The sequence below is a fragment of the Lygodium microphyllum genome, chromosome 6 (genome assembly GCF_053477565.2).
Source record: "Lygodium microphyllum isolate KBCC chromosome 6, Lygodium_microphyllum_v1.1.10, whole genome shotgun sequence".
NCBI classification, from domain to species: Eukaryota; Viridiplantae; Streptophyta; class Polypodiopsida; order Schizaeales; family Lygodiaceae; genus Lygodium; species Lygodium microphyllum.
The window spans coordinates 165,467,037-165,539,125 of NC_141140.1; the positions used below are offsets into that span (position 1 = coordinate 165,467,037).

The 72,089-nt window shown below is 39.3% G+C and overlaps 2 pseudogenes; one reads left to right on the forward strand and one right to left on the reverse strand.

Annotated features, from left to right (window-relative positions):
• The first annotated feature begins 18,845 nt into the window (after positions 1 to 18,845).
• On the forward strand, positions 18,846 to 21,549 carry LOC148035373 (pyrophosphate-energized vacuolar membrane proton pump 1-like; annotated as a pseudogene).
• Positions 21,550 to 38,120: 16,571 nt separating this feature from the next.
• On the reverse strand, positions 38,121 to 39,369 carry LOC148035374 (gibberellin receptor GID1C pseudogene; annotated as a pseudogene).
• Positions 39,370 to 72,089: the final 32,720 nt, after the last annotated feature.

Genomic DNA, 72,089 nt, shown 5'->3' on the forward strand with positions numbered 1-72,089 from the left:
CATCACCCCTAGCATCCCCACTAGCACAGATGTGTCAAATTTTGTGGCGTGGATGCAGTATTTTATCAACAAAGAAATGGGCCAGGGGCAAAGCATGGAGACAACAGCCATATGACAGAAAATGCCAGCCACGGATGCAGAGTCCAGGCAAGAGCCCAAAAAGTAAAAAGTCGAAGCCTCCATCTCGCCTATTCACGCAACGATGATGCCACCAGCTAATTATGAGGAATACGTCACCGAGCTACTCTCCCAGTTGGAGAGAGTGAAGGAGGAACGCAAAACAGCCATGGCTGAGTTGGCAGCCAAGAAGGAAACCATGGCTACCTTCCAGTTGGACAAGACAAGAATGGTAGCCTTGCAGTAGCACAAAATTAAGGAGCTGAAACAGGAACTGAAGGCTAGGGATGAGAGGGAGGAACATTGGAGGCAGCTACTCGAAAATGAGACGCAAGAGTTAGTAAACATGCAAAGAGGGCACAAGCTCCTAATAGTGCAGTACTAGGAGCTTGCTGCTAAAGCTGCTAAGGTGGATGCACTCAAGGTGGAGCTGAGTGCTAGGGACGAAGAAAGGCAACGAGGCATGGAGGAGCAGGAGGAGGAGCTCAAGCGCCTAACAAATCAGCTGACCTCTGAATGACAAGAACAAGAGAGGCTAGTCAGGGAACTAGAGGATTATGGACAGAAAATCATAATGCTGACCTTAAGACAAGGGGAGGGCCTAGAAGTGATGAACAAAAGGGCACAGGAGTGGGCGGTACACAACGAGAGGAGGGTGAAGACACTGGCGCACTGCCTTGCTTTAACAGAAAAAGAGAAAATCATAGTGGAGAGCAAGGCGGAGGCAACCCAAGTGGCCTTCAGCGCCGCTCAACAGAAGACCTTCCTCGATACCATCTTGGACACCACCCACACAGTACAAGGAGAGTCGCTGGAAGCAGTGCAGAGGAAGCTCGGCATGACAAGAAGAGCCCTACACGCTAGACTACAGATGCCACCACTACCGGCGGAGGTTAGGCTGGGTCTTGAGGAACAGCGGAAATACCTGACGAGAGGCAGCCTAACCCCCTAGGAAATAGATGCCCTTGGGTTCGAGGAAGAAGCAGTACACGCAGAATGGCAGGGGAAAGAAGCAGAGCTGGAAATCGATGTGAATCGCTTTAAGGAAGATGTGGTCCCACAACCCCCCTCGCCACAAGCCCAAGACCCGCCACAAGCAGATCCAGCTGCTGCAGAAAGAAAAGCCATCTCTAAAGAAAGGCGAAAAAAGCTGGTGGAGGAGGCCAGACAGAAGCTGAGAGTCAAACCAGCCGTACTACTGTCCATGCCTCTCCCTGCGTGCCTAGATGATCTCTCAGCGGGATTCCACGCAGAATTGGTGGTGTGGGAGGTGCATAAACTAGGAAAGGAGCCATTCTCCTTCAGTTTCCTCCTACCCAACAATCTGCAGAAGGTCCTACCTCTCAAAGTGATGGACAAGGTGATCACAGTCGGTGGCCGGCTGGGGAAAATATGGCTGGAAGAGCGGGAAAAGACCCCAACCTCTTGGGGCACCGAAGTGGCCGACTATTGGCAAGATAAAATTTTTAAAATCCCCCACACTGTACAAAACTATAGGGACCAACCCGTGTGGAGAAGACGAGTATGCGACATAAGCATGCTTGCCTGGATGGCTTTTTGTAATACCCTGCCGTTTGAGCGGAACGACCCCACTTATATGGCGTACCCTCGAAGGGTAGGCGTAGATTTTGATGCCACCCTCCACGGGAAATATGACTTTCCCGTCATTTATAACTCCACTGTAGCATCCTTTGACAAGGCCCTTCTTTTTACCGCAGAAATCCTAGACAAGTCTATGATGCGCTTCCTTGCGGACTTTTCCTCATGTCCTGACCCCACTTTTATAACCACCTGTAACTATCTTAGGCTACTTAGGCTACTTAGGCTACTTCTTAAGTGGGACTCGACTACACAAGAGCATGGCCTGCCTCCCCTATTCTTCGACCCTAATGCTATAGATAATTGTGCCATGGCTCGTCTCATGATGAGGGCTACTCTCCTTCCCTCTTTTTGCCTAGCCCTCCTAGAGGACATGAACGACAGCTAGTTCACTAGATGCAACCACCCCTTTCTCTCCACTACCTCCCTACATGTCCGCATGAATTTAAAGAATTACATGTAGAGTCGCCAATTTTTGAGCAAGTCTCTCCGCCCACCTTCTCCTCCTCATTCCGACTAAGATACTTGGGCCTATGTCTCATCTCCAAAAAAAAAAAAAAACTGCACCTAGGGATCTCCCTAGCCCCCTCCTCCACTTCACGCTTCGGGCTCATCAAGGACAGGACTTCCCGACCTGTCACCCTAAGAGTGCACTGCACCTTCAATGAAGCATGAACTGGGTCCTCAAGTGTGGGACATTACCAAGGGCTTGCCCAAGGTTAGACCCATCTCCCAGTTCCACTGCCACAACCACCACACATTACACGGCAAGTAGGCACGCCCTTAGGGAGTGCACAACTTTTCTTGCAGGCTATGTTCGAATCTCAAGAGATGACTACCTGCGGAAGACAATTACCACGGCACCATTTAATGACCCACATGTGCCGGCATCCAGCCATCCGCCTGCTACTGATGGCCACCATGATCGAACCAGGTCAAGGTAGAACTGCCATTGGCATAGATCTTGGAACTCCATCATCCAACTATCCAGGCCCAACGCTTCAAAGCTCCACGGATTGCCCATCGATTCCACAAGCCTGAAGACCTTCAACTCAAAACTTAAGACCTTCAACTCAACGACAAGGATCTTCAATAGAAACCACAGTTTTTCAAGGGAAAGCAACGTTCAAGGGGTTTTCTCCAGAATAAATCCCTCCAATACCATCATCCTAAGGGATTGCTTATTGCTTCAAGCTTTTCTAATGCTTAAAGACAAGCGACTACGTAACCAATGCCACAACCGTGTGACAGAGGCCGAGTGTCTTCATGGAGCCTAAAGCACGCCGGTCCCTCTCCGGGTCATCACCCCTAACTACCCACCTACCTGTTCCATCTAACAGCCAACCTGACTTGCCACCATGTCCCACCGCAGTGCCATGGGACTGGCACTTAGCTAGGAGGGGGTAATGTTATCGTGCTTCTGTAGCACAAAGGAGTGGAAAATGGAAAAAATGAAAATAGTAAATAAGGCACAGGATAAAAGCAGAAGAAGGCGCCTTGACCGGCAACCAATCCCTGAAAAATTCAATTGTTCAGACATGACTCTCAGAAAGCTTCGGTGTCAGGCCAAGGCAATGAAAGAGAAAAAAGGCGCACCACTAAAATGCGAAAGCGCCCCCGAATCTGTGTAAAAGAGCGGCAGGCTCACTCTTGTGCAAAGTGTATGCATTAGTTGGCAATAGGATAAATTAGAATGGTGGGAAATGGGAGAAAGGGCCCAGGCCACGGCCGGCCATGTAAAAGAGAAAAAAGGGGATGATCGCCCAAAAAGGATTTAGGGCTTTGTATATAAAGTTGAAAAGTAAATGGAAAGCTCATTCTTTGGTGTGTGGCAAAAGGAGTCTTCTTCTTCCTCTCTTCTTCTCTCCTTCTTGCTTGTGTGTGCTCTTGAGAGAGGGAGTGTGAGAGTGTGAGGGAGTGAGTATGTGCGAGAGTGAGGGATCAAGAGGGTGAAGCTCTTCACCATCTCCTCTCCTCTTCTTCTCTTCTCTCCCCTTCTCTTCTCTTGCGCGCGCGGCTATGGAGGATGGAGCTTGGAGATGGAGAAGGCTTGAGGATGCTTGAGCTAGCATCTAGGATCGTGGAGCTACCAGAGTGCAAGAGAGAGGAGGGTACTCGATCAAGCATCAAGGTAAGCTCACTACACTCGTAGGATGGACGGCGCGTCGGCTAGGTGAGAGATAGCCATTAGAGATCGCTTGAAACGCTTGAAAGAATAAGCGGTCCGAGGGTCTTGGCGGTTGAACGAAAGCTCCCACACTCTGTCTCATTACCTCTCCAAGGATTTGTTCACAGCTTCTTGTATGGTCTGAAAGGTATTACCATTGATTGGAGTACCTATCTCCTAGCAAAGATGGATCAACATTTCATTAAAGCTAGTAGAGGAAATGTGACTAATGTCAAATTTGGATCGTACATTTATGTATCCTTGATGCATGCTGCCCCGGGCAATGGAAGTACCTTTAGCTCTAGTTCATCTTCTAGAGGTTCCTCGTCCTCCTCATGAAGATGATGATGTAATCATTGATGATGATGATTCTTCCTCACCTCTAATCATTCAGAGAAAGTGCTTGAAACGAGCTATTGCATTAGTGGTAGTTCCTACTCCTTCAATTCCAGTTACAATTCCTGCTCAATCTTGCAGCACACTACATGCCTTTCTTCAAATGTCAAACCTTTTTAGAGCCCATAGGAATGGTATGTTGGACATTTCTATTCCTTCTATGCAAGGCCATGTAATAGGAGATGCCATTATTTTTTGGTGCAAGTATATTCAGAGCTCAATTAAACTTTCAGTTACTACCTCTATCCAATAGTTTTCTTCTTCGTTTTATGAAGAAGTTTTATATGGTGTGTCTCTTGTCTCCCCATTGTATCTCTACATATCTTCTCTCTCTACATCTCAACATTACTTTGATTAATGATATACATTATATGGAAAGTAAGAGATGGTGATCAACTTATATGATAAGAAGGTATTGCTCATCAAAAACCTCTATTTGGTTGGAAAAATTAGTCTCTTAAAGCCGCAGATAGGCTTAGTTTCATTAAATTCTTCAGCTAATGAAGGCTAGAAGATCATTGGTTAATGATGATAGACAATCTCAAACCTTTTGCTTCATGCTAGATAGAGAAGACGGCGAATTGGTAGTAGTCTCAAAATGTAACAATGATGCAATCAAATCCACACAAACCCATTAGAGTCTTGTTGCATTATTTTGTAAGTACAAATTTGATACTAATTCAAATTGTGTGAATCCCATATCTTCCCACACTTGCAAAAGTTGATTATTAGTATAGAACATATAAGCCAATTCTTGTATCTCTATGTAGATTTATCTTTTTCGCTATTATTGTTATCCACATCTATTTCTAGGCCATAAATATTATATCTCTATGACTTGAGACATCATTAGCTATTATAGTCTTGTTTTAACTAATGTCATTATTATACAAGGATGTGATTCTTATGTATCTATTAAAGTGGTTTGTTTGAGTGAAATAAAATCTATCTAAAATTCCTAAAAATATGAATATTTAAAACCACTCACAAATGGAAGAAAATTAATATTTAATTATTTCTTTGAAAATTTTCCATGTGCCAATGTGGTTTGATAGTGAATCTTTAAATGCATAGTAGATAATCAAGCATATTAATTAGAGAAAACAATAGTGCTCATTTGACCAATGTTTTCTTTTCAATAAGCAAGACCTTTTGACAACTAGATCTATGTTACCACCCTTCTTAGACCAAGGCATCATAAAAGACACTGTCATTTTCTAAAGCCTCATTAAACTCTCCAATGGGAAGCTTAGAATCCCACGTTTGTATGAGATGTTTACAACATGCTAGGAAGCAAGAATACAACTTTGGAAAGGAAGTACACCACTCCTAACTTATCATCTTAATTTTGATGCTTTTATTTCTCAATGAAAATAATCACATTCAATATGAAATAACAACATTAGTTGTAATCACCTTGACTTAACATGTTATAAAAGGATAAGAAATAACTTGCAATCCACATGTAGATGAACCACCTAGACATTTGATAGCATCATCTAGCATAATGTGTATGCATATTACAGATGAATGTAATGCACAAATACTTATTCTTTATTTTGTATTTGGACCTATTATACATTATTATGGTAAAGTAATTTTATTGCATCAAATTATTCTAATTGAGTTCAATATCCTATGTTAGAAAAAATTTATTTGGTGGCGTATTTTTCATGTGAAGCTTTCAAAGTCCTCACATTAACAAGTGACTTTCTTCTGAGACACACACACATACATTAGGGGAGAGAGAGAGAGATTTTGATCAAGATTAAATTAATAAAATAGATAAAATAAGATCTTGTATTGTTGTGTGGACTTTTGTTCCTAAACTTTTGAATAAGGATTCTCCTTTTCTAGGATTGAGAACATGGAGGTATTAATTATATTAAATGTTCCTAAAGTAATAAGAACAAAAGCTATTAGAGAAATGCCACCTCCATAGTTGCTCCCAAACCTAGGTATGCAAATACTTGCATCAAGGAAATGGTAGAGTCTACTATAAGCATCCTTTTCAAAAATTTGATACAAGAGTTGTGGTATAACAAGCAAGGTCTACAATCATGAAACTTGTGTGAGACACATGCTAGGAAGAAACTAGTAACCACATGTAAGAGTTTGGAAACACTTTATAATAAAGAGTCAAATATTTTATGTACGCTATGAAATGAGAATAAGATGCATGTTTATTTACCTGATAAGTCGATGGAAGCCAATGTGTAATTTTGAGTGCAGCAAAAAGGCTATCAAGAAACCATTCACTATGAATTGAGATCACAACATCATCAATGACGATTGTTCCCTCCAATGTGAATGGATTATAGAGCCCTTTGGCCATAGTAGAATGAATATTTACAAACTATAGATTTATTATTCAAACAAGAAATTATAATTTTTTAGCAAGCATGAAAATTGATGCCTTCTATAATAGCATCATTTTCTAATATTTGAAAACTTACCTGTAATTGAGTAGGAAACCATTTGGTTGATATTTTCATCCCAAGCCAACATTTTATCACCAAGGACAATGTCTTTTGCATATTTGTAATAAAAGAGATGGTCATTTCCTACTAAGAGAAGAGGTTGTTAAATGAATTGGTTCTAGAATGTATGGGTATAAAGATATGAGGCGGTCAAATTTTTGAAGGAAAATTAACCATATTAATCAATTATCATAATGAATTAAAACAAAGTGCAAAGGAGTGAGATCAATCTCCTTTATTTGTGTGCCAAAAGAACCATGATTTTGAGAGAGCTCGAGTTGCAAAAATATTGATGATGCATTTTCATCAGCATGCCCAAATCCATATATATCATTGAACTCTAGCTTTTGTAGATTGGTATTCCAAACTGCAACCTTTTATGAAAATAGAAGGTAAAAGAGAATAAGTTGTGCATGATGAAGTAGTAAAATGGGAGTAGCTAGATAATATTTTAAAAAATGAAAAACATAAATTAATTGTTAGGATAGTGCAACCATTTCAAGTGTAAATAGAAAAATGTTCTAAAAACTTTTCTCCAATGTCAATATCACATATCTTTTTGCCATGTCTAACCTCTATCATGACCATGGAGGTTCCTACACCATAAACCCATTCAATTAATTATGGATGCTCGTAGCTCTTATTTTGTTTTCATTGGCTACAACATTACTATATGTTTCTTAAATCTCGAAATGAGGTGCATCAAATTCAGAAATAGATAACGTCAAGTCATAAAGATGCGTGCACGAGACTAAGCAAAGGATCATGGATGAATGATGCCACCTTTAACACGGGTTCCAATTGCATCAGAGGCACATCTTGCTGCCACACTTGCAAGAGTGGTAAGTCCCACCACAGCTACTATACAAAAAGGCCCAAGTATTGGATCGTCTACAAGACATGTCAATAGTGCACCAGCTACTCCAAATATGCCACCACGAGCAGCACTTGGAGTTGATTGGGAGCTCTAGTTAGATATGTGATTTATGGTAACTTTGGAGTATATAACACCTCAAAGACAAGTAAATGAGCATTAGATCACAAACATGTCGAGTTGTGCACAATCAACATACCTGAGAAAGGAATATTAGTCATAAAAATGATAAAAATGCGAGAACCATACATACATATATGTGTTTAGGTTTGACGTACATATATGTGTGAGAAACTAATATTAGTGATAAGATGATAACAATGCGATACCCATATATACATATATGTGTGTAGGTTTGACATGCACATACATGAGTGCATGAAGAAAGGCTATGAAATGATGATCCATTAATGTCTATACTATGTGGAAGGACCAATGCTTTGATAATTTTAACCAACCATGAAAGAGAATGGTCTCTTTCTTAAATATTAGTGAATAATAGACCGTAGGTACAGGAAGATAACCTTCGCCAACACAAATGGGTGAGACGCCCATGAGACGTCGTCCATTATTTGAAGAGGCAAGAGTGAGAGGCTCATATTCAACAGTAAAGTTAGAAACATCAACTTCGATGGTGGTTGATGTGGTGGAAGAGGATGCAACCATCATTGATGGATCAGTTGTGAGGGTACTTGTTGAGGTCCCTTCTTTATACAAGGAATTGACATAATCTCCTGTATTATAAAGACCGCACCCCACAGTCCAAGCATTGTCGTCACATATGATCTAAGAGCCCAATACATAGAAAAAATAACTATGTCAGCATAGCTACACAACATAAGCATACAATAGTACATACTCAAAACAAGCAGCCAACTACAACATTGGTGACTCCTGTATCATCGATGAAGACAATCTCTACACTAGTAGGGGAGTTTGATGATGCATCGCAGCCCCCAGTGGCTTGGATCTAATACACATACATGGTACTGAAGTGAGTATGAAAGGAACCGAAGCAATACAAATAGTAAATTGAGAGTGAATCACACGCACAATCCACATACCTGCAAGTTCCACAAGGGACTTTTAATCAATCCCTATATAGGAAATCTTGTGAAATGTAGGAAATGTTGCAATATTTCCTATGTGTGTATGCATGTATTCCCTATGTACAACTAGGAAATCACATTTCCCACATCTAATAGTAGGGAATTAAAGGTCAATATAGACTATTTCCTACATTCTTTTAAAATTCCCTATGTAAGAGTACACATGAATGTTATTCCCTACTTCTCCTTGTAGGGAATCATAGGTCACTATGAAGATTTCCTATGTTATCTCTAAATTCCCTATATAACAGAATTTTTAAAGAGTGCCATTTTCTAATTGTAATAGTAGGAAACTATAAGTACATAGAGAATTTCCTACCTTCTCTCAAAAATCTCTATATGGGAGATTATAAGAAATTCAAGCTTTGCTCGAGCTCGTAAACACAAATCAAAATTAATGAAATCAGAAGTAGCCATATGAAGGTGATCCTAGATTTTCTAACCCCCCTAAACACATATGAACATGTTGCATATACACGTGCCTACATTTACATGTGCACACATACACACAGAAACACAAGTGTACATGCTTACATGTGCACATGATAGACACACACACATGCAAGCCTCTTTAGTTTTAGTCACAAGGCCATATCTAAATATAGTCATGGGCTTATTTATCCCTCGAGTAAGTTACTCTTGAATATATGTGTGCATCACATGGGTTCAAAATAAGGTATTTTTAAAATAACATTTTTATACATTTTTTATATATAGAAGGCTATAATATAAAGGGGTTATTTACAAATTGAATAGAAAAGGGTTATGTTTTGTTCAAGAAAAAATCATAGATTAGGATATTTATAAATAGGCCATGAATGCATGTGATGTAGAGGATATACATAGAGTAACTTCCTCGAGGTTTATCCTAGCACTAAATGTTTGAAATGACCACCATGTTGTAGAAAAATGAGGCCTCAAACCAAGTAGTTACATACCTATTTTGTGCAACATTACTCTCTTTTCTCTAACTTTTTTCGGTGATATAACCATTCAATGCCTATGTTTTGATATTTCATGTAGACATAGAATATTGTATTATGGCATACATGGCAATGTTTGGATTAAAAACCTAATAGATCTTCATGCATGCCTTAAATAAAATTTTCTACAAATCATGGTTACAAGAACAATAGTAAAATACTCATCCTTGCAAGCTTGGACATGTCAATGTAAACATAATCTTGGTCTAGCACTATGACCCTTGGATGAGAAACCATCAAGATTTTGAATGGTTATAGTGTTTGGACTAATGACCTAGATGGTTTAAATGGTCCAATTTTTTTGAGATATCCTATTACTCTTGTTAGAAAAGAATGTTGATATTTGTATAACTTCTTTAAATGAGAAAGATGGTGCTTGCCTTTGACTGCCATAGTGAAAACAAGTGTCCAATGAGCCATAATCTTCCTTTAGTAGTTCTTCAAATAGCAAGACACATATGTTGTATACTCTAGATTACTCAAAAACCATGGGATCTCCTAGTAACGCCCCTTATGGACTAACTTTTAGAGGTCCTTAGAAAGGAGGAGTTACACTGTATGACTATTGCAACCATAAAAAGGAAAAATACAAAATACAAAGCAACATAGTTCAACAATCCATTGTGATGGCTTGGTTTGTAGTCATTGTGATAGAGCAATTCTCTAAATGAATGTAAGGATGGCACTATAAGCTTGGATTATCAACAATTTGTAATCAATCATTCATATTGCATCAAAGAATTGTAAGGCACAACATGAGAGCAATTTTGAAAAACCAATAAAAATGCATTTGTATATTTGTGACAAAAGTGCATCATATAGTTTCCCTTCATTAGAGTCTTGGATATATGTATACCACTTTATAATTGAAGATGATACCAAAGGAAAACCCATGTCTATGTGTCATTCATTAGATGCCTCCCAAACCTAAAAAACTATTGAAAACTCTTGGAAAAATAGCACTTTCTATTCGATTGCCAATGTGGCATCACTTGGGTGCTTTTATTACCCTCCCCCTCTCCCTACTAGTTTGGTACCCCCCCCACAACCACACACACACACACACACACACACTCTCTCTCTCTCTCTCTCTCTCTCTCTCTCTCTCTCTCTCTGTGTGATGCCCTCAAGGGTCTTCAGGTGATGTTCCCCAAAGCCATATGGAAACAGATTACAAAAAAATCTTGTGAACCCATCACTTTGAGAAAAAGTTGTTGGCTTAACCATTCTAGAGCATGAATCCAAATGGCAAACACTTTTGGCTTCATTTGTATGCTTACTAGAAGATCCTAAGCTTTTTTAGGTAGCTAGAGTATATAACATACTATCCTTGCATTTTAAGAACTTGTACAATAAAATTAGAGCTCATTGGAAGCTTATGATCATTAGGGTAGTCAAAGGCGAGCAACATCATCCTTAATTAAAGAGTATATTTTCTTCTACTAAGATCAATAGGATGCCCCAAAAATTTCAACCATTTGAATAAGCAATTAAAACACTACAACAATTGATGGTTTCTCATCCAAAGCATATAAGGTGTAGAACCAAGACTATGTTTATATTGGCATGTTCAAGTTTGCAATTAGGAGTAGATTCTCACCATAGATCTTTAGCCTTGTTGTAACCCACATTATAAAAGCTTGCCTTAATTACTACAACCATATCAGCCATTGCTTTAAAAACACCCATCCATTACGTAGATACAATGTGAAAATGGACACACTAATTCAAACAAGAAATCTTCATAAGTTGGGAACAAGGATTCAACCATTGTATCTAGAAGACATTCCCAATATGTTCTACTCAGGGATAGTAAGTGCTATAGAGCCACACAACAATTGGGAGGAATCGATCCTTTGACCAGTTGAAACACATACACCCACCTTAGCCAACTAAGCTAGGGCTCCTTGATATGGGTTCACAAGTTACCTTTGGCTCTTTATGTCCTTAACCTAGTACATCCAAGTGACATTGTAGCACTATTCCAAGTCCATTCATACCTTGGTTGGTTTGTTAGGAGTTGAAACATGCTTCAACTTAGAATTATCACTATCATTATGAAAGGTACAATTTTAATTAAATTGATGAGAATACGTCAAAGAGAGAAACACACGCGAACAAAAACACTGAGAACAGAGAAGCAATAATAGTTTTTATTTTGGTTATGTTGCATCAGCTCCTAATGGAAATGGAGCGTTGGAAACTAGTGGTGATGATTGAAGGCAGATTCTAGGCTCTCATCATATGCTGTCGTCCCCCATCCTCTCCTGCAAGGACAAGAGCCCCTGCATCCAGATCTGCACAGTCCTCCAGAAGAGCTGCCACAACCTCCTCTGCTGCTCCTTTGCGCGCCACTACTACTGCTGCAATTTTTTGGTGCTCCTTCGCGCACCACTACTAACGCCCTAAACAGTAGGCATGTGGGTGTCAGTATAGCAGGTCTGCCTATATATATTTACATACACATATGTATGTATGTAGAGAGAGAGAGAGAGAGAGAGAGAGAGAGAGAGAGAGAGAGAGAGAGAGAGAGAGAGAGAGAGAGAGAGAGAGAGAGAGAGAGAGAGAGAGAGAGAGAGAGAGTGTGTGTGTGTGTGTGTGCGTGTGTGTGTGTGTGTCTAAAAATCTCGTAAGTTTGAATAATCTATACTATGGATATTGACACTAATAACTAATATTGCATTTGCTCTCTAGATTAATAAGAAAGACAGATGATGTTACACTTTAGGATTTTTCACGCTGTGTTTGCGTAGGGGCATCACAACATAAGAGAGAAAAGAAAGAAAAGGATGGAGAGAACAACAAAAGAAAAAAGGAAGAGAAGTTGTAGCATAGCAACTTTGCTTCCCTTACAATGTCCTTCATGGCAATGTCATGCAATAGTGGAAGCTATCGCAAAGTGGCCTAGCATTCCTTTCGTGCAAAGAATGCAAGGAATGCTATTAAGTCAATTAATCATTAAAGAAAAGTTGATCCATTGGGGAATCTTCTAAATAGTTTCCATAGCTCCTCAAGCAAGGTGTAAGAAGAAGAAAGGTTCAGTATCTATTCTTTTAGGCAAACATTGATTTGATTACACTTGCATTCTCTATAAATCTAGTGGGTGTTATATGTGTATCATTGTATTTGGTTACATGGCATGTTTCTATCATTCTCTTTGGTTACATAGTGCATTTCTATCATTGTCTTTTCTTACATAATGCATTTTGAGTTTTTCATTTTCATGAAAGCCGATGCCCCTCTTGGAGTTCAATTACTGATATGGTCCTACCTAGCAAATTGCTAGAGATATCAACCTAACATACACCTATCAAATTGCTAGATGTCTCAACCTAACATGCCTTTTGAGATAGTACAATAGGTAATTTCCTTGTTGGATGAATCAACACCACCATGAATTACAATGGAAAAGACCCATCTAAAAGAGAAAAAGACATTCAATGTAAATGTCATCATAAAATGTTGAGAATACATTTGTTATAATACACACACAGTTAGACACAAGGCAAGCAATAGGATCTATGGCTATGGTTTACCAAGATGCTCACATGTAGATGCAAAGCAAAAATTTTGAATGTCAACATGCACACATTCGATTCTCAAGAGCAAGAACACAATACATGGTACAATTGAAATGGTGCATACGTCATAAGTGTAGTGTAATGTATGTTGATATTGGGAGCAAGCTCAAAGGTTCCATCATCATTGAAATTGGCATATTGGTTGATCCTTGTCACAAGTCCACAAGTCCAATAAATAGGGCGTCTAATAAGGTAATGCAGAGTGAGTGAGTGGCACATTGATCAACCAATATTGCGGCTGGCCGATGGCTGGTGCAAGAAACCGCCATCTAATGCCTCCAACAATGACGTCGAGAAATCTGTGCACGTAGGAGAAGGCAAAACTCTTAGCAGTCGATCTCTATAACACCAAGAGACTCAACAGAAGAACATTGAATCATCATATAGCGCCAAGATCAGTCAAAGAAGAAGACAAAGAAGAAATCGTTGCCCCGAGCTCGGATATGCTATATTCCGTGCAGACACCATCTGTGAAAGCACGAGTATAAGTAGGAGGCTCGGGATTCAGGGCTCCTTGGAGGGATTTCAGGGCTGATCAGGCGGTTGCATGCCATGCTATCTTCATGGACGGCCACAGGTCCCTGTTCATGTACGAAGCCCTAATGGCCTGCAACGCACAGAACCAGACCCTCACCTGCAGACCTGGGAACAAACCCCTAGCCTGCTTACCGGGACGAAGGCCAAACGGCCAACGCACAGGAAGCAGCCTAGCTAGTTTCCACACACATTGTGCAGGATGAATCTCAGGAGAGTCAGAACAATAGCATGCTCCTGTTCAATGTCCCTGGAAGCACAGACTTTCCCTCTCATCCCCATCGAATAGAGCCCCCTGTTCAAAGTCATGTAACTCCACCTAATTTGGAGCCCCCTCAGAGCCATCATCAGCATCAGTATGCTAAGATATTGGATACATGATCTGGTCAATTGGGTCCGTGGCTCCCAGCCGAGCTCTTGGCACTTTGGCCTCCAGCTCTAGTCGAATGAGCCCCATATATCCACCACAGGACCTAGATCCAACAGGTTCTAATTTGTGTATTGATCAGAATACTACGAATTGGAATCAGATTCTGGATGACTTTGAGGATGATCAGTGCCAAATGCACATTGACCACATGAACATCGCAAGTCACGATGATGCTGCAGTACCGTCGTCGTCGATGTCTATTAATTATCAGTCGTGGGATCACATTTTGGACGACTTCGAGGAGTACGAGCAACAACAGCAGCTATTGCTGCGCATGACTTATGAACATGATCAGGTGTTCGTGCAAAATACCTTGCAAACAAGCAAATATAATATTGATCTGAAATTTATACACGGCATGACTCTGCCATTAATGGATAATGCACAGATGAATGCAAGTACCGATGTTCCTCAAGGGTACTAGGGCCAGATTCTGGACAAATTCGACAAATATGAGCAGCACAGCAAGTGCTGGACGCACAAACCAAGAACGGTATATGTACTAAGCATTCGTCGGTGAGTAGAGTCGATCCACTACTAGTTGATGATTATCTGCAATATAATATGGTTATGAATGTAGGTGGTACCTGCATGAGTACCCATTGTCCCTCTCAGTTTGCAGAAATTGGTAGCAAAAATATATTCCCCTGGTGCCATGCAGAGCAACAAGAACCACTGTTTGAATTAATAGCAGAAAAATCCACTGGCACCACAGACACAGGTGATCAACATGATGACAGTATGTCTGTAGTGCAGACATTGAAAACCGATAAGGATGATCAGTTCCAACTGATGCAAGACTGCATGCATACATGCCACGGTATTGATGAAGCAAGCATACTGTCCTCGACGTCGGTTCCGCAGTCCTGGGATCAATTTCTTGATGACTTTGAGGAGTATGATCGGCAGCAGCAGCTACGTAACATGAATCATGATCAGGTGAGCGTGCTGCAGATAGCCCCCTTGCTCATTTGATAGCCAGTGTGGTGGAAACTCCACATGCCTGCCTGACTCTACAACTGGCCTCACCAAGGTCTGTTTGTGCAACAAGGGCTACCTCTGGGAATCGAGCACAGGCATATGCCTTGAAGGTACTATGCTTGTTTGTTGTTTTGGTAACTTTTTACTATTTACCTTCATGTTAATTGTGTCACCAATAACCAAATAGGTATTTGCATTTCCAAAACCTCATGGAGGTAAAATTATTGCTGCTGGAGAGGTATATATCATCTTCAAAATGACTGCGATTTCAATCGTCCACCAACAGTTAGTTGAAAAGTTATGTAGAGAGCCATAGGGCTGGAGGTTTCTTGGCACTAAGCTGGGTGGTTTTTTGTTGTTTTAGTCTGGGCATCAGCCAGCTACTGTTATTTGGGATGTGACAAATGGGTCTTGCCTAGCTGAGCTGAAATTGCACAAATATGGAGTTCCTATTATGACAAATGGGTCTTGCCTAGTTGAGCTGAAATTGCTACTGTTATCAAGAATGGCAGTGTCTTGTTCCTTGGAATCATAATGCCAAATGTGGTGGAAGCTTCTCAACTTGCTAACTTACCTATATCCATCATAGTGGCTCTGTTTACAGTTGTCAGTTTTTTTTAGCAAGGCCCTTGATTCTGAAAATCATTTGGCCCATGCTACTTGCCATGTGAGCTATGTTTGCATGCTTGGAAAAGGTCTAGAGTTGTAGCTAGCAATCAGAATATTGGTAGCTACTTGTGGAGAGAGCTTGTTATAACACTCATGATTTTTTAGAGCTGCTTAGAACAAGCGACTGTGGGCTGCAGGAATAGAGAGATCATGAAGAATTTGGTCACTTCAGGTGATAATCATGGCGAATTCGGTCAAGATATCCTGAACAACAACAACCTCCTCGAGATCAAGGCCAACATGGCTACAAAGGATTCTGATCCATCTGATAAGTCCGGCCATATCATGAATCAAGCTGATATTGCAGGGTCAGGTGGTATGATTAACATGTCCTTAAATTGACCATGGACATCCATGCTACTTAGCGGATCAAGCCCATGCAACACTGGTCAAGCATGTGCTGCAGCTCAACAACATGGGTGGATCAAGAGGCATGATTGGTGATGATGATCTACAGAATTTGCAGGATAACTTCAATTGGGTATCTTCTGCTGCTAGACATCTTCAAGTTGATAACTCAGCAAAAGTGATGGATTTGGAGTCAGTAAACAGCAGCCTGAATGCAGGTTTGGTTGGAGCCGCTGGTTCTGAAGGCCTCTGGAGCCAACCTATCTTCTCAACCATGCATCATGAATAACCCTGCATCATTGTCCTACCATCATCAACATCAACATCACAATGTGAGATCAGCTACAGCTGGACTAGCTGCTACAACAACTTGTTGTGATTTGAAGGTACATCTATATTACATCATCATCTTGCATTTTCTTGCAAGCACAATATTACAAGAGCTGACATTGGTGGTTGTCATGTCTATTTTAAGTATGATCAACCCTGTAGTCAAACAAGAATATCAAGATGTGTAAGTACCATTAAACTGGCCTCCAGTGCTTGATCAACATCAAATCAAGATGCATAATCCTCTGAATCCATTGATGAATATTAGTGCTCCTAGTGATCACAGACTGGCCTGTCAAAACCAGATCAATTCAAACTAGAGCTCTATGCAAGATGTGACAAATAGTTTATCTGTTAATTATTTACATCAGGGAGCTTTGCCAGCTACATCAATAGTAGGGCAACACATGCAGAATCCAAGTATCATGAATAACCCTGCATCATTGTCCTACCATCATCAGCATCAACATCACAATGTGAGATCAGCTGGAGCTGGACTCGTTGCTGCAGCAGCTAGTAGTTGTGATCTGAAGGTAAATCTATATTACATCATCATCTCTTAAAAGGGACAACACTAGCCGAGAGTACATTGGTGGTCAGGTTTTCTCACTCTCAATGTTCAAAATGTGTGCTAATATTTCAAGGACTAGCAACATCAAGCACCATGGCATGGATTTCATTAGAGGCTACATGTTTGTTGGCTTTGTTGGCTAGGCTTTTCTATGATTTTGTAGTATTAGGTGGTGTTGGGTACATGTTTGCTAGGCTTTTCTGTGATTTTGTAGTATTAGGTGGTGTTAAGGTGTAACCAACTAAAAGCTTTGTATTTATGAGTGTATAAACAATGAATTTGGTTTCTTTATAATGCTATCAGTATACTAACTCCAAAATTTGCAGCCATCATGTGAAGGATTGCAAGCTGCAACTTTACATGGTGCTAATTTTAACTATTCAAACAGGTTATCACTGAGGGAGCAACAACATATCATTTGAAATTATTGATCCCTACATTGCCTAGGTATGAATTTTCACCAACAGAAATCTTAATTTTGATGCACAATCACTATCAAAAATGTTTCTAGGACAGCAATTAAGAACATAGTGCATGCCTTTCTCCTTTGAAGCACCCCCTATCATAGGTACTATCAAAAAGCATGTGGATAGACATGTTTGGGAGTACATTGATCAGTGCAAACATCACTAGCAGCAATGGATAAGATAAGGACTACAAGCTCACGGTGACATGTGGAAGAAGTAGGAGATGTATTTAGTAGACTTCATGCTAAATTCCATGATGCACAGAATCTGTAGAAGTAAAGTAAAAAATGATCCCTTTTGTATCGACTTCTTGGAGCTTAATGAATTAATAAGAATCATTGGGCATATTGGATTTGAAGGAGTGGATTCTTGACTTCTCTTGAGACCATCTATGGATTAGTACTTTAGTTCACCTTGGATATTCAATAGCTAGGACCAATCTAACTTCTTGTGAAATATGGCTTGCTTGTAGGACAGTTTTCATCAACATCATCATTTCTAATAAGAGTATCAATGTTTAGCTAGTATTTGAGCAAATCAAGGCTTATTTCTTGTGAATCTTTGTCTAATCTTTTAGATGAATCCTATGCCCACTTGAAACCTCACTATTGAGAGGCTTGTTCTATCTAGCAACTTTTGCCTATGGAGTAAGAGTGGTCATGGTAGGAGCTCTTCTAGACACGGGCAATGCCAACAATGTGCTTGGAGGAGGTGAAGCACATCAAACCCTGGACTGCCACCACAAGGTATGTATTCTTATAAAGGAAATCCATAGAAGGTACATCTATTGCTACTTTGGTGCTCTTACATTAGCTGCACCTCTTGCTACTTTGGTTGTAGCAAGCCCAATAAAAGGTTAGATTGGTTGAAGTTTGAGCTTGATGGATCTGTATGTTTCATCCGCCTATCTAAAAAACTTGCTAAAACATTGAAAATGAAGAATGTAAGGTGAGGGTTTTGATATCCTATTTGCATGTAGTGGTAAGCTAAATCAATTTGACTTGGTATGATACTTCAATCTATTGGATTCCTATCTTGTGGGCAAACTCAACGCCAGCATATGTGTTTGGTAAATCTTATTGTTTGAGAGTCTAGCAAGCTTTGCATTCGACGATCACCCTTCTTCTTATGTACAGAGCTAAGAAAAGGCCTCTGTCCTCTTTCGCATGTGATAGCCAGCTCTACAGGGCCTTTCCTTCGTGAGTGGAGATGGCGGCTTCCACAGGATGGAGCAAACTGGAGGACCTCGTGGAGAATCTTAGCTCGCTTGACACGACTGCCAGACTCAAGACTCTTCGGGATGTCAAGAACCAGATTATTGGCAACAAGACCAAGAAACTTTCGTACATCAAGCTAGGGGATGTACCTCGAGTGGTGGAGATACTGGCCAGCGACACAAAGACACCATTGTTGGTACAGTCTCCTACTGCTATTGGGAGTTTTTGCATGTGGAATTGAAGCTGGTGTAAAGGCTGTTCTGGATAGCGGTGTTCTTAACCAGGTCAAGTCCTGTCTATGAATAGGCTCTTTTTCCAACATTCATCAGGTCAGGATACTTCTTCTATTGGCTTCAATGAATCTGGTGAGGAAACCAGGTCAAATCCTATCGGAGGTGATGGTCCCTTTCAGCAACAACTTGCAAGTAGATTTGTGGAAGTTGATACTCTGTCACACAGGGACAACTTCAATGGTACTGATTTGTGTGGTGAAGGGGGTTGTGACATGATCCTAGAGACTTCGTGAGTAGGAGGCCCAACGTCAAGATTTGTGGAAGTTGATACTCTATCACACAGGGACAACTTCGATGGTACTGATTTGTGTGGTGAAGGGGGTTGAGGCCCAATGTCAAGATGTTACTTATTTGCTGATATTGCAAATTTTCTTGCTCAACGTTGGGTTGATGCCATCTCATCTTCTGATTCAGTAGTGGTGGAGGTATATTTGGGTGAAAGTGAACATCTCCCAAGATTGTCTGCAAGATCTGGGAATGCTAGTCTAGAGAATCTGCAACAGGGCTGATTACATCTGGTTTTGTCATGGTAGATGACAACCTGGGTGAAAGTGAACATCTCCCAAGATTGTCTGCAAGATCTGGGAATGCTAGTCCAGAGAATCTGCAAGCAGGGCTGATTACATCTAGGTTTGTCATCTTTCACCGAACATCTCCCAAGATTGTCTGCAAGATCTGGGAATGCTAGTCCAAAGAATCTGCATCAGGGCTGATTACATCTAGGTTTGTCATGGTAGACGACAATTTGCAGATGTGGGAATGCTAGTCCAGAGAATCTACAGCAGGGCTGATTACATCTGGGTTTGTCATGGTAAACGACAACCTGGGTGAAAGTGAACATCTCCCAAGATTGTCTGCAAGATCTAGGAATGCTAGTCCAGAGAATCTGCAGCAAGGCTGTTTACATCTAGGTTTGTCATGGTAGATGACAACCTTCGCATGAGAATGTTGAGGTTTTAAATTTCATGTTGAACATGGTTCCAGAAAGCTGATATTGCCATGCTTCATGATGATCATCCTTGTTCATTATTATGATCGTCCTCGTTCGTTATTCCATTGATGAGCGTCTATATTCCAGCTGATGATACATTGTTTCGGTTATATTCTTTCCAGCTGATGAGGGTCTATATTCTCGTGCGAAGGTTCAGTACTAAGCCCCAGCCTTGCAAATACAATCCAAAGCAGGAATGTGCCCTAGCTCTCTTTACAGCAATTTTCACTACAGTTGCATTTATATTGGGAGATTTGACGTCCATAATGTCAGGATTTTTGGGCATGATGATCGCAACATATGCGAATGCTCGCACAACTTTGGAAGCCAGAAAAGGGATAGGCAAAGTATTCAAAATCGCCTTCCAATCAAGTTCGGTGATGGATTTCTTACTTGCTGCTAATGGCCTCATAGTTTTATACATCACTATAAAACTGTTCTAGCTTTATTGCAAGGATGATTGGGAGGGCCTTTTTGAGGCCATCACTGGCTATGGGCTTGGATGCTCATTCGTGGCTCTATTTCAAAGGGTTGGAGGTGGAATCTATACCAAAACTATGGATGTTGGAGCAGATCTTGTTGGAAAAGTAGAAAGGAATATCCTAGAGGACGATCCGCGAAATCCAGCGATCATTGCTGACAATGTGGGTGATAATGTGGGAGATATTGTTGGAATGGGTTCAGATTTGTTTGGCTCCTTTGTTGAAGCTTCTTGCGTAGCTCTTGTTGTGGCTTCCATGTCATCATTTGGCACAAATCATGACTTCACTGCTATGTGCTTCCCTCTACTCATTAGCTCTATGGGCATTGTGGCATGCCTCATCACAACCTTGTTCGCAACTGATGTGTTCGAGATCTCAAATCTAAGGGATATTGAATCTACACTGAAGAGACAGTTGCTGATATCCACCATCTTAATGACATTCGGTGCAGCTTTTGTTTGTTTGTTGGCACTACCATCCACGTTTTACATATATGATCCTAACGGTGGTGCAAAGATGGTTCAAAACTGGAAACTATTTTTTTGCATTAGAGTAGGGCTTTGGGTAGGGTTGGTAATTGGCTATGTTACAGAGTATTTCACCAGTAATACATACAGACCAGTCCAGGATGTTGCTGATTCTTGAAGGACAGAAGCTGCTACTACCAATGTCATATTTGGTTTGGCACTTGGCTACAAGTCTGTAATTGTTCCAATATTTGCTATTGTTGTTGCCATCTATGTTAGCCATACCCTAGCAGCCATGTACGGGATCACAGTTGCAGCTCTTGGAATTCTTTGTACCATTGCCACCTATCTAGCCATAGATGCATATGGTCCCATAAGTGATAATGCTGGTATCGCAACTGGTCTCTGGATGACCATGATACTTCTTACACATCTCTCCACAAGAAGCGCAGCCGCAGTATAGACTATGAGGCCGCGAAGGCTTTCAAGATGGACAGATTCCTCAACCATAGGACTTCTTCAAAGTCCAGCTTGCGGCATTAACAGCCCCCAGTTGACAGCACTTTGGGGGAGCGCTTTCTCAGATTAGAAGAGATGAAATTCCAGATGCAGAGAGTCTGAGCGATTTCGTGATGATCTGGAGGCCAGGCGTACAAAGATGTTCCTAGAGTCCCAGAAGCAGATTGCTGAGATGTTTGCTTGGGCTCTGAGCAGTAGTAAGAAAACTGATGAGCTCTTGCTGATGATTGTCAGTATTTTGTTCATCATTTGATTATTCTAAATGTTTCTTTCTTCCAGCTGATTTTTGGCTCTTCATGCTACGTTTCATATCATTTCATCTATATTATAGCTAATGCATTGAAATTATTCCACGCTTTGTTTATAAGAAATGTTTCGAGCTGATGGGATGATATTTCATTTCATTCTTATTCCAGCTCTTGATTTGTTTCAGCTGATGTTTCATTATTATTCCAGCTGTTGAGTTGTTCTAGTTGATGTTTCATTGTTTCCAATTGTTGTTTGTCTATTTTCAGTTGATTCGTCTGTTCAAGCTTATGTTTATTCTACTTGATGTTTTATCTATTCTAGCTAAGGAGCTGATGTTGCAGCTAATGTGTGCTCACTTGATGCACTTCTGGGATTCCACTTCCGGTGTCTCGTGTCTCTCTTCTCTTCTCTCTTCCTCCATTCCTCGTCTCCCTCGCACGCTGTTCAACAGGAAGTCTGTAAGATGCTTCAAACCAGAAGGAGAAGTTGGTGAGCCCATAAAAGTATGAACAATGAATTCCTTGTTTTCACCTGCTCAATTTACTATCAGATGGTGTAAAGAACAGGGCAAAAAAGGTATGCGTGTTTTGATGTTTTGATGTTTTACAAATGTGTGTTTTGATGTTTTACAAATGTCTCTTACGTTTCTAAACTTTGGTTTATTATGTGTACATAAAGGTAACAAAATCACAAATGATGGCACAAGGGATAATGGAACAATGAAAGCTAAGCAGGTCATTGGCCCTAATGTCTCTTCAAATCACGATACAGGTATATGTCTTTATTTCTACTAAACTTTGAAAATTAAAATTTGTACATATTTTACATCTTGCTTTATTAGGTGATTCATTTTGAGATTAACTAGCTTTAATTAATCTCTTTGTCTAATTTAAAATGTTCATAGTTATTTATATTTTTAAACTTTGAGTAATTGTGTATATATATATAAATATAGATTAAAGAACAACAAAAGGTGGGAAAAGAGGTAATGTAAGGAAGGGAGATCAGGAGGTTACTTGCAATAATGTTTCTTCAAGTCAAGATGTAAGTACCAACTTTAAGGATCAAAAACTTGTTCAAATTTGGTGACCCAAATTGATACAAAATATCTAATTACTTTCTTTTGTGTTATTGAAATTTTTCATAATCTTGTATTATCGTGAACTTTGGTTAGCTCTATGTATATATAGGTAAACAAGTTACTAAAGATGACATGAGACAATGCAAGAAAGGAAGACATTGAGATTGCTTGCCTTAACACTTCTTCAAGCCAAGAATCAAGTATTACCAGCTTTCTTATGTTGATAATGAGTCATTTTTTGAAATGGTTATACTAACTAATGATATTTGATCACTTATCAATACGAGTGATACGCATACCATCATATGATGATATCTATCGGCTATCCATGTTGAAATTTAGAGAAGAGGGTAGACAAACATTTATTACTTTGCAACATATTGGAGATTTAAGGGATAAAACAATCAAGACACACATGTTGCTTAACTAGTTTTTAGTTCTATGCTCCTTTAAAATTATTTTCATTTTTCTTTTGGTTGCTAGAAGTAGATGTTGATGTTTTAATTTGTTTAATCTATTTTGATCATTAGATGTATGTTATTGATCCTTACTTAGAAATGATGACATTCTCTATATAATTTTCTAGTTAAAAATTTATTGTGCAATTTCTTGTTTGATTTTAGCATGTCTAAGAGGAAGGGCAAAGTAGATAAAGTGATAAGGAAAAAAGAGAATTTCCACGGCATTCCTATTTGAAAGTACATATAAGTAGGGAATGTAAAAAATAGGAAAAATGAGAGATTTCCTAGTGAGAGTACCTAGAGAATCACCTCTAGAAAAATTTTCCTATATATGAAATATTTATTATATAGGAATTATTCCCTACATAGAAAATTTTGTATTTTCCTATGTAGGAAAAATTTCCTACGTAGGAAAGGTCTTATGTGATTCCCTACTCGTTCTCACTAGGAAATGTCCCATTTTCCCTAGTTTTTACTTTCCGCACTTATATGTATTTTCAACTAGGGAATTCCATGGGGAATTCTATTTTTTTCCTATATGGGGATCGATTGAAAGTTCCTTGTGAATTCCAATCACGGGTCACACCGTAAGTAGTGACAGTAGCCGGGATGGTGAGATATCTAGCCTCGACCATCTGAGAAGTTGACTCTAGCGCATCTGCCGGGACAGCACCCCGGAATAGGCCGGGCGTGCCTTGACCCAACAGGGCCGACGCCAAGAGCGATATCCATGACGAGTTCTCTGGATAGCCACCGTCAGGAGGCGTGTACACGGATAGCTGCAATGTGGCCTCTGCTCCCTCCATAATGTTGCCGTAAGTAATGACGACGGACATGAATGCTATTAGGATCAGACAGAGGGGGCGCTGCAGGCGCATCAACGTGGCCACCACCGATGATACTGACTGGTAATTGTAATGATGTGAAGCTTGTTTCTTCATAGATTTCCTACGCGGGCCCGTGCAGACCATGATCAGGGACCAAGATTACCGCTTTGTGCACCGGCCGATGTTTCTGCAACCCAGCCAGGAGGGGTATATCACACACGTACAAGGTGGCTTAGTTCTATGTGTGCGTGTATATCGATTATTAGAGCAAAGGCGGGCTCGCTCGATCGTGCAATACTGTGGCTGAGCGGGGCGCAGCTTATGTATGCGTACGTTGCCACTCTCAAACACTTACAACATGCCAGGTTCAATGCTTGGCCGATGATGCTGGGCATTCGGCTGCCGCCATCGTCGCCGATTGAGAGTTTTACAACCAGACAGCTGACGCGGTGTTATGGGTTTGAAACGGGTTAGACTCGCTCTTAACAATCCAAGGGAAAATATGCTAGCAAGAGTGTGGAAGAGGGAGCTTTTTATCGTTTCCTACATGGAAGATTTCAACATTTCCCACATGTTCATGTCGTGTCCCCCACATGTAATTAGGGGATTGCATTCCCCATTTGCAATAATGGGGACTCGTAATGAGAATGTACCAACATTTCTTATCCATCTATACCTACAACTAGGGAATGGCATTGTGCATCTATAATTCTAGGGAATTTTTCAATATCTCCTACATGTCTATATATGTGCTCTTGCATAAGACTAGGGAATTACATTTCACATTTGCCAATGTAGGGAATCGCGGATATAGAGAATTACCTAAATACTCCAAAAACTCTCTAGATGAGATTAAGGGAATTCAAGCTTATGGTCTATATCTTGTACATTCAACCTATATCTATTGGAATTTGCAGTGGACTATATAAAATTAACCTGCATTGTGTAAGAGGTGCACATGCACATGCACACCCCACACACATACCCTCTACTTCCATTTGAATGCTATTTGATTAATAGGATAAGGTTTTCTTGTGGTTCCATGTGGCGTGGCGGCTCCCTGTCGGCGGCTTCCCAGCGGCCAGCGGCTCCCCACACAGCGTCCTCTCCTTCCACAGCGACCTCCCTCCACACGGCGTCCTTCTCTCCCCTTCACACGACCCGTTCCCTCCTTCTCACAGCCTGGCGACCTCCCCCTCCTTCATGGCAGCCTGGCGACCTCCTCCACCTCCTCTCACCCTCCTGCTCATCCAGCACCCTCCTCTCCACGGCGCGTCCTCTCCTTCCACAGCCGGCCTTCACACGATCTTCTGCCTCCATGTCCTTCTCTCCTTTCCCCCCTCCCCAAGAGGGGGTTCTTATAGTCCAAGGGGGGAGAGGGAACCTCCCCACGTGGTCAGTTGCATGGCTCTCTCCCTCTCACCTCCCTCATGCTAGCCCATCCCTTTCCCCCCAGCCACACATCGGCTGGGGAAAATAATAAAAAAATTTGCTCTAATTCCACCTTTATCCCCTTATCCTCCTCCCAAGAGGGAGTTTCCCCGTGGCTATGCCGGTTTGAATCCCTGACCTTATTTTCCTAAGGTGGAGTGTCTCCATTTCCCGCGTATGGCTATAGATTAGCTACTGGCACTAGTGATAATCTTTGCACGAGATTTACACGACATGCGGGAAGTCAATATTTACGGCACGCAGTGTGCGGAAATATTACATTCTCTCCCCCTTAGAAGAATCGAGATGTCCTCATCTCGAGATAAACTGGGGATATTGAAGATTGAGAGAGCTTTCATCCATCCAGGTAGCATCCTCCTTAGGATAATCTTTCCACTGGACGAGGCATTCTTTTAAGGTTCCAGATCTTAACTGTCTCTTTCTGATATCTAAAATCCTGTCCGGCCTTAGTTCAAGGATTCCTTGACTAGGCATTGCAATATGTTGGTCATCAAGTACATGATTAGGGTTAGGTACATACTTCATTCTTCAATAGACTGTTATGGAATACATTATGAACCTTTAGGTTTTCAGGGAATTGCAGTCTATAAACATTAGGTCTTAAGCACTTGAGGATCTTGTATCGTCCACAATACCTTGGACTTAGCTTCCTGCAATCTCCTAAGGATAGAGAACTCTTCTTTGGGCATACATGAATGAAGACCATGTCTCCTTCCTCAATATTCTATCTTGACACTTCAAATCCGTGTATGCCTTCTGTCTATCCTTCGCAGCTTTGATGTCCCGAGAAAGTGAAATCATAAGCTTCGCACAATATCTTCTATTTAAATAGCTGGCTTGCTCGTATACATACTCTCATCCTATAGTAGACAAGTCCATTATTGACAGAGAATTCACGATACTTAGCCTCTAGCTTTTGTTCCTGGTCCTTGATAGAGACTTCCCTTAGCATCCTTTGATAGGCTAGATCATGGCATCCTTCCTCTCTAGCTAGCTCAAGTATTAGGTCGTTTGGCATGGACACCTTTGTAGCTAGAGATCTAGCTATTGATAGATTTTGCAAGATTAATGAATTAAGGAATGCCTTGCGATTGAATGCATCAACAACTACATTCTTCTTCCCTGGTCGATACTTGATTTCAAAATCATATTCCTCCAATACTTCAATCCATCGACGTTGCCTCATGTTGAGCTCGTTCTGGGTAAAAATCCATTTGAGACTCTTATGATCTGTTACTAGAGTAAACTTGTTACCCAACAGGTAGTGTCTCCAAAGCTTTAGAGCATGGATGACAGCTAATAACTCCAGATCATGAGTGGCATAGTTCTTTTCGTGACTCTTCAATTTCCTTGAAGAATATGCTACTGGATGACCTTCCTGCATAAGAACACACCCCAAAGCAAGAATGTTGGCATCAGTTACTACCTCGAACTCCTTATTGAGATCCGGAAGTTTCAGAATAGGTGCTGATACCAAACATTGCTTCAATTGGTCGAAGCTATTTTGTTCGGGAGTAGACCATGTAATTGAAGTCTGCTTCTTTAATAAGTCGGTAAGAGGTGCTGCAATCAAAGCATAGTTTTTTGATAAAGATCCTATACCATCCTGTCAAGCCAAGAAAACTACGTATCTCTTTAACGGATACTGGTATTGGCCATTCAAGCACATCTCTGACTTTGGCTGGATCTACTGATATTCCTTTTGATGATACTATGAATCCCAGATATTCAATCTGACGTTTGAAGAATGCACACTTCTTCATTTTTGCATACAACTTATGAGACCTCATTGTCTCCAACACAATCCGTAGTTGAGGTTCATGATCTTCTTCCTGTTTAGAATAGACTAAAATGTCATCGAAGAAGACAAGCACGAAGTCATCAAGATATGGTCTAAAAAAATATCATGCATTAATCTATTGAAGGTGGCAGGTACATTTGTAAGCCCGAATGACATAACCAAGAATTCAAAGTGCCCATATCTTGTATTGAAGGCCGTTTTTGGAATATCCTTGATCCTGATTTGATAGTAGCCTGACCTGAAATCAATTTTTGGAAAAGATCTTTGCACCTTGAAGGCGGTCAAGAAGCTCATCTATTCTAGGAATAGGGTACTTGTTCTTGATTGTTGATTGATTCAACCCACGGTAATCAATACATAGTCGAAGTGTCCCATCTTTCTTTTTCTGGAATAGGACTGGAGCTCCCCATGGTGAATTGCTAGGTCGAATGTAGCCTTGGTTTAATAGTTGCTTGAGTTTTTCCTTCAACTCAATAGCTTCCGATATAGACATTCTATAGGGTCTCTTCGCAATTGGCGCAACTCCTATTACTAGCTTGATCTCATGATCTACTTCTCTTTAAAGTGGGCGTTTTTGTTAACTCTTCAGAAACTACGTCCATGTATTCCTTCAGTCAAGTGACCAATTCACTTTACTTCTTTATCAATATTCATAGTCAAGACAATCGGGAAAAAGTTTTATTCCATTCATATCAGCATAGCCCTTTCGGGGCACAATTATTTCTTGGGCCGATGGAACAAGTTAATACATTAATTCGAGGAGAATAAGATGTTGTTGCATTCAGCTACAGGAACTGAGTAGTAGTACGGATTGGGGTCATTGATTTTCAGGAATCGATAGTTCATTGGAAGGTTAGGGTATCTCTTCCTTCGATATCCATTCTTCTCACGACGCCCCAAAACCTTGATTCGGTTGGCAGGGATTCTTTGAATCACTTCCCCGTACACATACTTATTCTGGTTAACCCTTCGACTTTCAACCTGTAGGGTCGCGTTTGCATGAGCCTCAATAAAGACGAACAGCTTTACGATCTTCAAATCCTCCATCCACTTGATTCTCTTCAAGTTAATTTGAAGGTACGCAGGTTGATAGGCGGTTATGTAATAGATCCCTGTAACACCCATCCATCTCCATTCCACGTACACAGGTGATGGATTGTAAATGCGGTCTAAGATGTTCATCATCTCAACCCTTTGTCGATAATTTGTGGAATGCATCGCGGCCATAAACATGACTCGGAACACTAAGAACCTGTTCCATGCTTCATAATTCTGCAAGACAGTATTCAAAGTAAGGAAATGTTTGGGACACAACATTTGCTTTACTTCTTCTTATTAAAATTTCCTAAAAACAAATCCTTTGTTGGTTCGCTCTGATACCAACTGTAACGTGTCCACTAGAACCCTCTAGTCTAGGACACGTCTTAACAGTCCATCGGAAAGGTTATCTAGAAAACTCCACTCGGCACTCCCATGGAATGTTACGGGTTTTGCAATCTAGGTCTTCCCAAGTCTGCCACGTAGCGGAAGTATCCTGGCCGTTCCCACTTAGGATCGACCTGAATTTGGGTTTCCCTGTTTGGTCATTAGCTAGCAACAACTAGCGTCAGTCCCGAGCGAACTACTTTACGCAGAAACGCCAGGTCCGAAGCGGATTCACGCTGCACTTGGTTCAAGGAGAATGGGAAACGAGAGGGATGCAAGGCTCGACCTCTCTGCCATAAGGCATAGTCCCATTCCGTTCCCCTAAAACAACGTAAATCGGGTAGGATGTAAGTCTAGGTCATCATCCTCGTTATTCGCTTTGATGCTGAAGATTAACCTGCTGCTCGTCGAAGACTTTGAGAAAAGTTCCCGGCTAACCGGGACCACCCATCCGTAGGATGGACCCATGGTCCATCCTCCGCACTTTCCTCGGTTTGTTTTAGTTATGTAATTACCTACCACATTAGTTTGACATATAACAAACAACTTCCTTGATTAACCCTGTTAAGCACTGGTTCCTTCACGTAATCTTATCACAGGACATAAAGAAAACAATGCCAAACAACTTCTTTGTTATCATTTTATCCTTTTATCTTTGAAATACAAGGAGTTCCCGCCTGTAGGCGTATTCATAATCCACCCGAAGGCTATCCAGTAATCCACCAGGGATCACTAACCCAAGTTTCCGCCCGTAGACTAGTATGCGGGCCTCGAGATCCAATCCCGAGTCACGTTAGTCTCTTGTGCAGGGCCCGAAAGACGAGGGATTTACAGCCAGAGCCCCCCCTGGCACCCAAGCGTCCTCCTGCTCCAAGCAGAACTCAACGGCGAGACCTCTCACGGCGGGTTCGGTCCACGTTCTCGGCGCGGCTAACAACCCCCTTGGTTAGGGTTAGGCAGGCAGTCGGGGGTAACTGAAGCTGCCTCTCCCTTCAGGCTTCAACCTGAAGTATTTAGATATGTTTTCCTCCTTTAGTTCATTGAGCAAACAATGCAAACAGTGCTTTCTAAACTGTTACAAGCACAATCAAATTCCAGTGGTCATTTGGCTGGCAAACCGTTAAGGAGTGACTTCCTTTCCTCCGAATGCAACCCGCATTCGATCCGGAATCAATTGCAACTTGGCAAGATTCCTATCATTCTTGGGTTAGGGTCATACCCTACCCATACTTTAGGTTTGTTGTGGTAGGTTCCAGCGACCATGTCGCTTTAGTTTATTGTCTGGTCATTTGCAAATACCTAACTTTCCTTTCCCTTGGCAATTATTTCCCAAGGAAAGTGAGTAACAGGATGATTACTCATCCTCTTGTAAGTTAAATTCCTTCAATAACTTGCCAACCTCATTTCGAGAGATGACAAAAACTCTCTTGTGGACAAATCTCAAGTCTATACAATGTTGCAGTTTTTTGCACATGTATTGCATCTAATTTCACGGGATCATTCCACCCATTGCTTAGCGTTTTCCGGTCACGGAATTTACCTTCAGGGTTTTAGGGTATTCTCCAAACCATTCCTAGTTATGTGGCCCATGGTACTAAAGATAGGCAACTCCGTCGGGGTTCCCATCATTTTGAACGAATGATCCTTAGGATAAAACCTTAGATCATTTTATGCATAAGCACCCAATTGACTCGACATTCCAAATGTGTGTAAGATCTTAGGGTTTGCGGTTCTAACTTGGCAACAAATGTAAAACTAGGTCAATTCTTGCCGCACCAAACCCTAGTTAGCACTTGGGATACTTATCATATCGACTGAACCATGCCCAAATGAATCCCTTGTGGTTTATGTGATTTAGACAACACAATATACTTGTCTTGCGACAAGGATGAACCTTTGCCAAAGGTGATAAACTAGATCAATAGTTACAACTACACCAATACGTGTAAACATGCGATTCACTGCTTCTACGCATCACATGGTTCACAATAACCCTATCCTTTCTTGGCAAAGTAAAAATGCCAGATAATCTGGACACTAACTTTCCTAGGTCCTACTAGGATTTATGTCAAATAATCATGCCACTTGCAAGTCCATAGATCATTTTCGTGCCTTCTATTCCTTTTCGAATAACATCTTATGGGTGTTAACTTATTACAAGGAAGATTTATCCAAAAACGGGACATGCCATTAATCTTTCCATGCCTATTAAAAAGGTGTACCTCAATAATTTCAACCTTGTAATGAGGCAACAGATGTCCTAGGTTCGTCACTTTTGAATGCACAAAAGGAACTTACTAATAAGGTCCTGCGAATGCATAGACACCTTATGCTCTTTTCATTAACTCCATTGAACGTACCAATGATCAATTTCCATATCTTAGGCTATCTCTAATAAATGTTCAAATAGCCAATTCATTTTCCAATTGCACTTAACTTGACTAGTTGAATTCGAGCATGCATGAGTGCTTCCTAATCCGTGAAGTTATCGTGATTAATTCAATACTTTTGTGTGGAATCCAAATAGATCAAACCTGGACTTGTGAATTCCGGGAAATGTCCACGTATGCTCGGGGTGAACCTTCCGCATCGCACCTTGTGATCTTTTTAGAGGCCATCGCGAATTCGATCTCCAGTTAGCCTTTGTGGGTTTCAACTTTTGGCCTTGGCTTGCAGTCTTATGACCTTGGTCCGTCTCCCTTGTATGCGCAACTCTCTTTGATATATGGCTTCCTTGACCGAAGTTCCGACTTGCGGAATTTGCCTTGGGAAGGCCTTAGGGTTCTTATGAGGTCCCTTGGACAATGGAGATTTGAGAGCTTTAATCCACCTTGAAATTCCGGGTTTAGGAAGGATTGTGTGGGCCTTACGATGATGTTCGCGGAAAAGGGATCTTGCGAATGGGCCTTGCAAGAATGGGATTTAGAGTTCTTCTTCTCCTTCCCAAAAATCCTAGGACCGGCCTTGTAAGTGATTAGTGGGAGGGCCTTTATGGGCTTCCTCTCTTATTCTTTAAAATCCCGAGGGTTAAGGATATTGTGGAAAGGTGTTTAAGGACCCTCTTCTTCTCTACAAGCCCTGGGCCTAGAGGGCTTATGGAAAATCGGTGAGAAGGTTCGTCGCCTCCTTCTCTTCAAAGTCCCGGGGGGTGTGTGGATAGACCTATGGGCAATGTAATGGGAAGGGGGGCTTAAGAAGCCCCTTAGAAGCTTCCTAGAGAAGCTTCTAAGAGCTTCTGGCAGCACGTGGGCACGTTGGGGGGGGGTCCCAATGATCATGGGAGAAAAGGCGTGGTCTAGGCGAGGACTGCGGCGGCCTGGTGGTTCCATGTGGCGTGGCGGCTCCCTGTCGGCAGCTTCCCAGCGGCCAGCGGCTCCCCACACAGCGTCCTCTCCTTCCACAGCGACCTCCCTCCACACGGCGTCCTTTTCTCCCCTTCACACGACCCGTTCCCTCCTTCTCACAGCCTGGCGACCTCCCCCTCCTTCATGGCAGCCTGGCGACCTCCCCGCGTCCTTCACGGCAGCCTGGCGACCTCCTCCACCTCCTCTCACCCTCCTGCTCGTCCAGCACCCTCCTCTCCACGGCGCGTCCTCTCCTTCCACAGCCGGCCTTCACACGATCTTCTGCCTCCATGTCCTTCTCTCCTTTCCCCCCTCCCCAAGAGGGGGTTCTTATAGTCCAAGGGGGGAGAGGGAACCTCCCCACGTGGTCAGTTGCATGGCTCTCTCCCTCTCACCTCCCTCATGCTAGCCCATCCCTTTCCCCCCAGCCACACATCGCCTGGGGAAAATAATAAAAAAATTTGCTCTAATTCCACCTTTATCCCCTTATCCTCCTCCCAAGAGGGAGTTTCCCCGCGGCTATGCCGGTTTGAATCCCTGACCTTATTTTCCTAAGGTGGAGTGTCTCCATTTCCCGCGTATGGCTATAGATTAGCTGCTGGCACTAGTGATAATCTTTGCACGAGATTTACACGACATGCGGGAAGTCAATATTTACGGCACGCAGTGTGCGGAAATATTACAGTCACCCATTACATAAACCTGGATATGCTTTAAAAAATCTGCAATGGTACTTACATAAATTATATAATTATTGTATGATAATTTTTGTTTGTTTTGTATAAATTATACCTTTTTAGAGCAAGTGCTTGTTAAATGTGAGGTATTGTACTTAGTAAGAGAAATATGAACACTTAATTTCCAATAGTTATAGTTCTAAATAATTTTTACACAATTCATAGTACTTTATGTTAGTATTCTAATGGAAAAGACATCAATTTTACATACTAATCAACCTTTGAGATATTACCTAATTATGAGCTCTTGTATATGACAAGCTATTAAAAATAAATTATTTAAAAAATAGCTTATGTCAAGAAGAATCTTGCATAAATTACAAAAAGGTAATGAAGTAGATTGACTCGGAGAGAAAAGACTATAGAGAAAAGAGAAAGGGGAGTGTAGAGGAGAGAGAGAGACTTGAGAAGAAGAGAAAATATTATAAGTGGAGAGAGAAAGACGGGAAAGAGGGAGACAAATGGCTAACACCTATGAAAGGATAGGCAGAAGCTTTGCAAGGTGAAAGGACAAAGTTTTTTCTTGCATAGATTCTTGTGAAGGTGATGTTGTAGCACTTATCAAAAGAGATATTGCACTAGTATTATATAAGAACCACCTAATTCCTTTTGTGATTTCAATAAGAGTGCTCTTAATCCACTAGCTAGTTCAACTCTAACAAATATATCATTATCAAGGAACATGAGTTTCGGTAGTAGTGAATCGAGTACCCAATCACAAAAATTAGTAAAAATTTTCTCCACATTTTCTTGTAAGACCTTCACTCAATTAATATCCTTGCCCTCTCTAAACATTGAAGTCTTCATATTATGTGGTCTAGAGAACTCCATGTTAGAAAACTGTGTACTCCCTTGAGAAGCTAGCATCTATCCCCTAGGAAAAAAACTAAAATATTTGACAATGCTCCATGACTTACACTTTTGAAAAATTTGTCAGAGTTACCTATCTCTCTAGAAGGTACACATTGTGCTCGATTATCTATAGATTTCATACTAGCCACTACATTAGAAAGTATTCTCCTATCCTACACTTGTTTTGAGTAAGATAGGGTAGGAAAATTAGTAATGCAACCATTCTTAATATTTGTGGCTTTTTGACCCCTACAATTGGGCATTTTGATAGCTTTCTGAATGTGTGAAACACTAGTTAGAGAACTTGTGACAATGTTTCCTTATGGTACACTATAGTGAGTTGCTCGAGTTAGATCACTAACCATTCTTGCTGCAACAATAGCTATTGTGGCTACTCCAAATAATTGAAGACCCTGTTTGAACTTCCAAAAATCTACGAATAAAGTTGTTTTCCTACATACCTTGAGACATAGATATTGTTATCATTGCTAGGTTCACTTGCTTTTTTCAATTCCGAAATGAGTGGCCTTACAAAGGTTTAGCAAATTGATCTTCTTTTTCATTAGAGAAGGGATTTTTCCTCAAATGGCCCAATCCCTGAAGAATATGTGATTATTTTGCATGCTTTAGATTTTGAGAGACACTCCCATTCTTCTTCTTACTCAACTTAGATTCATCATTTGAAGGAGCAAAGGCTTGCATGTTGCACTATGTAGTTGCAGACTTCTCTTCTCAAGCTATACAATGGATGTTGTATACAACTGCAAACTTCTGTTCTCAGGCTATAGATTTGAAAACTTTCCTTCTCACGCTATGAAGTTAGTTATGGTGTGGACTATATTACTCAAGCAACTCATCAGTCTTTTGATGCTGCAAGTGGTTGTTGTTGCTACTAATGAACTTGTTGAATATACATTAAACAAGCTCATACAATTATTCTTATGACTAGTATTCTGCCATTTTTCTTGATGTTCCAATTACTCCTCTTTTTGAGCTTTGGTGTTTTGGTATCTTGCATGCTAGGTATATAAAATGTCCATACCATTCCAATTAATCAACGTCCATCATATTAGCTTTGGTGCATGCCGGAATTTGAGGCTTCTTATTATGAGTCTATGTAAGCTTTCCCTTGTTTTCAATAGATCCTTGATCCACTACACATGGTTTCTCCTCAACTACTCTCTTGGCACAGCTCAAGGTATAGAACAAGTTCTTTAAACCCAAAATACGAGAGTGGTGGTCTAGATAGTAACGTAATTCTTGGAGTGGAGGTGGCCTAGCATGCGAGTACTCAAATCCATGATCTTATGTTGCCAATGCATAGGTAAGAGATATAAGATTCAATCTACCTCAGAAAGCTATGGTAAATATGTCTACTTATGGATATAATTGTATTATGTGATACATATCATATAGATATATTGTATAAGTATGTTTGTCATGATTTCTTTTAAAAATAACATAGAAATTTAGCTAGATTCTTATACTTTTGTCAAAAACAATACAAGAGCTTCACGAGGTGCAATAGTAGCTTTTATACCCAATAGCATAAATAGCCGTTAGAGCATCATAAGCATCAATCATTGCATCAAGAGCTCCCTAGAACCTCATATTCAACTCTTCTACATGGACCTTATACACTTGGAATTCATGTAGCCATTCCCATTGCAACTCATGCAGCCTTTATACTTGATTCAACATCACTCAAAAAATATTTCCAAGTATCATTAGCTTTGGGCAAGTCCATTTTATTGAGGATCTCAAATACATTTTCAAGGGTTGAATCTTCTTTAATATGATTATTTATTATATGTAGAGTCACAATACCTAAATGAACATTCACTAGAGTGTTGGTGCGGCTTTCTTGGAGATGAAAGCATATTTGAGGCAGTAAGTTTTACGTCATCTTCAACCAAAGGATATTGGGGATTTGGAAAACTTTACCCATATTGAAAATATCCATGTATATATTTGATAGAGTCCACGTTGTGGTCACAAATCCCCAGCAGTGTTGAATCCCTCCTAATTGAACTTCCCATCCTCTCCTCCATATCTTTGAGTAACAAGCCCCTGCAGATTGTAGAAGCCCTCCAAGCACATTCTAGTGTCTATAGCTAGGGTTGCAAAGATTGAAGGAATCAAGAAAAATAATTAAGTCTTGCTTGATACAAAAGTTTGTAGTTGATAAAAATTAGCATTGTCATGTGGTTACATGTTTGATTGGTTTTCTAGATTCAAATCTAGTCTCTGAAATTGGATGAATATCATTGATTGATTTCTAATAATTAAATGATAATTTTGGTTGAATAAAGACACATGTAAGGAGTTATCTTAAGTGCTATAAGATGTCTAGACCTAAAAATATAAAAAATACATGTGCTTTATGAAAAAAATATTTTTTAATAATTTTGCGATGATATTTGAAATTCTACCCATGCTAGCTTGTAGACCAAGTGTATCCCAGTCAATTTGAGTACCGAGACAACTATATTCGGAGTTTGGAGGAGAAAGTTGAAGAAAAAAGAGTTGCACAGCAAGTTCACGATGGGACTGTTGTACTCATGATTTTGATAGAGGGTTTCTTACTTAAGGATTCTACTTGCCTACTATTGTCCGATCCTTTAGGCTATTAGAACAATGTTTGTAATCTAAGATGGTATATACAATATATATTTGTGGAGTAATATATAGAGTAGTTTTGGTTCTCTTGATTCTTCATTCCATCTTGTCTATTCTTCTAAACCCATATCAGTTATGACTTGACATATACCCTCCTTGTTTACATTTGGTAAACCTGACATGAAAAGCCACATGATCTAATCTATGACAAGATGGTAGAATTAGTAGTACCTTCACGATCTACATGACCTATAGAACTTGGAGATATTTGTCATGACATAAAATGGATGTTACAAGATTCGAGAAGACAACTAAGTTGATAGATTTTTCTTAATAATACCTTGTCAAAATGAAACAGCTATAAAAGGTATTGAGATGTGTAAATTTGATCACTTTAACAAATAATATAGTTATTGTCTCTCATTTCACCATTTTTTCCATAACTTTTATGTCTTCACACTCTTCCTTGTATCTTTCTAGTCTTTCTTTCTCCTTGTCATTCATTCTTTCTCCTCTTTTCTCTCTCTTCTACACTCTCTTCTTTCATTGCTCAGCTCTGTTCTTAACAAGGGTCTCTTACTTTTTCAAATACACTTTCTCTTTCAACTTTCTTTTATGTTTTTGTAAAAGCTCTCATGGTGGCTGTAAGATGTTGAACAGTGCGTGAGAGAGACAAGGAACGGAGGAAGAGAGAGGAAAATAGAGACAAGAGACACGGAAAGTGGAACCCCAGAAGTGTGTCAACTGATCACACATGATGGGAATATATAGAGGGAACTTGGGGCGCTATATATAGACAGACTATATATAGCTAACAAGGGCGCTATATATAGATAGACTATATATAGCTAACACCCTCGCTCAAATAAAGTTCCCTTACTATGGATGAAAAAACCCTTGGGGGCTCAAGGGAAAAACCCACAGCTCTATATAAGCCTACCATTATACTAATATTCAAAATATAAAATTACAAAGTTGAACTTACAAGAGCCTATTCATAGGCATCAAAGGAGCTACATCACTCGTGAATTACAACATCAACGGAGAAGGGGCTACATCACTCAAGAGCTACATCACTCCTCAATTACAACAACCTATTCAGAGGCATCAAAAGAGCTTTATCACTCCGAAATTTGTGCAACTGAACTTGGGATGTAAGTAGTATATCTGTCACATCTAAACTTAAAGAAAAACATCACAGTGACATTAGAACAACACAAGGTCTACAGAGATGGTTCGCGACGCCCCTCTATAGACAACATAACACATGTGGGGCCCCATGAACAAAATATAAATAAAAAATTTTGTCATCAGCTGGAATACAGACGCTCATCAGCTGGAAAGAATATAAACGAAATAATGTATCATCAGTTGGAATATAGACCCTCATCAGCTGGAAAGAAAAAATATAAACAAAATAATGTGTCATCAGCTGGAATATAGACCCTCATCAGCTGGAAAGAATATAAGACTTGAGTGGCAATGCCATATAGGCAATCTAGCAAGTGCTTCTAACTGTGTATATTGTTGACGACAACGTGGAAGCTTTCCTCAGAGATGAAATAAAATGGAAGAACCTCAAAGGCTACTTTGGTGACCAGTTTTCCAATACTTTGAGTGCTTCTGCACTTGAGTCTTGCGCATTGTTGTCCTTTGTCATGCTTATTCTAATGACCTCCAGAAGTAAGAACATTCAACAAGACAAAAGTCCTGGAGGATGGATTTTCGCAAAGGGCGAGGGAACCGAATGTTGTTACATAATGGAGTTGCCAATCTTGAAGAATGTCTAGGCCCCCAACGACCACCAAGCAAGAAGGAAGATTTAGTTCAGCCAACTGTGGTGCCAGGGGAGAGAAATATTACAAGCAGGGTGCTCTCTGTTTTCCCCGACAGGAAGAAAAGCTTGCCAATACCAATCTCTATCCCTTATTGTAACGAAGTACCTACCATCCAATAATTTCTTTGCAGGAGTCCTCTGTTGTCCTCCAAACATAGGCATTAAGAGAATCGTTCTTGTAAGATGTATGCTCTCTTCTGAAGCCCTAACTCCAACATTGTGGGCTATGTTCCCCCCTGAACTGTCTCCTACAAGAATGCACTTGTTTGAGCAGCAACCCAAATAAAGAAGACATTGTCTCCCCATGTCTCTCCTTGCCCATCTCACACATGTCAATCCATCTTCATATCTTGTTGGATACCTGTGCTCGGGTGCTTGTCTGAAATTGAGGGAAAGCACAACATCAACAGCATTACAGGTCTTGACTAACCTCTTGCACATCGCATTGTATATGGCACTATTGGCAGAGGAGTGGGCAAAGCTTCCCCCATGGAAAAAGATGATCAGAGGCCTCAATAATAACATACGTCCTTCATCCTGTACTGATCTTACACGTCCTTCATCCTGTACTGATCTTACACCTATGTCTACATTCAGATCATTAGTACTGCCATTCACAAGGAGATCTACCATCGACCCCACAGGTGAGTTGCTCTTTCTATGATCACATCAACACTAGCAATGCCTTCGACAGGTATTGCATTTGCAGCTACTTTTCTGTCTAGGAACTCGGCAAGGTGACGGTCAAGAGTTCCATCTGGCCTGCGAAGCAGACTGTACAACACCTTGAAATTGAAAATCGGGACATATGTTGTTAAGGGGACAATTGCGTTTGACTGTGTAGAAGCGAGTGCATAGTCTGCAGCAGCTGCGGTAGCCATGGAAGAGTTGCATGAATCCCCGCGAATCAAGATTAAAGGCTGGCTGGAGCAGCCATCTTGGTGAGGCTGGATGAATCCAGCATCCATCCTCCAAACAGGGCACACCCGTTCCTTCCTCTGCTTCTCCATTGCTTTTTCCCACGCAGGATCCGGGGGACACAGTACCTCCCACGGAGCACAAGTTAGACGACTCCACATCGGTCCTATTGAGGAAGCCAAAGACTTGGAGCCTACGGCGAAGCATGCCACTATCTCGCGTGATACTGTAGCGGAGCCAGATTCACATGAAGCAGATGGTGATGAAGCGCTTGCACCTTATGAAAATGACGTTCGTAATTCTGAGCAGGAGGCTGAAAAGCCTGAACAAGATCTTCCACCCGTGTCTTCTTTGCTTGCTTCTCAGATTGTGGAACAGTAGGAGCCAGAAAAGCTAGACCTGGAGCTTGAAAAGCAAGAGCCACAAAAGGTGGGCCCAAGCACCCGTCTTGGTGAGGCTGGACGAATCCGGCATCCATGGCATCAGATATTTGTGCGCTCTGATACCATGTTGAACAGTGCATGAGGGAGACAAGGAACGGAGGAAGAGAGAGGAAAAGAGAGACAAGAGACACGGAAAGTGGAACCCCAGAAGTGTGTCAACTGATCACACATGATAGGAATATATAGAGGGGACTTGGGGCGCTATATATAGACAGACTATATATAGCTAACAAGGGCGCTATATATAGATAGACTATATATAGCTAACATAAGAGACCCTTCCTCTTGCTCTTGAGTAACCATATCTTTCTCTCTAACCATGGGAAAACTGTTCCATGAATCTTGAGGAACATATGGAGTATAGGTTTGATGACATTGCTTGAAAATCATAGTACATTTTGCATTGAATTTCCTACTCTGTCCATCTCTCATTGCTACCTCTGATCTTTGTTATGTTGATGAAGTACTAATTGAGCACTCATATCAAAGATATTTCAACAAGTCTTGGTAAGATTCAACATTTGATCTTTATCCATTTCTCTAAAACCGTAAATGTGCAGGAGGGCAATTAGAGGGTAGCCATAGCTTCAACCCTGAAGCTCAAGATTTCTTCAAGTTTTGGTATGTTAAGGAGGAGCTGCATAAAACTAATACTTAGTTAGCTTTTTCTCAAGATAACTTTTTTCACCTTTGTATACAAATGGAGCAACAAACTAAGGTCATGGATACACAGAAAGATGAAATCTCTACTTTGAAAGCTCAGTTGGCAAAAACTCAATTCCAAGTTGTTACTGTAATAAAGAAGAGGGATAAGTTAAAGAAGGAGGTGACTAGAGCAATGCTCAGATCGAGCAACGTAAGGATCAGTTGGCTTTGTCTTGCTCTTCTTCACAAAGTCCTATGTATCCAGTTCCTTCTTTGTCCCTTGCAAACTTAGCAGTTCTTCAAAGACAAGCTACGTTTTTCCCTTTGTTCCAGGCTAAGGTGAAAAGACTTCAATCTCAAATGGATTTGATGCGGTCTTCATTTGAGCAGTTCCAAGAATATGTTCCTCTAGATCACTCCTTTTTCTTGCATTATTAGCAACAAAAGTTGGCCTTCTACATTAAGCTTTCAACAATGGATCTACCTCTCCCAGAGGATGGGTCTTTTGAATTGTTGACTGAAGTAGTTGGAATGGTTTTTCAAGACTATGTGACTTCAGATACTATGCTTCTATCTTATATGTATTTGAGAAGTGATTTGCTAATTCTAGACAATGAATATTTAGCTTGATATGTTGGGGATGTGGTACTACAAGCTGCCTTGTATGTTAGACATTTGGAGTTCCGGATAGATGAGATATTTCAGTGTTATTCTTCCAAAGTGGCTGATTATCCTGAGAGTTCGTGGCACACTATGATTGACTCTATCATTTTGAATCAAGAAGGACTTGGTGTGGTGTGAAGCCCTTGAACAACATCTCATACACCCAACATCTCATCTCCTTCCACAACCATGGAGAAAATGACATCTTTGCAAATGTTTGACCAGTGTAACGTGGGCCATGGCACACATTTCCTTTCTGGTCCACATGATGGAATTGTATATAATTGATCCGATAGATCATGAGCCATAAGTATAGTTGCGAAACCACAAAATGGCATTGACACCCTACAAAACGTCTCTCTGAAGAGACTCTTCTTTTCTTATGTGTGGTGGAAGGAGGAAATTCAAGTGCATCTTTGGGACCAAATGCACACCAATACCTATGAAGTATCTTTCATTTATGAGACACATGTTGAATATGCACCCCTTATATGCTTCTTTAAAAATTCAAATTAATTTGTAATAACCTTCTTGATTGACATAATAGTGCAAAGAAACTTATGCAGTTTGCAAGAGGTAGCTGCCAATGTTGGGTTGCGTGAGGCTTCCAGGTGCATGCTTCTTGGTCCATTGCTTCTAAAAATTTGTTGGGCCATCTGGTCTTCTATTCTCTCCATTCAAAAAATGGATGAGCCTACTCCAAGGGATGTAAGCGAGGTGCAATACATTGTACCTAGATTAGGGGCCTTATTTCCCATTGAAGTTGCGCACCATCAAATGAACCAGGAGGCGGGTTTTGCAAGTTAATGCGATCAACATTGCTTTGGTTGTCCATGTGTTTAGTGTGCACGCGAGATGGAGAGAGGGAGGGGAGATTATGTGAAAGAGATAGATGATATGAGAATAGAGAGAGAGAGAGAGAGAATGGGGGGAAGGGGGAGAGAGTCTTTTACTTCTTAGCCTTTTATGTAGTCCAATCTTATTCCCCAAGAGTCATGCACATCAAGATGCATTGATAGGTTAGATGATATGAGAATAGAGAGAGAGAGAGAATGGGGGAAAGGGGGAGAGAGTCTTTTACTTCTTAGCCTTTTATGTAGTCCAAGCTTATTCCCCAAGAGTCACGCACATCAAGATGAATTGATAGGTTAGTGGTTTTGAAATTAGTCTTTTTTTTGGAATTTTTTTGCTTCAATTCATTTGCTTAATTATTCACTTAATCCACTAATTGTTGAATGAGCATGCACCACTTGATTATTCACTTCTATTCTACTCAGGATCCACCAATTACGTACTCAAAACATGGGGCTTTGATATCTTTAAAATAATATTTTATTTCAAAGAGGATAGCATGAGGTTCAGAAGGCGGCTCCAACATCGTTGGTCATTTAGTTTTCACAGTGGCGTGTCAACGCACATTCCCTCGTCATTATTCATTCCTTGCAATGATTGTGGGCCCAACTTCTCACATCTCCGGAGTCGTGATGCTATGTGTCCACCATTGCAAGTTTGAGGGCAGAGCTTTTTGCAAAGAATTTGATCACATTAGTCAGTATAATTAGGATCTTATTTTCCCTTGTGTGTGTTTCTTTGTTTGCATTTGCATGACACACAAACACCTGTAGTTAGGTTAGGCACAATTTCTTCAATGCATTCTTTTTTTCTCGTGAAAGCATCATTTGATTGATTGCATTGCATGGATTTTAATTTTCAAACTGCATGAATGTTTGGGCACGAAATTCTCTTCAAAAGCATATTCTTGATAAGGCACATTGCATGGAAAAACAGATTCATATGAAGGTCGTAAGTTTTACATCGTCAGCGAGTATTTCTTGAAGACAAACAAAACATGTGTGTTGAAAGTGTGTGCAACTACAAGAATAATAGGCCAAGGAAGGTTGGTACATAAACACGCCTATCTTGGATCTTAGAAGCTGTAATTTGTGTGAACTTCAAAGCACACAAAGGAAGCATGTAATTAGATATATATATTTTCCATAAAATTTATAAAAGAGCTAGATATTTGACTTTATGAGGGGTATAGTGCATTTTCAAGTCACACTTTTCTTCCATTGGAATGGATAGCTCAAATTAAATGCTTAAGTTGCTACTAGTTATGATGCCCTGTTTCTTCATACTATGTTTAAAGTGATTATGATGACCTACCACTTTTCTGTAGCAACAGTCTAAGTTGATCTGGCAATAAGGCTACTGGTATGGAGGAGGATGCAGGTTTATCATGATTGGGATGCTCCATATTCATCTCAAGGCATGAGCATCTCAATCGATAGTTGTGATGATAAGTAAAGTTCTTGGTAGTTTATCTAGTAGGTTTAGTTTATGTCAGATTCTATCCATCATAGCTATGTATATCATGCTTTAGATGGTGATATTGGTCCTCTCGATCTAGTACTAATAATCAAATTATTATGCTCTTTCTATGATCTCACAGGAACAAATACATAATTTAGTTCTTTCTTGTTGTCTACAATATTAAAATTTTGGCTACAAGTAGGTGTCTCATGTTGCTTTTAGCAAATAATCCTCTTATATATGTCATATCATGCTTTAGATGGTGATATTGGTCCTTTTTTTAGTACTAATAATAAGGTTCTTTTTTCTAACATGTTGATTTAGCAATAAAGAGCCTCATGAGCTTCATGTGGGTTTGGATGGAATAATAGACATTTATCTACTATTAAGGGCTCACAATCAAACTCTCTACTTAGGCTTTCATCACAAGGTAAGTATTGGTTAAAATGCATATATGTGGAAATATCATGCATGCACAACTAGTGTTGTCATCGATCATGCTTGATGAATGAACATATGCAATGAAACTTTACACCAAGGTAGGTTACAATTTCTCTTCCATTATGCTCATCTTTATGTTGATGTTAAAGTTGATAGTTTGATAGCCAGTTGATTAGAAGGGTAATGACCAAGTTGTAGGTTGCATCGAAAAGACCTTCTAAGGGCATATTGTTCCTTGTTATGATCGTCACACTAGATTGTTGTGGAATCTTTACCGAAGAGTTAGATCTTTGACTTTATCAAGGGTAGAATGCATTTTCAAGTCACACTTTTCTCGCACCGGGATGGATATCTCAGACTATATGCTTAAGTTGCTACTGGTTATCATGCTTTGTTGCTTCATACTCTGTTGAAACTAATTTTGATGACCTACTACTTTTTTGAATTAGTCTAAATTGATCTGGCAGTAAGGCTACTAGTATGGAGGAGGATGCAAGTTCTTACCTCCAACATTACCTGCACCGACATGTCACAAATTTCGTCTTTAAACCTATCAATATAAGTAGTGATTATTCTCATTTTGGATATGTAGTTCTTCATGTCATTGTAATACTCTTGTTATATCCTTGTTAAATATTTTATGCATACGGTACCATGGTAGTGATGTTTTGAATACATACACATCCGCCGATGCATCTTTTTCTTCTTAGCCATGCATTGGGGAAGAAATATTGGCTACAGGATCAGCTACATCTACATCTATATAGAGATCTGTTTCATCATTGGCACCCTTTTATTGGGCAAAGAGATTGGCAGACATAGATCACAGGTGGTCAGATTCTTGTTCATGATCTTTGATCATTGGAGCAGGGTCAGCATCCACCATAGCCATGATGGGCATGGGACAAAGGTTCTCCTGGGATAGGTCTTTTGCAGGAAAGGTAGGCTTTAGGAGAGCAAGTAAGGTTGCAATGGTATCTTCTAGATCATCTATGGTATTGGATATGTAAGCATCATCATTGACCATCACTAGGTTGGCTTCCACTGAGGGTAATGTGGGCATCAAAGGGCAGAAATCTTTGAAATCAAGTGCACCAAGACCATTGATAGGTCATTCATCTTCCTCTCGTTGGATGGGCATCAAGCCCCAGTCCATTACCAAGTGACTAATACCATGTGGATGGCCATGGACAAGAGGCCTCCCACTATCAGAGTGAAGCAGAGAAAGCATGATAGAGAGGAGAATTAGAGTTGAAAGTAGAGAATACTATTAAGAAGAGATATGTATTGAAGTAGGCATCACATCTACTCGAATAATAGTCAATGTCATTATTGTCATTGTTTCCTCTAGCTTGGACCTTGATGCTGTTTTTTGGAAATTTTTGGTTATCTACAGGATAGGTTACATTGGTTCTTACAATCAACAATCATGCAATAGGGTTGCCATGGGCCCTCATGTACTAAAGGTAATAGTTAATATCCTAATATACCCTAATGAATAGGGTTTGTATATACATTTTTGTAACATAAATATTCACATATAATAGTCTGGCATCTTAGTCTATAACCGACCTTATTTCTTTCCTTAAAATCATTCTTGGATTCACTTAGCTTTACATGTTTCCTTGTTCTATTGTCTTATTTTATGTTATCTAGTTGACTAAATGCATGAGCATTATCCATGTGTCTGGTATTTTTGACAACTTGTTGAGTGTCTTTAGGTAGTGGATTGGCTTTCTATTTCAGAGTATGCACAAAGGCAATGTGTGAATGGGAATCCATGGCATGACATTCAATGTCATAGTAGGATCTTCTGTATGCGATAGCAAGTCGTCCTTTTGTGTGTAGATCAGTGGCTACTATTTTTTATGGCAGAGCATGACTACAAGGGATCAATAATCAGACTAAGGGAGTGTTTCTCAAGTCTATCATATAAACTCAAAAGAGGCTACATCTTCAAGCAAGTATGGAAAGTTTTACAATGGCAAGTGCTATATAGTCTTGTACTCTGATCCAAGAGAACAGAGAGATGAACATCTTCTATTTTCTTAGTTGGGAGACCAGAGCACTGTGGTGATCAAACATGTTTTATGTGGTGCAATGGTGTGTATATGTGATTATCTTCTTTTTTCACGATTGCAATCTTGTGTATTGGTAGGAGACTCTTTCTTCAACACAATATTTTTATTTGAATTGCAAGTCCCATGCTTGAATTTTCAATTCAGGCAATGCCTTTTGTTAGAATATAGTGCTTCTAGATTGTCTTGTCACTGTAATTGTGAAATTGTCACTATAATTGTGGTGGAAAATAGAAAGTTTTAGTTTAAAAAACAAGCTTGAATAAATTGAAAGTTTACCATGCTATCAACCAACCATCATAGTTGTATTTTTTTTGCCTAGATAGCCACAGAATTGGGTGGGATCATTCTTGAATCATAGATGGACTACTATTGTTGTGTTTAGGATGTGTCTTGGGTACAACACTCTTTTAGAGATACTTCAAAACTCATGGGTACAAGACATTCTCAAAGGAGCTTAAGATTTGTCTTATTAGTAAAAAAAATATATAGGTTTAAAGATGTTTGGAGTATTATCGTAGATTTGTTATAACAACTATGGATAGATTGCTCTCCTGATCCATGGGATTCCCTATAATAGCTAAAGATAGATTCCTCCATCTCCTATTGATAGCGTTGACTCTTATTTCATAAGGAACTTTCAATCATTTCCTGCGTTGTCGCAGCGCGTAGGGTTGAAGGTCACCATAGGGATTTGGCAAGAGAAGAATGTATGGGGGTTCAAGAGCTTAGACTCTAGAGATGGTAGAGATAAGAGAAGGGTTGAAGGTTTCAAGCTAGGTTCTTGAAGATAAGTGACAATAGGGTGAAGGTAGATTCAAGGAGAGGAGTAGACAAAAGAGAAGGGGTTCAAAGAGATTGAAGATGTAGAATAATACTTCAAAATAGAATTAGAAAATATACAAGAATACTAAGAAAGATAAAGCCTATTAGTTTCTTTCAACATTATGAAAAAATTTAACTCTAATAATAAAAACGTGTACAAAATAATACCTTCCTCTATGCTACTCAGATTGCCAATCTGATCCTTCCAATGGCTCCGAAAGGGGGGTTAAATACTAGGACACTTGGCCAGAATCCTTCGAGATCACTCCTTCTTCATCTACCACTTTCGAATTTCTATTCATTGCTTGAAAACAACGATCGCGCGTCACGCAATTTTGCTCATCTCTCTTTTTACATAAAATCCTCTCAAATAAGCTTGAAGCTATATGATTGCTTTTACATGTCATCCTAATCTAGAAGTTGTCTATAGTTTTGTAGATTTTTTTACAAGAGATAATATCTAGAATATTAAAAACTGACTAAAATTTAATATTTTTGAACCATGGACACTAACACTAATGTCTAAAAATGGCATTGGCTCTCTAAATCTAAAAGGAACCCACACTCTAGATTTTTTTACACGGTGTTCGCGTAGCGGAACGACAATGTCATAGGAAAAAAGGGAATTCCCTATCAATTTCCTAGTTAAGAATATACATGAGTAGGGAAAGTAACTGATAGGAAAAATAGAACATTTCCTAGTTAGAGAAAATTCCCTATATAGTTCCTAGGAAAATTTCCCTATGTAGGAAATTTCAGATGTGATTCCCTAGTTTCTCTAACTAGGAAATTTTCAATTTTTTGTATCATTTACTTTTTCTGCTTATGTGTATTTTTAACTAGGGAATGGATAGGGAATTCCCTATTTTCCTATGTAGGAAATGATTAAAATTTCCTTGTGCTGGGGTGAGCGAAAGATCTATCATTTCAACATGAGTGACTGTTAAGATTGAGTGTTGTACACCTCGCCATCCACAACCTAACCAACATTTCATAAGCAAAGCTACCTCCTTGGGTGTTGTTAGGTGGTCCTTGTCGTGTTGGATGAGTGCGACATGGCAATCTGTGGTACCTCCTACACCCACAACAACGATCCTTCATGGGACAACGATATTCTCCTCGATCATGTGTAAATTGGGAGAAGTTTTTCTAGTCCTACCCCTTTTGATTTCACAAGTCATTCATGTTTCAAGTGTGGGGATATACGTGTATGGGATATGATCTCCTCTTAGGCCCATGTTGCATCGTTAATCTGATCTATTAAGGTCTTAAGTGTGTTGATGCATCCCTGCACATCTGCTTTGTATACCCTTATGGACACATCTCTCTTGAACACAATATTACTGAGTTTGGGAATCTCCCAATTCCCATTTTTTGAATACTAAAAAGGTGGCATCCGGATAACATGCCCATAAGTTTTTCAAAACCATATGATGTGACCTACCATTGGAAAGCTCTTGAAAAATGGAATCTATTGGGCTATAGAGTACTTGATTTGGAGTTATAGTGTTCAAGTTATGACAAATCAAAAGATTTGACCATGTGTCCCAAACTTATGCGAAATTCCCATATTCCCCAATATGGTGTTCTTGGATAATTTTAGCCTACCAAATCTTGGTCTCAACCCGAATAGGGTCCTTTCCCCACCCACCCATTCTCTTTTCAACCCGTCTTAGGGTTGTTCATTGTCCATTTGCCTTTTTTTTCCTATTTTTTCCTACTTTACCATGTGAATGCATCCTACATTCACCAAATTTAAAATCTAACCTTACAACCTTGTTCATCCCTTTCAATTGGCTACTTTTCTTTTTTACAACCCCTTATTCTGAGCCACCGACCATGAGTTATTAATCTTTGAAGATTTTTTTACACATTTAACGTGTTTCCATGTGAACGTGCCTTTTTTACTTCGAAACAACGCTCTGATATGACAACCCCAACCTACCCCTTCCTTAGGATATTTTTCGTTTTTACTGCCCATCATTTCGATGTATGGTTTGTTTTTTTTTGTATTTTTAGAAAATTTCGTGTGCATTTTTTATCATTTTTAGATGTGAACTTGCCTTAACCACCTCGAAAAATAACCCTAACCACTGTTTGGTACCTTGTACCACTTTTCTTTTTCTCTCATCCTAATTTGACCTACCAATTTTATTTTAATAAATTTTCCATGTGTTTTTGTACTATTTTTTCTACTTTTTTCCATGAGAATGCCCCTTAACACCATCACAACTGCATTTTTACCCAACAAACCTGTCTCACAAGCTACCCTTGCCATTTTTTATTTTCTTTTCCCTCTATTCAATGCACAAATATTGTCATATAAATTTTAGGCTCTATTTTCATTGTTATTTTTATTCTTTTTTCTTTGCGAATGCACTCTACTATCCCAGAAACCACGTTCAACCTCACCAATCTTGTCTAGCATCTTCCTGTGGACATTTTTTGTGCTCATCTTGCCGGGTTTCGACCTCTGCATTTCTCCGTATTAATTTTTATTTCTAATTTTGGGTGTTTTTTTTGGTTTTTCCCATGTGAACACATCCTGTCCTTGTCAAAACTACGTTCTCATCCGACAAGCCTACCCCACTCATCATTCTGCTTACTTTTTCTATTTTGTGTGCTTCATTTTGATGGCCGAATTTTTCAGTGCTAATTTTTCTAGGAATTTACCTTTCTAATATTACGTTGTTTGCACATGCACATTTCAAATTCCGGCTTCTCAAGTAAATCAACGTGTTCATCCTACCGTTCTTTCCCCATGCATGTTCCTGCACATCCTCTCAATCCTCACAATGTAAATTTTTTTACCTTCGCCCCATGCACATGTGTGGGATGAGGGCACCAACGGTTGTTTGTTTTCAAATTTAATAAAAAAACAAACAAAAACAAACCCCTACCCCCCCCTTAGACCCTACCCCCCCCGTTCCTGACCCCTATTCCCCCCCCCCACGCCTTGAGTGACGCTTCCCCCCCTTAGTGACACCTACCCCCCAACTCCTACCCCCCTTATCCCCCCCTCCCCGGTCCCCACCCCATTTCTAACTTCCCTACCTGCCCCTTAGTGACCCTACCCTCCCCTTAATGCCTTTCCCTACCCCACCCATGACCCCCCGCCTCGCCCCTATACTATCCCTCTAATGGGCCCTCCCTTCCATGTGCCCCATCCCACCTCCCCCCTTCCCCCCGTCTTACTGACCATCCCTCCCCCCCTTCCCCCCCACGTACTCTCTTCCCCTCCCCTCCTCTTTCCCCCTCCCTCCTTCTCCTCCCCTGTGCTCGCTCTCCTTCCTCTCTCTCCACCCCAGCTCCTTCCACTCTCCCCACTAGTGGACACCAACTATGCAACCCGTCGCCCAGAATTTCCCATTAGCATCGCAAGACGCCCGCAACCCATCGCCAAGATTTGCCCCATTGCCACCACAAAGATCCGTGGCTCGCTAGTGGTCGATGTCACGCACTATGTTTGCTACAAGGCCACCATCCAAAGCACTTGGGCTGCCCACTTAGCGTCGACTTCACCCCTCGCCATCAACGCCATGTTCCATCCCTACCCGCGTCGATGGTCGCCCCGTTTGCCATGTGCCTCAGCGCCTGATAGCACTATTGCCGCCACCACATGAAGCGCTCAGGCTGCCTCTCACACACGCCTCTCCTGCATCCTCCCCCCTTTTCTCCTCGACTTCACTTTGTTGAGAAATGTGCAATCACATCCACCATAGCCTCTTTGCAAGGAACAAACAAGGCCAAGAAACACAAAGCCTTAGACTAGGTCATGAATGCATGGTTTATTAAAACCATAGTTGGTGAAGACCATGGTCACTTTCCACCTTTCTCCACCTACCAATACCATCTCCTGTAAGCCTATAAAAGGCACTCACCCCCACACTCATTTTATTAGTTATTTTCTCATCAGTTGTACTTGCATTATTCTTGGATAATATTAGTTGTTCTTCTTTGTCAATGCTTCTACCGCATTATGATTGTCTATTTGCTCACTGGTGATCCTCCTTAGCATGCATCCTCAATATTTTAACATGGTATCAAAGCAAGTCTCAAAGTAATGAATCATTGGGTCGCTTCAGTTTGAAATTTTGAGTCCCTCCATTTTCCCATGAATCTCTCACCTACCTACATAGCTACCCAACTTCAGTGGAGGACTTGAATCTCTCTTCACAGGCCATTTCAACTCGTGCTTCCTTTTGGGAAAATCTTCCTTGACTCAGGGCGCTCCTCCCTATCATCTCAGAGTCTGACATTGTCGCCTCTCAACCCCAACATTGTTCCTGCAAGGAATCATTGCCTAGATTTGTGCCATTTTCATTCGTAGTGCTCAGTCCACCCGCACATGCCACAGTGCTGACTATCATCATGGGGCTTTGATAGCCCATTTCTAAAAAAGAAAATTTTGAAAATGATCAACTATTCAATTCACAAGAGCTAAAAAAACAAGATGTCCCTAGAAACCCTAATGTACACTTCATAGCCGTCAAGCTTCAAGCTTCTATTTCACTTCATTTTGTCACTTTTGTCAGGTAATTGGAGTTTTTTTGCCATGGGCTAGAATTCTCACTGAATTTTTCGTAAGATAGCAAAAAGGGGACATTTTGGAAGATACAAGCACAATGTTCATTCATACTCATCTAGTGCTTTATTACTTATGTTATCTAACACAATCAGATTTGCCTCTGATCAAATCTAAGATTCTTTTTTGCTACTCCAGCATCAAATCAAGGAGGGGAAGACTCAGACTTGCAAGACCTTGAAGATCCCAGTTCAAAGGGCATACTAGTCACCTAATCACCTAGTATCTCTTGATACCAATCACCTAGTGTTTTTTGGCACTTGTGCTCAACTCTTGTGCTGCTGAAATCTCAAATTTTTGGCGTTGATTTGCTGCTAATTTTGCAACCTCAACATGGTCAAGGACTCACCGACATCCCGATTCAATGCTGTCGGGAAACTGATCCTAATGAAGAAAGGCTTGTGGTCAATCAGAAGTGGTGAAGAGAAGAAACCAAGGGAAGCTTCACTTTCAATCGTATGGGATAAAAAAGATGATCGTGCTCAAGCTATTATTAAGCATGAACTTGATGACAGCTACATTCATCATGTTGATGATTGTGAAACCTCTCATGCGACATGGGATCTATTAGAAACCCTATTTGGAGCTCATTCAAGATCCTCCAAATATGGCTTACTAATTGAATTTTTTAGGCTTTACATGCAAAGTAGTACCTCACAACTCATTTGAATTATATGGAAAACTTGTTGACACAACTTGCAGGAATCAACTTGAAGATGGATGAAGACATTTGCATTGGAGTGCTTCTCATGAGTCTTCCACCTGAGTTTGAAAATATCTCTACCACATTAATCAACATGCAAAAGCCAAAGCTTGTGGATATCAAATCCTCTCTCATGGAAGAGGATAAAGAAGATCAAGAACAAGGGAGAAACAAGCATCCCAAGAGGAGACCAACTCCTCCTCTATGTGAAAGGGAAGAAAAGCATAGTCTGTGACTTTTGTAAGAAAACTAGGCATATTGAAAAAATTTGCTACGCTAAGAAAACGTCTTAAAGAGCATATCTTCCTTTAGTCAAAGAAATGAAGACAACAAAGAAGAAGAAGAAGAAGAAGAAGAAGAAGAAGAAGAAGAAGACCAAGAACAAAAGGATAGGACTTACCAGTCCCTCTTTTGTAGCTCATTTTCTGATAGACTTTTGTAAGTTTCAAAATGTGGACTTGCCTAATGTTCCCACCATAAGATCCTATACTCCTCATGTAACCTCTGCACACTATAGCCTCTACATACTTATTGAGGCCTTGTAACAACCTCTAGCTTTGTATGGTTGGTTCTTTCCATCTCTACACTTAGCAAGGTTCTACTCATGACAGCCTTTGTATACTTTGTGTCTTTCTTGGTTGTGATTGAGGAGAGGTGTTGAGAAATGTGCAATCACATCCACCATAGCCTCTTTGCAAGGAATAAAAAAGGCAAAGAAACACATTGCAAATAAAGCCTTAGACTAGGTCATGTATGCATGGTTTATTAAAACCACAGTTGGTGAATGCCATGGTCACTTTCCACCTTTCTCCACCTACCAATACCACCTATTCTAAGCCTATAAAAGGCACTCACCCCCACACTCATTCTATCAGTTATTTTCTAATGAGTTGTACTTGCATTATGCTTGGATAATATGAGTTGTTCTTCTTTTTCAATGCTTATGCCTCATTTTGATTGTCTATTTGCTCATCTGAGATCCTCCTTAGCATGCATCCTCAATATTTTAACACCCTCCCCATCCTATTGTCTCCCCCGCCCACCTGTAGTGGTGACGTTGCACCCCCCCACTAGGCCACCACCCACCTCTGCGATGCCCACCATGCACCCAAAAAGGCCCCTACACTCCCCCCACATGTGCATCCATTGCCCTCCTAAGGTGCCCACCCCCTCCCCCACAATACCCCACCCACCCTCCCTACCTTTTAAATTCTTACCTTCAAAATTAAAAAAAAAAACAACAGACAACATTCAAATTAAGTTTCATTTAATTTCACAAAAATAACCCCACCACAAAGTCCCCCACCCTCCTTCTCTGTATATCTATATATATATATATATATTCCTTTTTACCCCATTCACAAAAAATGAAAAAAGAAAAACACCAAACACAAAACCACTCTACTCATAATCCCTACCACCCCTTTTCCCTCACCTCACCCCCACGCTTGTTGGCCCTGCATCTTTTCATTCGTCTTCCACGCATGATCTCCCTTTCCTTTGTGTCATGTGCATGTGTGCCTTCTTAGGCCTTGTTTGCATGCGGGATTTGTACATCTCATGATGCGTGGTCGTGATTGTGATTGTTCATGTGCAAGGATGCGCGTGTGGTTTTTTCCATGGGCTGACTAATGTTCACACGAAGTTGACACTCAACCCATTCCCAGGTACATTTTTCTAACTTTTTAAACCTCTCAAAATAAAAAAACAACTAAAAAACACATGAAAACTTACAAAAATCCATTAAAAAATCATAAAATTTTCATTAAAATGCCAACTAGATATTAAAATATCTAAAATATTTACTAAAATGATTTGATATTTTTTGAAAAATTTCAAAATCTTTCTCAGTTAGCAATGCAAACAAAAATTTAGAAAATAGTGAAAAGCCATTAATTTCATGGAAATTTATAAAAAAATGCTTGAAAAGTGTTTTAAAAAAATTCTATTTAAAAAATTTATACACACCTTTTTGTATATTTTTAGATCTCTTACATGTGCTAAAGTGATGAAAATTAATTGGCAACTTATTGATTGAATAAGAAACCCTTATTTAACATGTAAATTCATTGCAAAATTCTTTTTTCACTCGAAAAATGGGTAAAATATTCTAGAGAATTTTGAAAAATCTATTGGACTTGTGAGCTTAACTTTCAACCCATAATTTTTATATTTTTAAAAATAAGAATATTACTCAAATATTTATATCCAAATTCATGAATATTTGCAAAAGTTTTCAACTTGTTGGATTTTCTTGTTAGATTACATTTTGGTTGCATTTTCTTTATTACTGACAATGCATTCAATTTGTGCTTGCATACATATACCTCCCAAGTATTTTTTAAAAAATTTCTTTCTTCAATTTTTGCTACCCAAAATCCACAATGAATTATTAGAAGAAATCAAGATCACCACATTTTTCACATGTGTTCCTGACACATACACATATTTTTTAAATTAAAATCAACCCATCATTAACTTAGCGTGCACTTTGTGCGCTACAGACACATTTAATTTTAATTTAAAATGAACCAATGGTTACCAAAAAGCACACGTTGGCAAAAAAATGCCCAATTTACAATTATTTTTTAATAAATGAATGTGCATTTAGAGACCCTCAATCAAGGTTCCAAGTCCGGGTTACCCTAGAAGTACTGTTACAAACTTAATAATTTTAAAATAAATGATAATAAGGAATCATCATTTTCTTCTTAAGAATTATTACCTAATAAAATTTCACCCATTATTAATACTTTTATTAAAATGAATCCTTCAATATATTTCTTTCCCCTCACACTGTACATTTTCCTTTTTATTAAATGGGCTTTGTGGGCATGGGAACACTAGAGTCTTATCTAGTCCCTCTTGTTGTGATGATGGTAAAATAGTTTGAGTGTAATGTTAGTATGATTAGCTCTTATGTGATTCTATGTTCTTGTTTTTCTCATGTTGATGAGTCAAGGTATGGTATGTATTTTTCTTTTTCTTCTCTGCTTAACATGGGGATTCATGGTGTCTGTTTATCTGCATCACATGAAGCTTTCAGTCGCATATGTATGTAGAGGTCATGCTACATTCTTCTTAGGATGTGGACTACTAAGGGTGGTTAGTCGATCGGTTGAGTCATGTGAGTTTATTAAGATTGATATCATATATGTCCCTATCCTTTTGTTTTGCAGGCATTCATTTTGCCTATCTATGTGTGTAAACCATCTTAATGGTGCCTCAAACCCCTACCCTGATCTAGTATGTGTCTTTGGTATTGCATGATTATTCCTTGTTGCTAGATTCAAACCTTGTTGCTAAAGCAGGATTATCTATTTTTGTGAGCATTTCCTTACGGCTAGCTACAGATGATCCTGACATTTATGATCAATTTTTAACCTCTTACAATAAGAGGTCTAGTCTTGTTTATGGTATAACTATTCTTATGAGACGTGAGAGTTTGGGGAATCCTCTTTCTTATAGAAGAAGTCTTTGGATGTTTTGGATCCAAAGAAGATTATTACCATGTCAACGGCCAGTGTCTCTTTGATTTCCAACTCACTATGGAAGCAGTTGTGCCAATTTCTTCATGATAGGTTTATGCCTGCCGAAACCCTATCTCATTACCTCTCCAAGGAGTTGTTCACAAATTCTTGTATGGTCTTGAAAGGTATTACCATTGATTGAAGTACCTATCTCCCAGCAAAGATGGATCAACATTTCATTAGAGCTACTATAGGAAATGTGACTAATGTCAGATTTGGATCGTACATTTATGTATCCTTGAAGCATGCTGCCCCTGGCAAAGGAAGTACCTTTACCTCTAGTTTATCCTCCAGAGGTTCCTTCTCCTCCTCATGAAGATGATGATGTGATCATTGAGGATGATGATTCTCCCCCACCTCTAATCATTCAAAGAAAGTGCCTGAAACGAGCTACTACATTAGTGGCAGTTCCTACTCCTTCAATTCCAGTTACAATTCCTGCTCAATCTTGCAGCACACTACATGCCTTTCTTCAAATGTCAAACGTTTTTAGAGCCTAAATGAATGGTATGCTGGACATTTCTATTCCTTCTGTGCAAGGCCTGGTAACACGAGATGCCATTCTTTTTTTGTGCAAGGATATTCAGAGCTCAATTGAACTTTGAGTTACCGCCTATATCCAATAGTTTTCTTCTTCTTTTTATGAAGAAGTTTTATATGGTGTGTCTCTTCTCTCCCCATCGCATCTCTACATATCTTCTCTCTCTACATCTCAACATTACTTTGATTAATGATATACATTATATGGAAAGCAAGAGATGGTGATCAACTTGTATGATAAGAAGGTATTGCTCATTAGAAACCTCTATTTGGTTGGAAAAATTAGTCCCTTAAACCAACATATAGGCTTAGTTTCATTAAATTCTTCACCTAATCAAGGCTAGAAGATCATTGGTTAATGATGATAGATAATCTCAAACCTTTTTCTTCATGCTAGATAGAGAAGACGGCGAATTGGTAGTGGTCTCAAAATGTAACAATGATGCAATCAAATCCACACAGACCCATTAGAGTCTTGTTGCATTATTTTGTAAGTACAAATTTGATACTAATTCAAATTGTGTGAATCCCATATCTTCCCACACTTGCACAAATTGATTATTAGTATAGAAAATCTAAGCCAATTCTTGTATCTCTATGTAGATTTATCTTTTTTGCTATTATTGTTATCCACATCTATTTCTAGGCCATAAATATTATATCTCTATGACTTGAGACATGATTAGCTATTATAGTCTTGTTTTAACTAATGTCATTATTATACAATGATGTGATTCCTATGTATCTATTAAAGTGGTTTGTTTGAGTGAAATAAAATATATCTAAAAGACCTAAAATGATGAATATTTAAAACCACTGATAATGGAAGAAATTTAATATTTACTTATTTATTTGAGAGTTTCCCATGTGCCAATGTGGTTTGGTAGTGAATCTTTAAATGGATAGTAGCTAATCAAGCATATTAATCAGAGAAAAAAATTGTGCTAATTTGACCAATGTTTTCTTTTCAATAAGCAAGACCTTGTGACTACTAGATCTATGTTACCACCCTTGTTAGACTAAGGCATCGTAAAAGACACTCTCATTTTCTAAAGCCTCATTAAACTCTCCAATGGGAAGCTTAGAATCCCGTGTTTGTGTGAGATGTTTACAACATGCTAGGAAGCAAGAATAAGACTTTGGAAAGGAAGTACACCACTCCTAACTTATCATCTTAATTTTGATGCTTTTATTTCTCCATGAAAATAATCACATCCAATATGAAGTAACAACATTAGTTGTAATCACCTTGACTAAGCATGTTATAAAAGGATAAGAAATAACTTGCAATCCACATGTAGATGAACCACCTAGATATTTGATAGCATCATCTAGCATAATGTGTATGCATATTACACATGAATGTAATGCACAAATGCTTATTCTTTATTTTGTATTTGGACCTATTATATATTATTATGGTACAATAATTTTATTGCATCAGATTATTCTAATTGAGTTCAATATCCTATGTTAGAAAAAATGTATTTGGTGGCATATTTTTCATGTGAAGCTTTCAATGTCCTCATATTAACAAGTGACTTCCTTCTGAGACACACACACATACATTAGGAGAGAGAGAGAGAGAGAGAGAGAGAGAGAGAGAGAGAGAGAGAGAGAGAGAGAGAGAGAGAGAGAGAGAGAGAGAGAGAGAGAGAGAGAGAGAGAGAGAGAGAGAGAGAGAGAGAGAGAGAGAGAGAGAGAGAGAGAGAGAGAGAGAGAGAGAGAGAGAGAGAGAGAGATTATGATCAAGATTAAATTAATAAAATAGATAAAATAAGATCTTGTATTGTTGTGTGGAATTTTGTTCCTAAACTCTTGAAGAAGGATTCTCCTTTTCTAGGATTGAGAACATGGAGGTATTAAATATATTAAATGTTCCTAAAGTAATAAGAACAAAAGCTATTAGAAAAATGTCACCTCCATAGTTGCTCCCAAACCTGGGTATGCAAATACTTGCATCAAGGAAATGGTAGAGTCTACTATAAGCATCCTTTTCCAAAATTTGATACAAGAGTTATGGTTACAAGCAAGGTCTGCAATCGTGAAACTTGTGTGAGACACATGCTAGGAAGAAACTAGTAACCACATGTAAGAATTTGGAAACACTTTATAATGAAGAGTCAAATATTTTATGTACGCTAAGAAATGATAACAACATGCATGTTTATTTACCTGATAAATCGATGGAAGCCAATGTGTAATTTTGAGTGCAGCAAAAAGGCTATCAAGAAATCATTCACTATGAACTGAGATCACAACATCATCAAAGACATTTGTGCATTATATTCATTCGTAATATGCATACACATTATGCTAGATGATGCTATCAAATATCTAGTTGGTTCATATGCATGTGTATTGCAAGCTATTTCTTATCCTTTTATAACATGGTAAATATGCATGTTGTTATTTCATATTTGAGGTGATTCTTTTCATGGAGAAATGAAAGGATCACAATTAAGGTGATAAGTTAGGAGTGGTGTACTTCCTTTCCAAAGCTGTATTCTCGTTTCCTAGCATGTTGGAAACATCCCATACAAACATGGGTTCTAAGCTTCACATTGGAGAGTTTAATGAGGCTTTATAAAGTGACAGAGTCTTTTAGGATGCCTTGATCTAAGAAGGGTGGTAAGATAAATCTAGTAGTCATAAGGTCTTGCTTATTAAAAAGAAAACGTTGGTTGAATTAGTACTATTGTTTTCTTTAATTAATATGCTTCATTATCTACTATGCATTTAAAGACTCGCTAGCAAACCACTTTGGCATATGGAAAACTCTCAAAAAATACTTAAATAGTATTTTTCTTCCACTATGAGTGGTTTTAAAATGTTCATCGTTTTGTGACTTTTAGATATCTTTTATTTCACTCTAACAAACCACTTTAATGGATACATAAGAATCACATCATTGTATAATAATGACATTATTTAAAACAAAACTATAATAGGTACTGATGTCTCAAGTCATAGAGATATAATATTTATGGCCGAGAACTAGATGTGGATAACAATAATAGTGAAAAAGATAAATCTACATAAAATTTCATGTTATTGTATAAAAACAATCTAAATGATATAGAGATACAAGAGTTGATTTAGATTTTCTATACTAATAATCAATTTGTGCAAGTGTGGGAAGATATGGGATTCACACAATTTGAATTAGTATCAAAATTTCTACTTACAAAATAATCCAACAAGTTATAACATAATTTGTATTGAAGGTATGGGATCTTGCGAAGGATGCAAATAGATAAGAAAATTGCAACCTTGATACTTTGTCGGATAGGTCAACTACATATTTCATAGACTTATCCAACAAAGGCAAGCCTCAAAATATCTTGATTATCACACATTGAGGCCATACATTTCCGTCTAGGATTCTTGTTGAGATTGGAGAAAAGTGAAGATTGAAATCTTGTCTCTTACTGAAGACCTATAGAGATTGACAAAATGTAAGTACTCAAATCTTTTTTTGAGATGTTTTAGAACCTTAAGGTAATATATGTATGCAATAAGAATTTTCGTTTTGTTTTCTTCAGCATTTTATTTATATTGTTACTCAAACTTACTTTAAACGTTTCCAAAGATTTTATGTTATGAGCCTGGGGAGTATGTAAATATATTGTTGTAAGTTATGATCTTAGAGAAAATGTCAATGGTAAGGAAAGGGGATTCTATAAAGAAACGATTGATATTGCATAGGCTATCGAATTTCTTGAGGGTTGTGGGGCTATCATGAATGCAATAGCCTCCTCTAAATTAATAGGGAGGTCTACTTTGATTAATGATATACAGTATATGGAAAGCAAGAGATGGTGATCAACTTGTTTGATAAGAAGGTATTGATGGTAAAAAACCTCTGCTTAGTTGGACAAAATTGGCCCTTTAAAGTCATAGATAGACTTAGTTTAAAGTTAAAATCTTTAGCTAATCTAGGCTAAAAACTCATTGGTTGATGATGGTAGACAATATCAAGCCTTTTGCTTCATGCTAGATAGAGAAGATGGCGAATTGGCAGTGGTCTCAAAATGTAACAATGCTGCAATCAAATCCATGCAAACCCAGTAAAGTCTTCTACCCTATAAGAAAAATCCACTCTATCCTCCAATACCAAGTTTAGTGGCTTCTTTCTGAATTGTAGATTTTCATGTGCTGATCCCAAAAATGTCACGCTCTATGGACCTAAGGGTAGAAGGAGAGGTCAGGTCTTAATCCATGAGAAAGAGCTCTTTTCTAGTAGGAAATTGATGGTACCGTCATATGTTGATGAAGATGACTCCAATGATCAATGGATGCCTACCCTTTTAATGTTGATGTAGAGACCAATCACCTTGCTTTGATATCATTGTTGAGGTCCTTCATCATACAATTGAACAAGTTAACTAAAATTTGAAGAGAACAAAAAATTGTATGAGAGAAAGAAAATAGAAAAATCATACATTGCACAAGATTACGTAAAATCTCCCCCTATGCATGGGTGAGCATCTTCCCCATTGATTCATTTACGAGTTTTTATTAAGGCTTTGCACTCAAAAATCATTGAAAAGCATCTCCATTTTGAGCTCTTATTTTCTTTTTATGAATGCAATATTTTTTTCCTAATATTTTCCAACTATTTTATGAAACCTACTTTAAGGTTTGTAAAATAATAATCAAGCTTTGTAGGCCTTGCCCAATAATTATATCCAAATGAATAAATTGCACATATATACATACAACATCCTTGCACTATCACATGGTATTATGTCCAATAGATGAAAAAGTAAAAGAGTCTACCTTTATAAGAAGCTCACATATATAACTACAAACACGTTCATCTATTTCCATGACGAGCTTAGTGTGGAGGCTAGAAAAGGAGATTCAGCAAGTGTCTTGCATATTCAATGAAACTTTAGTCTTCTTAATATTACTTGACATGTTCATGTGGTTCCTGCTTAAGCTTAGATGTTAGTAGGATACATAGAACATGAGAGAGAAGAGAGCCTTTAAATAGACCTTAATGTATGATGTTGGGGGAGATTAAAGAGAGTTGTATGTGCTTAATTTTATATGGAGGAAAAGAGTATGTCCTCTTCATAGACTTTGCCTCGCACATTGTTAGACACGTGTGTTTAGCTACAAAGTGCGAGGGTTCTTAAGAATGGGCAAGACAAAAGATAAGATAGAAGCTAAATCAATTGATGCCAAAATCCTCTATGTATATTTGGAAACAAAAGCACTACACTAATTCTTGTTATGTATAACAATGAGATCCCAAGTAAAATGTCTTGTTTAGTAAGGTCCCAACTCAAATACAAGAAGAGAGGCCTTTCTAGCCCAAGGCACTCCTAAACTCCATTTTAAATTTGCTTTTTGTTGTTATTACAACAAAAATGATCCGCTTAAGATTTTCCCAATGCCATATTAGTATAGGTTTGTGCATTAACTTCATGAGAACTTTCTTTCACCTCTTCCTCTTCTTCATCTCTTTCAATTTGCTCATCTTTCACTAGGCTCTCCACCACATTTGCCTCTTATGTATCACTTTTCTCACATATCTGAATCCTCATACTTATCTTTGGTACCCTCATGTTAGTCTTAAACATCTCTGTCAAAGCATATGTCTCATGCAATAATTTACATTCATCAGATTTAGTTTTATCATGTGTAGAAAATTGTCCTACAACACCACCCTATAGAAAATTGCTCCTATCTTTTGAATGGTAACTTAGATCGCCAAGCTTTGAAAAAGAAAATTGTAGCCCCACTTGTGATCTACAATTTTTCTGAAGACCCCAGGACCAAGTCTTGAAGGTATCAACCCCTAAAATTTTATGCGTAGTAGCCTGCAACTATTCATTATAGCATACAGCCCAAGCCAAACATTGACCTTCCCAAATCTATCTTGGAGGCATAGGAATGTGGATTTCAACCAAATGTAAGACCCTTCCTAAGGTATCAAGTCCACATTGGATGCATTAATCATCATTAATCCTCACCCAATTAAAACAATTTGACATGTTTAGTTTAGTGAATCCTGTCCATTGCCATCTCCTATAGTCATATCTTACTTTTGGGTCAAACACCTTTGCATACTCAGCCGATTGATCATGTACACAACCCCAGACACTATTTTGTGCATCAAATGGTAGTCCCTTAATCATGTTGTGCATGTCTATATCCTTGAATCATACTCTTGTATGCATACTTTTCCTTGGAAGAAAAGTGGTAGTATCATCACAATGCCTTCTCTTTATGCTTCTCTTGGTCGTCTATATCCACCTGAACATCGGGTAAGACATGAGTATCTTGTAATCCTTGTGCTAGTATTTCATTTGCATTCTCCAACTCTGTAGCATACGTATCCAAAAAAATTGAGTTTGACATTTCTAGGTCTATTTTATACCTAACACTTCTAGGCATTTTATTGTGGCCATTATGATGTCTATTTGGGCATTTTATGCTAGTCTCGATGTACTCTATTTATGGCATATTTTTGTTCTTTATATTCAAGCTCCTCTCGAGTCATTCATTATCACCTACTAGTTCTGTTGGAGAGAGGGAGCTTGTGCCATTGCCTATGCAACTAGTGACTCATTGTTGTATGCCATTGTCTCGCGTTTCATATATGGATTTCATTTTTTGATCATTCTTCTAATTTCTCTTCTTTGTAGTATTCTTCTGTGTTTCTTTTTCTTTTGTCCTTGTGTTTAGTTAACAACTTATTACAACAGTTGTTTTTGCTTCCATTGCTACATCCACTTTTGACATGGTATTACATTTTAGGATCAAAATTGTGAGATTGTTTTCTGCTATTTTAGGTTTGTGTTTTTTGCTTTTTCCAGCTAATTGGACCCGTTCTTGATTGCTAAAGGACTTATTTTTCAGCATGGTTGACCATCTTTTGGTAATTTTTGGCCTGGTTTCTACTCTTTTTCTTAGTGTTTTTAAGTTCAACATTTGCATTTTAGGGATAATAGTTTGAGGTGACTTACTTTTATGCAGGTTGACTGCATTTATTGCATTCATTTGACTGTGTTTTGAATCTAGCCTTTGCATTTTCATTGCTTATCCTTGTGCTGCAGGGTTGGGCGATAGTATTTCAAGTTGATTCTTGCTATGTTTGGTCCTATTTTCACCTTATCCATTGTGTCTGAACTTTCTGGTGAGCACCCTTGGTCGTATGAGACACAAGACTGAGATCAATATTGCAATGTATGAGAGCTCAAATATAATATTATGATGGTAAATTTGTAGATTCTTCTATTTCTATTTTATTTATCATGTTCAAAGACCCACAAGTCTCACTTCTGGCTCACTTTGAAGTAGGCTTGAGCAAGTAGCTTATTAGCACATGTACACAATAGCTTGTGAATTTTAGGCAATGCTAAAATGTGTTAAAACTTTCTAGGATCACTTTCTTTTTAATGAAAGCTTGAAAGTTTTGGGATCTTATATGTTATGGGGCTATTTTAATGAGCTGATGAAGTTTAGAATGTATTTTTAGCTCAGAAAACATGTGGTTGCACATTGTGCCCACTTGTCATATCTTCTTTAGATACGCCCTTCATGGTGTTTAGTGGTGAGAACCATTAATATGCTTGCACCCTTCCATAGAATAGCTTGAAGTTGTGTCTCAACTAGTTTGTGATCAATTCTATGATAGAGCTAGTGTTTTCTATCTATTACATAAGAATTTGTTAAATTCTTTGATGAAAAAAATAAAATCACAGTAAGGTATCTATAAATTATGGTAAAAAGTCACAGAAGGGTCAAGAAAATATCACAAAAAAGGTTACATTTGGATATATAAAATATGCCATGAATGCATGTGATATATATGATTAATTTACCACTGAGAGAGTCGAGGATTTACATTCCTTTAGTTGTACTATTTTCTTTGCAATAATAGGGTCATTGGTTGAACTATCTTTCATTCAATGTAGTTTCTACGTTATTATTAAGAAAATTTTACCATCTTGAGTTCAAAAATAGCACTTTAAACCTTTTATTACTTTATTATCTTCATAAAAATATTCTTCGGCTAATTGTAGTATGTTTTCAGTTTAGAGAACAAATCACTACACTTTTGAAAGTCCAAAATACAAGTTTCAACACATATTCTATAACATGAAAGTATACATTGGCTCTCAAAATCATCCATGCCTGCCACCCTCCTTAATTGGTATAGGTATTGTCTCATCTTGCAACTATCTAAGACTAGTTCTTATGGTTGTTATAAAAAGAAAAGGCCATCCACAATCATGTGGGAAACATTGTAAAATATTACACGGCGCAGCGAACAGAATCTGAGAAAGAGATAGAGAGTACACAACAGATAAGAGGAGAATCAGTAAAATTCTTTAACTCCAAACAACTGATACAAAGATGGCTCTGTCCACCCGTGCGCTTCCACTGTATGAAGCTTAGATGGCGATCTAGACAGAAGATAGGTGAAGAGCTTAAGGCTAGCTGGAACAACAACTCTGACTGGGTGAAAGATGAGTGTAAGATGGCTGCGAAGGGGTTTAGCTTTTATAGCCCGCGAAGGTCGTTAGGTCGGCCTGCTGACCGACCTACCATATGAGCCTCCACTAGTCGGCCAGGGAATATTCCAGGGAATATTCCCTTTACCATCGGGCCGGGGGCGCTGCCCCCGGACCCCCGCCAGGGAATATTCCAGGGAATATTCCCTTTACCATCGGGCCGGGGGTGCTGCCCCCGGACCCCCGCCAGGGGGGCCGCTGGCCCCCCTAGGACCCCCCAGCCAGGGCCCGCTTCCGCGGCCCCCGGACCCCACAATAGGGGCCCCTTTTAACTCCCTTACCACGCAACTCAATGCAATGTGCCTCGAGTTGCTACCAGCTTAACCACTCTGTCTAACCCAAAGATTAGACCCACAATGGTCACCTTTTTGCCATCCGGTCACATAGACCTCATCTGATATACAAGTCAGGACTCAACCAATGTCCGGGCTCACATTTGGCTTCTCCTCATAATGGGGGCCTTACAACTTTGAGCACAATGGATCATTGGTAGTACCTAATGAGGGTGGGGCATTGATCATATCTAACAAACATCCAACAAATCATATGTCCTTTTCAAGTGATGCAATTTTTCCTTCTCATATGCAATCATGGTGCAATTTTCATGCAACTAGTTACCCTCACTTGGCATCTTGTTCGAGTCCCTTGCCAAGATGGTACACTCTTGTGAAAATTGTCCTTCAAAGTTTTCCAAAGCCCTAATCTACTCATGGATGCAAGAGGGCCATATATTGACCACACGACAACTACCATTTTGTTGTATTTCAAGGAAGGAGCAACAACAACCCCTCCTTCCTCCCATTTTAGCATGGGACTGAACTCCTCCTCTATCAATATGATCACTCCTCCCTTTCCTTTACCTGAAGAGGAGTAAAAACACACATAGCTAGGAAGGTCTAGTGCTTGGATGTATTCACTAGTGAGCTTTAGCCCTTGCATGGCCAATGCATTAGGTTTCTTGGCCCTTTACAACCTTCTCCAAGCTACCTTCTGGCTTTCTAAATATAGGTCTTTAGCATTCCATGAGGTGAGGTTAACTTCTTAGAGGTGTAAACCATAGATTTAGTCACCATCATGATCCAATATCTCGTCATCTTTGTTAGTTAGAGGATCCTAAATATTCCTATCAACAAGAGGTAATCTAACCATTAAGAGTTATATTGTCCATACATGTGACATACTTTCTGCTACTTAGGGGTGCATGCATGGGTACGAGGTACACATACACAAAAAGAGATTATTTTGAAAAATATATAAGTAACATTTTTCAATTGCATTTCTTATGAAAGGCAATTAAAAATTTAATAAAGGAAGGAATGAATAAATGGGGATTTAGAGCTCATGCTACAAAAAGGTATCAAATCCATTCATTTGAATTTGTTGTTGAGGCTAAATATTCCACATGTAGGGTTTTCTGTGAGGACAATCTTGAGTGAGATCGTCTTCTTATTACTAGAAACCCAATAGTGGTTCTTTTTCTTCTTGCCTTCTTCACTATGAAGGCATTTGTAGTGGATATTGCCTACAACTAACTATGCACTTACATTGACAATGCTTCATCAAGTATTATATCACTAATTTTTTGAAAAGATATTGAATCCCTATGATATGAATTAATTTCACCAATGCACAAAAGTCATGTAGAAGCTTGCTCAAAAATGAAAGAAAATATTTGACTTGTCATATTGACCCCAAAAGTTGACAATGTGATCCTATATAGAGAGATCACTATATTGGTATCACTGTACCATGATAACCTTCATCCTTCATCATTAATGCCAGGACAATAGTACGATAATATTTTCCTTTAGTAGAAAATTGTATTGTGATATAGTACAAAGTTATGTGTGTTTGAAATTTAAGTTTGGGAGCCATAGAACGTGGGAGATTTGAATTATGCAAAAGGAAATGGAAAGATTAAAGTGTATTACGTATGAGAGAGAGAGAGAGAGAGAGAGAGAGAGAGAGAGAGAGAGAGAGAGAGAGAGAGAGAGAGAGAGAGAGAGAGAGAGAGAGAGAGAGAGAGAGAGAGAGAGAGAGAGAGAGAGAGAGAGAGAGAGAGAGAGAGAGAGAGAGAGAGAGAGAGAGAGAGAGAGAGAGAGAGAGAGAGAGAGAGAGAGAGAGAGAGAGAGAGAGAGAGAGAGAATAGACCTTTACAAAACCTAGGCACAACAAATGTTGTACACATTGGAGATATATTGAAAGATGGACTTGAAGCTTAAAATATTTGACTTGTGGCTCCCTTGCCATCATGAAGGGACATTGATTACATCTTTGTTAACTAAGTGCCATGATTGATCCCTTTTTAAAATATTAATGAATATCCCAAATCATGTCTCATGTAATTAGATATATATTTTTCCATAAACTGTATAGAAGAGCTAGATATTTGACTTTATGAGGGGTATAGTGCATTTTCAAGTCACACTTTTCTCCCATTGGAATGGATAGGTTAGGCTATATGGTTAAGTTGCTATTGGTTATAATGCCTTGTTGCTTCATACTATGTTTAAACTGATTATAATGACCTACTACTTTTTTGCAGCAGGAATCTCAATTGATCTGGCAGTAAGGCTAATGGTATGGAGGAGGATGCAAGTTTATCATGATTGGGATGCTCCATATTCATCTCAAGGCATGAGCATCCCAATTGATAGCTGTGATGATAAGTAAAGTTCTTGGTATTTTATCTAATAGGTCTAGTTTATCTCAATAGTTTATCTCAAATTCTATCCATGGTAGCTATGTATATCATGCTTTAGATGGTGATATTGGTCATCTCGGTCCAATATTGATAATAAAATTGTTATTCTCTTTCTATGATCTCACTGGAAGAAATACATAATTTAGTACTTGCTTGTTGTTTACAATACTAAAAGTTTGGCTACAAGTAGGTGTCTCATGTTGCTAGTGATTAATCCTCTTATATATGTCATATCATGCTCTAGATGGTGATATTGGTCATTTTTTAAGTACTAATAATCAAGTTCTTTTTTTGTAATAGGTTGATTTAGCAATAAAGAGCCTCATGAGCTTCATGTGGGTTTGGATGGAAGAATAGACATTTATCTACTGTTAAGGGCTCACCATCAAACTCTCTAGTTGGGCTTTCATCACAAGGTAAGTTTTGGTTAAAATGCATATATGTGGAAATATCATGCATGCACAGCTAGTTTTGTCATGTATCATGTTTGATGAATGAACATATGCAATGAAACTTTACACCAAGGTAGGCTATTTCTCTTTCATTATGCTCATCTTTGTGTTGATGTTGAAGTTGATAGTTTGATGGCTAGCTGATTAGAAGAGTAATGACCAAGTTGTAGGTTGCATCTAAAAGACCTTCCAAGGGCATATTGTTCCCTGCTATAATCCTCACACTAGATTTTTGTGGAAGATTTATAGGAGAGCTAGATCTTTGACTTTATCAAGGGTATATTGCATTTTCAAGTCAAACTTTTCTCCCATTGGAATGGATATCTCAGACTATATGCTTAAGTTTCTACTGGTTATCATGCTTTGTTCCTTCATAATCCGTTTAAAATAATTTTGATGACCTACCACTTTTCTGAATTAGTCTGAGTGTGCTTTGTGGGGATGGGAACACTGGAGTCTTATCTTGTCCCTCTTGTCGTGATGATAGTGAAAGAGTTTGAGTGTCATGTTACTATGATCAGTTCTTATGTGATTCTATGTTTTTGTTTTGCTCATATTGATGAGTCAAGGTATGGTATGTATTTTTCTTTTTCTTTTCTGCCTGATATGGGGTTTCATGGTGTGTGATTATTTGCATCGCATGAAGTTTTCGATCGCATGTATGTGGAGGTCATGCCAGATTCTTCCTAGGATGTGGACTACTAAGGTGGTTAGTCGATCGGTCGAGTCATCTGGGTTTATTATGATTGATATCATATATGTTCCTATCGTGTTGTTTTGCAGGCATTCATTGTGACTGCCTATGTGTATAAACCATCTAAATGGTGCCTCAAATCCCTCCCCCAATCTAGTATATGTCTTTGGTATTGCATGGTTATTCCTTGTTGCTAGATTCGGATCTCGTTGCTCCCAAGCCAACATTTTATCACCAAGGACAATGTCTTTTGCATATTTGTAATAAAAGAGATGGTCATTTCCTCTACTGAGAGAAGAGGTTGTTAAATGAATTGGTTCTAGAATGTATAGGTTTAAAGATATGAGGTGGTCAAATTGTTGAAGGAAAATTAACCATATTAATCAATTACCAAAATGAATTAAAACAAAGTGCAACGGAGTGAGGTCAATCTTCTTTATTTATGTGCCAAAAGAACCATGATTTTGAGAGAGCTCGAGTTGCAAAACATTGATGATGCATTTTCATTAGCATGCCCAAATCCATATATATAATTGAACTCTAGCTTTTGTAGATTGATATGTCAAGATTGTGGGAGAGAAGGAAGGAGTCTCACTTGTAGCTTTCTTGCTTGCACAATGGGGGAATACACACAAGGGTGGAGGCTGAAAACTGTTTTCCTCTTCTTAGTTGTGTAAGCCAAAAAGAACTCTCTTACAAAGAAATAGAAGAACCCTATATATGGGTCTCAAACCAAACTCAACTAACTAAGGTGGCATACTAACTGAGCCACGAACTAGAGTAGATAAGGATAGCTATCATGTAGCTATTATTCATGGGCGGTGTACCAACCGCGTCTGCAACTGACAAGTCGGTGACATAAATACACAATGGTCACCCTGGCGTATCACGAGTGGAGCTCGATATCTCAACACTCCCCCTTGAGCTCAATCCCAATTCTTGCACACCAAGCAGGTCTCTGAACTTGCGCAGCTTCTCTGCGCCCAATGCCTTCGTGAATATGTCAGCTACCTGATCCTCTGTGCTGACATAAACTAGATCAATAAGACCTAGTAAAACTCTCTCTCGCACATAGTGATAATGCACCTCAATGTGCTTTGTTCTAGCATGATAGACTGGGTTATTTGCCAAGTGTATACTACTCATGTTGTCACAATAAATGACAACTGGCCCATCTGTAGGCTGATGCATATCATAAAGTAGCTTATGCAACCAAGCTACCTCACATGCAGCCATTGCTGCACCCTTGTACTCGGCCTCTGTGCTCGACAAGGCAACTGTAGGCTGTTTCTTACTGCTCCAAGTGACTGCAGCACTCCCAAAAGAGAACACATATCCACTGGTAGATCGTCTATCAGAGATACTACCAGCCCAATTAGCATCAGTGTATCCATGCAGCTGTATCTGAATCCCAGTCTCATAAAATAGTCCATACTGCAATGTGGACTTCACATACCTGAGTATGCGTCTAGCCGCATCCAAATGCGATTTCCTTGGAGTCTGCATAAACTGACTTACCAATCCAATAGCATAGCTCAAATCTGACCTGGTAATAGTCATATGAATCAAGCTTTCTACTATGCGCCTGTACATAGTAGGGTCTTCTAGAAGCTCACCTGCATCTGCGCTCAGCTTCACATTCTGCTCCAAAGGAAGTGAAATAGGCTTACAGCCTGTCATCCCATATTTGGACAGCATGTCCAATCCATACTGCCTCTGCAAGAGCTGTATCCCACTTGGTGATCTAATCACCTCAATGCCCAAGAAATAACGCAGCTCTCCCAAATCCTTCATCTCAAACTTTTGCTTCAATAGCATTTTCACATGAAGGATATCTTCATCACTGTCACTTGTCATAATCAAATCATCAACATAAATGACAAGTAGCATAATACCTTTCTCTGTTTTTCTCACATAAAGTGAGAAATCTGCCTTGGAAATCTGAAAGCCAATAGTGACAAGATACTATCTTATCTTGTCAGACCATGCTCTAGGTGCTTGCTTCAAGCCATACAAGGCTTTCTTCAACTTGCAAACAAACTCAGGATGATCAGCATGCACATAACCTGGTGGCTGCTCCATATAGACCTCTTCTTGCAAATCACCATGCAAGAAGGGATTCTTTACATCCATCTGATGTAAAGACCATTCCTTTGATGCAACCATAGCAATGACTGCTCTTACGGTTGCCATCCTTGCAACCGGACTGAATGTTTCTTCATAGTCAATGCCATATGTTTGTGCATACCCCTTGACTACTAATCTTGCCTTGTATCTATTCACAGAACCATCTGCATTGTGCTTCACCTTATAAACCCACTTACAGCCAATTGCATTCTTACCTTTAGGCAAAGGTACCAATTTCCATGTAGCATTTGCTTCCAAGGCATCCATTTCTTCATCCATGGCTTTCTCCCATTTTTCTTTTCCCATGGCTTGCTCAAAAGAAGTGGGTTCTGGTTCCTGTATCACTTTGACCATATATGCATAGTGAATTGCTGTAAATCCATCATATTTCAGCCTATCCACAGGATACCTAGCTCTCGTAGACCTGCGCAAAGCAGGTTCACTCCCAGGTGCTCTCAAAACATCCCTGGTCTTCCTTACTCCAGGTGTAACAATAGAAGGAATACCCAACTCATCATCAATGCTCTATTCTGAGCCACTGGATTCACCATCCACATAAGAGTGACCTGCATTCACATCAAACATGGGCTGATCTACCTTCTCTTGTCCTTTTCGTGATGCCTGCATACCACTATTTGCGCTGCCTTCAGAAGATTCTCCTGATCTCAATCTGCTTGTCCATGGTGAAGAATGTGAACCACTGCTAGAGGACGCTCCAGGTCCACTAATATCTTGTGAGACTGCTGCTGAGAATTCTGTGCAACATTACCATTTTGTGCATCTACATTATCAATCACATTTACTGGTTTATACTAGCTACTCATCTCATCAAAAACATCTCTGCTCACTGTAAACTTACGAGTAGAAGGGTTATAGCATCTATACCCTTTTTGCTGCAGAGAGTAACCAATAAAGATGCACTTCTCAGCTTTTGGATCCAACTTGGATCTCAACTCATCTGGCACATATACATAGGAAATGCAACCAAAAATTTTCAAATGAGAAATATTTGGTTTCCTACCAGTATACCTCTCCTTTGGAGTCATCCCATGTATTGCTGCAGTGGGAGTCCTGTTCATTATATAGACTGCTGTAGCAACTGCTTCAACCCAATAAAAATCTGGCAAGTCTTTTTCATTGAGCATGGCACGAGATACCTATCCAATATGCCTGTTTTTTCTTTCTGCAATTCCATTTTGCTGTGGGGTATGACTGCATGAATATTGTTGCTTTATGCCATGCTCCTGCAAGAACCTTGCAAACTCATTTGAGAGGTACTCTCCCCCTCCATCTGACCTTAGGCATTTTATTTGCAGGCCCGTTTCTTTTTCAACCATAGCTTTAAGAGTTTTGAAATGCCCAAAAACTTCACTTTTCTTTTTCATAAAATACACCCAAACTTTTCTGCTATAGTCATCAATAAAAGTAACAAAATAATGACAGCCTCCAAGAGATGCAGCTTTAGTAGTCTACACATCAGAGTGGATTAATTCCAATGGCTTCTTACTCTCTTGAACATGTCTAAGAAATGGTTTCCTTGCCTGTTTTCCAAATTGGCAGGCTTCACATACCTTATGCATTTCTGCAACCTTGAATTTAGGCAATCC